The 59,509-nt window shown below is 39.1% G+C and overlaps 1 protein-coding gene across 1 annotated transcript; it reads right to left on the bottom strand.

Annotated features, from left to right (window-relative positions):
• Window positions 1-18,315: 18,315 nt before the first annotated feature.
• Window positions 18,316-57,415, bottom strand: LOC127657634 (glutamate receptor ionotropic, NMDA 2D). The gene is made up of 15 exons (XM_052146500.1): window positions 57,242-57,415; window positions 56,291-56,497; window positions 53,820-54,086; window positions 52,041-52,369; window positions 48,416-48,530; window positions 38,330-38,535; window positions 34,049-34,217; window positions 31,288-31,441; window positions 30,298-30,423; window positions 29,684-29,913; window positions 28,361-28,521; window positions 27,510-27,697; window positions 21,790-22,031; window positions 20,956-21,522; window positions 18,316-20,841 (listed from the first exon to the last, which is right to left on the bottom strand). The coding sequence occupies exons 1-15, from the start codon at window positions 57,413-57,415 to the stop codon at window positions 18,316-18,318; spliced, it is 5,661 nt and encodes a 1,886-aa protein (XP_052002460.1).
• Window positions 57,416-59,509: the final 2,094 nt, after the last annotated feature.

Here is a 59,509-nt window from a genome sequence, read left to right as displayed (position 1 = left end):
GGAGAGGAAAGAGGCCAGAGAGAGAAAAAGATAGGGAGATGTTGGCCACCAACTGACATGTCCTTGGTCGGTATTAAGTGTTTGGTTGAGAGCAAAGAAATCTAATCCGTGATCAATAATCAGCTTCAGTTTGTAACTGTGCCATTCTCACTCTATCAAAATATTGCAACAGATGGGCAACTTCGCAGCTATTACATACATACAAAAGGAGTTGGAAGCCTTCACGGCTACTCCAAGGAACTGCTGAGAAGGGACAGGAAGTTCAGCAATCCTGAAAGAGAAACATAAAGCAGTGGTTCTCAACTGGACCAGAAATGGGACACAGGACTGTTCACAGGACTTGACACAGACAAGGGGTCTTCCTTGGGAGCCTCGCTTTCCTCTGAACTTGAAAAAAAGGCTAATGTGAAATTGGCAGACATAGAGTTATACCCGGACATACGGGTATAAAGGGAAGTGGGCATGTGTCTGTCAGTCAGATTTTTGCACTGAGGAGCTGAGAATAAGGTACGGCCATTTACAGTGGAAGGTCTAGTGCCATGGTAGAAGGAAAACAATGTCTCGTTCCCTCCCTCAGGGAACAGAGGTTACAACGGTAACCGTGATGTTCCTCTTCTGTCACTCACTCGAAGTTGTCACACTAGCCCATGTTACGTGAACCGCGGACACAGGTGCAGGCAGGCTGCTACATGCTAGAAGCAGCTGTGTCGGCCGCACGTAACCCTCCCCAACGCCCCAGAAAAGTTGTCATATACAGACATTAGGTTCCCAGCACCCCTGAGGGGGGGACAGGTGCTACATGACCAACATGGGAGCAAGTCTGGCAGCTGCGGCCTTTTCTCTCTCTATGTCTCTCGCATAGGTTGTGAAGGGGCTGGGGCTATCTTAATGCTATGAAATGCGTCTGGGAAGGCGGTCTTTCCAGATCCTATTCTTTCAGGGGGAAAAGACCCTGCGGAGGCCACATCCTGCCCAGACTAGGTTGGTTGTCAAGCCACACGTAGGAGTGGCATGGTGGTAGGTCCTGTCTGATGAGAGAGTAGCTCTACAAATACGGTGACCAGGGGCAGTGGGACTGCCCAAGGGAGATGCGGGTCCACCAACAGGGGGACCATACTGCGGGTATACATCACAGGGAGATGCCTGTATAGGGAATTAAGCCTGTGTAGCCCTACCCCAGTATGGAACACTTGTAGCTCATAGTGGGTCTGGTCGCAAATTGCTCCGCTGAATTCGCAGGCCAGAAGGCTAGGGAGGAAGAACATCCACGAAGCGACGCTTAGTGGCTAACCTGGGAGAGAAAGTGCACTGGATCAACTTGGTGAAGGGTGCTGGGTGCAAGTGGAACACCCGGTCGGCTGTTCCGCATTACCGAGTTCTACCGGCTTGGACCTGACAAAACACTGGACAAGACCGTCTCAACCCTGAGATTGTAAAATCTTGCAAAGGTACTCGCAAACACTTGCAGGTCCCCAACCCTCTTGATGGAAGCTAGAGCTATCAGGAGGGCCGTCTTCAAGGAGAGGGCCTTGAGCTCAACTGAGTCAAGCAGCTCAAAGGAGGGTCTCTGAAGGCCCGAGAGGACCACTGAGAGATCCCAGGAGGGGAACAGACTTGGCAAGGGGGATACAGCCTCCCGCGCCTCTAAGGGACCTGATAATCAAGTCGTGCTTACCCAAGGACTTGCCGTCCACTGCGTCATGGTGGGCCATGATAGCGGCTACATGCACCTTCAACCATATAATCATATACGTAAGGAGAGCAACATAAATAGGCTGATAGACTCTTTAAAGAGAGTAGAAACATCAAAGGCTGTGCATTCAACACTACAATATTTTGGTGCATATTTTATCAATGGTAAAGCAAGCCAAATTAGCCATATGTTAACATGGAATGGTTTTCTTGATATCCTCAGAAACCATGAACAAAACGTGTTTTGCAATGAGGATTAACATTGTTTCTGCTAACCACAATGTGTTTTGTCTGGTGAGTTATTGTCTGCAGAGAACATAAAACCATCAAACGTCAAGAGACATTTAGAAACCAAACACTGAAACCAGAAAGACAATGTAAAAAAAATTAAAATACAAGTCAAGGTGATATTCAGTGTCTTTGTGCCTTTCTGAGTCTATTTTTTAAATTTTTTATTTTGGGGGTGGGGTTGTAAAGTTTATTATATTATAATAATATTAATTAACAAATTGGGTACTGTGTTGGGTTGCCACTTGATGTCTATAGTTAAATCTATGACCTGAAGCAAAACCAGCTGAGAACCACTGACATAAAGGATTATACAGTGTGTGATGCCTTCTCACAAAGGTAGATATCTGTTTTGCTCACAGCTGCATCTGAAACTAGGTCAGAGAATATGTGAGAGAGAGAGGAGGCAGACAAGATGGCCATCATACATTGGCATTAAAAAAGCGGAAAGTGTGGGGTCTGGTCATAGTGGTGTTATATTGGGCAATGGGTGAAGGAAAGAGTGTATAAGACATAACTTTAACATCCAGAGAGCAGGAGAGAAAGAAAGAGAGATTCCAGGAGGTGATGTAAAGGGAGGGAGAGAAAGAAGAGAGAAAAAGGCAGGGAGTAAAAGGTTAAAGGTTTAATTATGTGAAATGTAGGTTATTATTCTCCTGATGGAGGCACTGCAAGAAAATTAATTAACAATTATAACTAGCAAGATTGTTAGAGAGCAAAACGGTGTCATTGGACAGGTATGTGTATGGAGCATTAGGTGTGTGTGTGTATATGTGTGTGTAGCTGTCATTGAGAGTGAGTTTGTTAATTCGCTTTCTGATGATGATGTAATTTTGTTGAAATTCATCCTTTTTTCTCAGTGGAATAATCGCCATCCAAGTGGGGGTATTCCTCCCTATTTTGCGGTAGCTGGTGTACAAGAGTCATTCACTACTAAAGAAATTGCAATGTTCTCTGCCATTTTTAACAGTATTTTCTCGCCAATGTGGAAACTCCAGTTAGAGCGCCTTGAGTTTATGTAATGAATCAGTCTGTTGCGTCTCTCAGCTGTGAAGAGCCTTAATGCTGAATTTGTACATTTAAAGCTATTTCCTAGCTTTAGTAGTGTATTAGTAATATACAAGCTATCACTGAGTGATGTTGAATGTAAACACTGAGTGATGCTGACTTCACGTCGCTAACTAGCTCATATTACACACAAAATGGTCTTTTGCCGCCACCTGCTGGCTAATATATTTCATGTCACAAAATTAAATGTAAAGAAACAGATAGCTCTTAACACATCTGCACTGCTCTTACACTTTAGTTTAGAATGGCACAAACTCAAGTGGAGTGATACACACAGCGAGTGCTGATGTTCTGAGATACTTATCCTCTTGATTAGTTGTACACCTGTTCACATAGTGTACAATTTTGTATGAAATCTTAATATTGTTTTTGGCAATTTCAAGAATTGTATAGCCTTCATTCCTCAAAATAATATATATACAGTATATATGTATGTCTTAATTATAGTTGCTAGACAAAATGCAAATAGTGTGTATTTACTTAAATAAATGTTGCATTTACACTTAAGTATACAAATAGCATACACACATATAAATAACATAAACAGTTATAGTGAAGTGTAAATAGCATTACAAGCATTGCTTGTGGCCTTTCTTTATACTATTTGAAATTTTGGTGGTGTACAGCCGAAATGACAAGAGCAGCGGTCATGCTGTGAACACAGGGAGGAATATTTCACAGTGCTATCTATGCCAGCTTTACAATGTCCCGCTCCTGCTCGTAAAAATGAACTATGGCAATGCTGAGTAGAAATACATTACCACCATAAAGCACTGTACCACACCGCAGCACTCCGGGAACACTCCTCTCTCTCAGAGAACAAGAAAGAGAGACTGTTTTGTTGTGGATTATTTGCTAGAGAGAGAGAAAGAGAGTAATAAAATGGAAGAAAAGCAATAGTCACTGAGTTTCAGGAGGTTTGTAAATGAGAGAGGGAGGGTAGTTCAGCATTTGAGACATCCACATCTCTCATAACAACAGAGGTTTATAACACCCGTAAAAAAAATAAAACAAAAACCTCCATTACATCGTTGGGGCCATAATAGTGTATAATGACTATGTTACATACAAATAATCTGCATTGAGATGCTTTCCCAATGCACTTCACAGTACAAATGCCCCCAACATGCACACACAGACAGAGAGACTTCTTTAGGCAACCTGATCTCGTGACAATTCGTATGTATTCGTTTGTAAACGTACATTCTCTTCCGTTTGCATAGACACCGAAACGTACAATATTGACGTATTGACAGCATCTAAACGTCATCATTTTACGTATTAACACCTATACAAATATTTAAGTTTACTGTTTGAACTGATAAATATAAATATGATAATGATGAATAATTCATAGATTTTATCAGTTAATTCCATTAAATTTACAATCAATGAGATTATTTAAAAGCCATCACATTTATTTAATGCCACTGACATTATAATATGACATTTTAATGGTTTAATTCAGTTCTGTTTGATTTCTGCTACCCTATACAATGGTTTAAAGGATTACATCACTATAACCAAGAGTAAACTTTAAAATGTTAAAATGAATAAAACAAATTACAAATAAAATAATAAACGATATGTTTATTCAAATATACAGTAGTTGCATTGGATTCGTCAATATTTTCTATAGCTGTAAATACCTAAAAATTTTACATTTTAAATGCTTTCAAAAGTCCTTAATGTATGTTTTAGTGTCTATCCAAAAATGCAAACATGTAGGTTTAAATGTTACAAATATTAACATAGAAATAGCTATGTATATTAATGAGATCAAGCTGCTTTAGGGGCTTTACTGCTCAGGAATTCTATCCTCAATCACTCACCAAGATGATCAAAACCAGCATCTTTAATTCATCAGATCATGATAAAATAACCCTCAATCATTCACTCTTTTTATTTGCAAATATTTCCAGTTCTGCTGACTGAGTTATTTTCAAACTGTATAAGACTGCCGTTTTAGTTCCAGCATCTCACAGATAATTTCCTACTCTTAGTTTGCTGATAAAGTTTGAGGCAGTTTAAATTCAGAGAGCCTTGATAACAGAGGCACTTTCGCTTCAGGCACAAAAGCCGTGTTAAACTAACCTGATACATGGAAGCCTATTTCACAAAGAGCACTGCATTCATCAAATCACGAGAGAGTCACTGACACCTCCTGTGTTACTTATAACAGATATGGGGATGATGAGGCTGTCTAAATGAGTCTGAGGAATGCCAGGATAATATTAATAACTTCCTTTTTTTTTATCAGGATTTCATTTAACTTTCTCAGATTTTCTGTTATTGTTATCTGGAACTTTTGTATCAATGTGCAGATCAAAATCTAAGAAGCAAATTTGTACTATTCATTTGATGTGGGACCTGTAGAGTTTTGTGGTGTGAGATTAAAGGGGACATTTTTGACACTTTTGTGCAGGACACTTTTTTCAGGACACTTAAGCACATTTTACCCACCAATTCTCATTACAATAATGCATCCATACATTTTACTTCTACTATTTCCATTGTTGTCAATAATGATTCTCATAACCATGACAAAGTCATTTTTATGCATGGTTCCCCGTCTGTCGCTCACTTCGACGTTGTGTCGAAGAAGCGACACTAGGAGTCTCTCTTGAGCGCCAAATATGCCTCTGAACTATGAAAAAAGGCCAATGAGAAGTTGGCAGACAGTATTTGCATACCCTGCCCCCGGACATACGGGTATTTAAGCAGGCAAATACGATGAGTTCATTCAGAAATTTTCTTCGGAGCCGATGGTAGTGCATGCAGTCTGCTGCGAGTCACACACACCAGTTCCTGCCTTTTCCTCCGACGCTCTGCATGCTGTTGGATTGACGGCAAATAACAGCGGCTTTCTCCTTCTTGCACGGCTGTACATTTTACCCCTGGGCGCTTCGACAGCGCAGAGAAAACTCGAAAGAGTTATTAAAAGAGTGATTTTTTTTTAAAAGAGTAATTTCCTCTAAAAGAGAAAAACACAGTGGCATTGAACGTCCTTTTCAGGACGCGTCTTTGTAAAGATGCCTTTCCGCCCCCGTGTTGTCCCTGGATGCGGTAGAGTGCTCTCCGCTTCAGACGGCCACAGGCGTTGTCTTGTGTGTCTGGGCAGCGATCACACTGAGGCTGCGTTTGTGGGTGGTTCATGCTCTCACTGCGAGAGCATGACCATGGCAACGTTGCGGTCGCGGCTTCCTTTAAATAGAAAGCAAGCCACTCCAGCCGCCCCCCGCATTGCTCCTTCTTCCCACAGGATTGAGGACGATGCGGCTGGCACTGGAAGCGATCTGGGGATGGCAGCGGGTGCAGCTCCACAAGGTACGCCCCCTCGGACCACCCGCCCCCCGGCACGCTCGTTGACTCCCGTCCGTGCTCGAGGTAACAGCGGCTCGCCTCACAGCCAGTCTGCCTATCCTCTCGAGCTTGAAGTGGATGAGCTCGCTGCTGCATCAGAGAGCGTGGCATCTGACGCTGAGGACTCCCCTGGGCTGCCGCTTTCGGGCCAGCACACCCAGGCTGAGTCCGACGCGCAGATGACCGACATACTTTCCCGGGCCGCCGCTAGCGTGGGGCTGGATTGGAACCCTCCATCCTCCCCACAGCCATCGCGGTTCGATGACTGGTTCCTGGGGTCCGGGCGCCGCTCACAGCCTCGCCCTCCCCCGGTCCCATTTTTCCCGGAAGTGCACAATGAGCTGACGTCATCGTGGGGAGCATGCCTCTCCACATGTCACAGCGCCACTCGACAGCGGAGCGGCCCACGCGTACATGGCGATTCCCCAGGTGGATAGGGCGGTTGCGCTCCACTTATGCCCCAGAAACCCTACCACCTGGCGGGGTCGCCCTGTGCTCCCCTCCAAGCCCTGTAGGACAACATCCTCGCTCACCGCGAAGGCCTACAGCGTTAGCCTACAGGCTTGGCCCATTCCCAGGTTGGCAAGCATCACCTTGTTCCCCTTGTCAGGGTAAACATAAGGATTCTGATGACTTTATGGGGCATTGGGGAAGGGTACGTGCAGTCTGATACAACTGGTCGCGTTTGCACGTGAGAATACCAGCCCGCTTCTGTATCAGTAGTTCACATACATGGCTCAGCGCATGACACGATTTAATTGGGACCCCTAGTGTCGCTTCTTCGACACAACGCCGAAGTGAGCGACAGACGGGGAACGTCTAGGTTATGTATGTAACCTCCATTCCCCGATGGAGGGAACGAGACGTTGTGTCCTCGCTGCCACGTCGCTGAGCCGAGCCACTGTTGTGGCCGGACCATTTCCGGCTCCTCAGAAAAATCCTGAATGAACTCATCGTATTTGCCCGCTTAAATACCCGTATGTCAGGGGGCGGGGTATGCAAATACTGTCTGCCAACTTCTCATTGGCCTTTTTTCATAGTTCAGAGGCATATTCGGTGCTCTAGAGAGACCCCTAGTGTCGCTTCTTTGACACAACGTCTCGTTCCCTCCATCGGGGAACGGAGGTTACAACAGTAACCTAGACGTTACTTTATGAACACCATGTTACTGTAGTAAAACCATTGATAATTGAATTAAAACTAAGACCTCTGCCAAACAATATGGTTAAATATCATTATAGTAAAAACTATTGTTAATTTTACCCAGATCAAACCTTTCTCTCAATTTTCAGACCATAACTGTGACAAAATCACTGTGAGGAAATTAACCTTTACATTGATTTTTATTTAATATTATTAGTAGTATAAAAGGCAATATTAAGAGTTGAGACAGGAAACAGGACGGAAAAGAGTGGGACAAAAGGTGGAATCGAACCCGTGTCATCCACATGAAAAAAGCACATCCACACCATTGTTATGTTCCACCCCACTGCAGCAACACTAGTGGGGTGCAGATTGTCTTCCATTTCTCTGTTTCCACCAGACTATTGGAGTTGAAATAGCCATGCTGTGTGGCAGGTGTATTTTACACCTAAAGCAAATAGTCACTCTGTTGAATAAAACAAATTTTTTTCACATTGCGCTGATGAGAATATAATAATGAACACAGTTTTTCACATTGTGGTATTGAGAATTGGAGGAGTTGATACGTGTCACAATGTAAAAAATCATAATAGCCTTTGGTGATATATGCTATTTTCTACATGCAAAACAGTGTTTTTGATTTTTGAGTAAAATAGGACTAAGACATTTTCAAACTCTTATTTCAGAAGAGCACATTTTTATTTCAGAATCACATTTTCCATGACATGTCCCCTTTACACTTCAGATAATTTCATACAATGAGAATTTATTTTATTAATTAAAAAAAGTGACCATGTATGGACTGACACATAAATGAAACCAAAAGATACTTCAGTGGTAGCCACTCTGTTTACTTATACTGAACACACACAGACAGTCAAACAAACTTGCAGTGAGACACCCTCCAAGGAGCCAAATGCACACAAACACACACAGCTTTATTTCCGGCTCGTTGATCTTAACTGCTGGGTGAATTCTTCAAGAACTCTTGTTCAGACACTGATGAAATTCAGCCATCCCAAGCCGAGTGCACTGCCTGGCCAACTAATCACTCTAATTAGCTTAATTACTCAATTAGCTACTCAGGTATAACAAGTTCCAGCTCGTAATACTCCTCAAGAATCCAGATAAATGAAGGTCAAACAGATCTATCTGTTTCAGTAGCGTTAAACCAAGAGCCACTCTGATGTGTCGTAACATTTAGAAATTCACATCTATCAAAGAAACACTGATCTGAATACATTTCTCCTCCAGATAACAGGGATTAATTGCTCGAGAGAAAACTGTATTGAAACAGCAGCTAAGTGGGCAGAGACCGTAAAATGCATAACAATTTATGCAATTTTTTTTAAATACGTTTCTGAAAGCGGTGTTCAGCCGTGCCACATTTGTGGCTTTGAGGGTATTGAAACAACAGCTCATGATATATTAGTTTTCAGACAGATTTCAGACAAGTAGATTCAGAGAATCTGAACATCAAATTGAACCTCTTCTTTCTCTACTGTAAAGAGCGGAGAGAGTTCATAGTGGCCACACGCCATCAGCTTATTAGTCCTGACATTGCACTAATGAAGAGGAAAAAAGATCAGCCACTATACAACCCCCAGCCTTCTTTTTTCCACCTCTCCTCTCTGTGTTTTTGAAACCAGCATCTGACCAATTACTGGAATCTATTAGGATGAAATGAAAACATCCAAATTTGCTTATGTCTGGTCTTTCTTTTCCAACTTTCAAATGAAATAAGACACTAATTACATTTGAGAAACATTGCTTCTGGAAACCACAAAACACACGCAGAGTTGTTATGCTTTCCCACAGAAAGGTGTTCAGATGTTCCATCTCATAATGATCACTTATAAATTAAACATACACCTTTGTTATTATCTTTTTATATTTAGTTTAAAAGACTATTTGAGAGCTTATTTCAGCTGTACATTCAATGAGAAAATACAGTTGCTGAGAATACAAATGCCTTTGAACCTACAAAAACAACTGACAAAAACAAGCCACTTTAATCGCCTCTGCTCTATGTGCTGTGTTCATTCGCAATGGTTTTATCTATAAAGATGTGAAGTCCAGCAAGACAAATTGATATTAATGCTAATGTCAATAATGACGAGAGACAAGCGCTATGCTTTGTGAAGTTGGAGTATGCCCCAGTGAATTCGTCACTCAGCCCCAGTGCAGTAATGGGCAAGGAAAACATTTGAGACGAAGAGGAAAAAAGGGAGATCTGACAGGATTTACTTTGTGGATGAAAAGATGAAAAGACGCTGAGGTGTTATCTCTCTCTCTTTCTTTCCCTGTTCTTTTTTATTATATGGAGAGATCAAGTCGATATGCTGGTGCAGCCTGTGGTGCGCTGGGCTGATGATGAAAGAGAGAACATTGCTGCTTTTATCGTGTGCAGCATGTGTGAGAGTGTGTAAATATGTATGTGTATGAATATACTGTATGAGGGTCAACGATAAACAAGGTGGTCTAAGATGATAAAGAGGAGAAATCTTTTTTAAATGTAGTTCAAACATTAGTGAAATTCTTAGAAATGTTATAAAAATGTGTGAAACCAACAATATATATATATTGTTGGTTTCACTCATGTTTAAAACAAAATTCAATAAAAAAATGTAATGACACTAAAAATATCAAGTAAAAAGTACAATAAAGTAATTTTGAATACTCATGACACAATGTACAGTAGTAATTATTTTCAAAAATGTTTTTCAAAAAATGTGTCAATTTAAAAAATATTTAAAATAAATATCATGCATTTTTAAATCATATCATACTTTTCTCATGGTTACTTCCTTTGACTCAAACTAACCACATTTAAAAAAAAAAAAAAAGGTCAAAATACATTATATAAGTTATATATATATATATATAAAAGAGTATAATATATATAACTTTAATGACTTTGAAACACTCATTTAGGTCTACAGGGTTATTTGACAACCAAAGGGCTTCCAGCATGTTGGTTACACAAACAAAAGTTTTTCAAATATTAATATAAAAAAAAATTTTTTTATTATTTTTTAAGCAATAATAAATATGACTATTTTTAGTCTCCAGACAGTTAGACCAGCTAGACATTGAATTTTAATAGAAAAAAAAAATTATAGTACAAAAGCTGTATTGAAGTCATATTTAGTTTGAATTAAATTGATGTATAGTCTATAAAATAATATATATGAATAATAATAATAAAATAAATACATTGTCACTGAGAGAAGAGCATATAAAACGCAGCCTGCCTTTCTGTTGTGAACACTTTCTTCTTTTTTCTCTCCGTTCTATACATGTGCAGTGCTAATCTGAGCATTAATGCTATAGTGAGCGGATAAGGGAGGGCTCGCTTTCTGCTGTGCTGAGGCAGAACTCTTTATGCTCTATAGCTTTTGAGTGAAATAAACACAGCTCAGTGTTGATCGATGCACAGACATCAACACACCACAGAGATCATCTACAGCCACTGAAAACACTCCCAAGATGAGACTGAAAGCACTCCACCATCACACTGATAAACTAGATATAGTGGAATGTGTCATTTATAACTCAGAATGCACATGCACTAAACACAAGATTTCTGCCAACCTCATTTTCACCCCAGCAGACAAAAAACACAGCTTGGTAAGTGAGGATGAAAAGAAGAAAAGTTACATATCAGCATTAAAGGTTAGACTACATGCCATTATTTGTTTACAATATGCTTGCATTTCATCAACATTTAAAAAAACATGGGAATAATATACATGCATGATTCGAGATAGACTATAAGTCTATACCCAACTAGTATAATTTTTATGTAAATTTCATAATTTATCCAGAATTATTCCAGAGGTACCACCTTTAGAGGAATATTCCAGGTTCAATAAATTAAGCTCAATCAACAGCATATGTGGCATAATATTGATAACTAACATTAACCTTATCAACGTAAATGTATATCCAATACCGGGATTAGAGGGTTTTGTTGTCATGACAACAAAGTTGTAATATTGGATACAACTTTACATATATAAGTTAGTAAGCCATTTTATTTAACTAAAATCATGTTAGCATGTATAATATTTGCATCCTGTGGCTATACATTTCAAAATGTGTATATTGGCATTTATGGACTGGCCTCATTCACTTCCATTGTAAGTGCATTACTGTAACAGTGATTTATTTATTTTTTTAAATAGCGGATGTAGGCCAAATTCATTTTTGTGGAAATCAACATAATTCCACAAATGATGTTAAATAAGCTTAACTTGAGTTGAACCTGGAACATTCCTTTGAGTTTCTGAAAAGAAACAAAAATATAAATGACAATGCATGGACCACACAGATTTTTGAAAATTCTGACAATTATTACAATAACAGATTACTGCATATGGTCTATTATTGTGCAATTAGAATGTTTTTTTGTTGTTGTTTTTTTTAGCAAAATACAATTAAAACAAATGGTTTGATAAAATGGTTACCACATAACAAAAAATATAAGGACACACATTTTCAATAAAACATTATTTTATTAATATTTTTAAAAATTTGCAAGTGCCATTCTTCCGGTAGAAGATATAATCTCTGACATGTAAAAAATACCAGAACAATACTCTATGGGTGCTGCTCAGTGATATACACAGTAGCTAACAGGTGTCTGTGTTATAGCTGTAACTATATCATCTGTCTTTCTCTGTATGTCTGCCCATCTATCTATTTGTACACCTCCTGTATATGTCCATAATCCCATTCAGTTTTAGAAAAGAGGAATTCTTCTCCAGGAGGCTTGAAGACAGAACAACATTTCTAAACATGTTAACATATAATAAATGAATAACTTCTGAACAGCAGTAAAGCATTGATATTGTGCATGACTGTGTGTGGATGTAAGTTAACTGAAGAGGAGAGGAGGATTGTAGCTTCAATGAGGAATGAAAAATGGCTCATGAATGTGTGTGCTTGTACAGAGATTGTGGCTTACATAAGGTCAGGTCTGGTCTTAGAAGATCAAAGCTCAGATCACATTGTTCAAAGGAAGAGATACAGGGGGAGGTTGAGAGAGAGCAAAGCCTACCAAGAAAGTGAGGAAATTCTTACCAAGATACAAGAGAATTTACTTCATCCTCCCCACAGGAATGTCACACTCATAAACAAGCCTTCCCTTGTTCATACACAAAAAAATACAGTTCTGAGGATAAATAAGCAAAAGCAAGCAAGCAATGAGTATTTCAAAGAGAGTATTCTTTATGAAGCAATTGTTGGCACTGACCCCTTCAAACCCCTTCCCAGGACATGATGTTATAACAAACCAATTCTGGTTGGTGGATGAATTCTGTCTGGACTGTATAGTACAAAGGCCATAAACATCCTCAACTATGCATGCCTGTCACACACATACACACTCACATTTGCCCTTGGTTACAGTGCAGAGTACACAATGGCACATCAATTAAAAAAATCACGAACTGAGTGAAAAAAAGCTCAAATTATGTTCCAACAACAACAACAACAACAATAATAATAAAATTATAATAATAAAGGCAAACTTTTCCAATGACAGTAATTATTTATTTATTTCCCTCTTCCTTAAGAATGATGAGGTGGTATTACATGGTTATGACAGTGATATGACATGAAGGACCCTGTATGCTATAGCATCATGGTTTTCACAACATAACACAGAATTCACTGGGGACAAAGCAAATGTTTTTAGCAGCAACACTAAAGTGAATTTCTACCCATATGTCTCAAACATTATTGTTGGTGTTCAGCTGCAGCTTGTGGAATAAGGGTAGGCTAAGTAAAGCATGTAGTGGTCTATCACAGGGGCTGACCTGCTTTTACACAAACACACATGCACACACAGATCTCTTCTCAGCTGTGATCAAGAGGGAAGAGCTGCGCTTTTATCTGTCGAGCCGTCTGTCAAGTAATACCTCACATCATGGTGCCTACAGCTACCTGGAGCTACTGCTACTCTTGAGGAGAGAGAGAGAGAGAGAGAGAGAGAGAGAGTTCTAGAACACCTGCCAGAATTACGTTCCAGGAGCAACGCTGCCCACTTGTGTGTGTCGGTCCTGAGTGCAAAGTATGCCGTATAATAGCCCAATTAGTGAGGATAGGAAACATTTGAGGAAAATCACACAGAAATTGCAATTGGGTTAAAATCATCCAGCAGACGGCGTACCAGCATTGCCACTGGGTAACTCATGGGTATGTATGCAGATTTGCGCACACACACACACACACACACACACACACACACACACACACACACACACACACACACACACACACATGTTGTGTTTCCATGTTTTATGGGGACTTTCCATAGACATAATGGTTTTTATACTGTACAAACTTTATATTCTATCCCCTAAACCTAACCCTACCCCTAAACCTAAACCCTCACAGAAAACTTTCTGCATTTTTACATTTTCAAAAAACATAATTTAGCATGATTTATAAGCTGTTTTCCTCATGGGGACTGACAAAATGTCCCCACAAGGTCAAAAATTTCGGGTTTTACTATCCTTATGGGGACATTTGGTCCCCACAAAGTGATAAATACACGCTCACACACACACACACACACACACACGCTCACACACACACACACACTCACACACACACACACAAATGTGAAATGAATGACAGAGAATGTAGCCATACCAATAGTAGAATGAAGTGCTCACACATATGATTCCATGCCGAAGATAATACAACAGTGACCATGTGTACATGCACACCATTTTATGATTCATTCCTTTGTACATGTAATGAGCATATTCCAAACAAACTAAAACATGCTTTACTTAAAACTTTTCCTACTATTCTCTTTTGGAAATACTGGAGATGCTCGCTCTTGCCATTTATTACACAGCATAATAGTCATTTTAGAAAGTAACAACTCAAATTCTTATTCAGATCCTTAACAATAACATACAAAGTATGATACATTGCAAAAAGTAAGTCATAAGACTCTTACCAATGCAGGTCATGATGTTTATATTAATGTTTGTTTCCTCCTCACCCCCAAAATGTGTGAATTCCACAGCTCTACTTTTCACAACCAACAAATGTGTTTAAATGATCCAAATTTCTGATTAATACAGGTCAGTTGTCTTATTTAATAAAATAAAATAAAATAAAAAAAAAAAACTGATTATTGGCCTGACCTGCCCATGGCAATCAGGTTAATACATTTATAGGATGCTTACACAATAGGAATATGACTATATTCCTATTAATATTGGAATATTCTTGTGCATGTAATTGTAAACACAGTCAGTGTTTCATGGTTGTATCAGGTAGGTAACTGAATTATGCACAATAGCACAAACACAAACAAACAGCCCCACAGGATCTGAAGCACCAGCTGACCAACCCTTAACACAATCTATTTTAATTTCCCAGTCAAATATTGAACATAAACAATGTACAACTCTGTACTGTCTATTTGACAATGTGCACATCGTGCTATCAGATTGCCTTTGGTGATTGTTAGTTTGGGGATGCGGGTGACATTTATTCTGCCTCTATACCTTCAAATTAACGTACTGTAAGTCAGTAGGTCAACATTATGTTATAATTACACACATTTCCCATGCATCTGGTAACCACAGTAACTATGAGTTGAGCACAGTACAGCCCAGACTCTCACTACAATGTCATGGTCATCAGGTACAACTCTTCAGTCACATTTTTCATTTTTTGATCAACTACATAATTTAATTGATCATTATATTCAATAATCAAATGATAGGAGCAGGAACACAGTAGCTACTGGTCTCTGTTTTTTTTTCTTTCTTGTTTTTTGCTAACTGAGAGGACTTACAGAGGAATAAACAGAGATGCTAAAAATACCTACAAAAAAGTACATTGTTAAAGTTACCTTAACAATTGTGTTAAATATGGAATAATGGAATCAAGATACAAAAAAACAAATACAAGGAGATCAGCGGGTGGATGGATAGATGGACGGATGGATGGATGATGGAAGTCAGAAGAGCAGATGTGAAGATGACTACACAATACAGCATGGGCAAAGGGACAACAAACAGAAATAATCTGAAATGTATTTAGGTAGTATTAGAGTAGTGGTAAAAAATAATGGTTTTGAATGAGGATAGAGAGACAGGAGGATGAATTAATAAAAAAATAATATTATACTTATTTCATGTTTTTTCTTCACAGGCACTAATGTTTTCACAGTCATATAGGAGGAATCAAAATTCAAAAATCTTTCTATAATTTCTACAAAGCTAAAACATTTAAAACTATCTCTACCACTTCCTCCAAGTATATCAAACTTAACTAATTCAAAAATCTTTGAGGTATATATATATATATATATATATATATATATATATATATATATATATATATATATATATATATATACCTGTCTCTATATACAGTATACTGTATATATGTATATATTTATTTTGTACATATATATTTTGTAAAGATAAATTAAATGATGGCAATGAAAACTAAATACAATGGGCAATAAAATATCTAAGTCAATTCACAGTATAATGATATATTCTCAAAAAACAGTATATAGAGGTAATATTTCTTTTTGTTTTAAAAAAAGCTACATGGGAATTATAAGTCAGTTCTGTACATGCAGTCACAGTGTACTGTGTTAGCGCCTTCTGATTCAGTTAGGGTCAATGACAGATCAAGTGTACTTACGGCACACAATATTAATTCAATCATTCTACATCCATCTCCCAGCCCCCACCATGCTTCTAACGCCGGGTGCGGTAGACCTTTTGCTGACGCACCCGTATTCCTGGCATTGCAAGAAATGCTGAGCCAGGGGATTAAGCGGCTGTGTGTGATTCAGTTTACAAAACACACGATTTCAATACCTGAGCTTGTTATTTCTCATGCGATGACATGTGGGTCTTAAAAATATGGAAAAGCCCTAAATTTCATTGCAAATAATAAAATATCTTCCATAGGTGGTTAAAGGAACTATGAAAGGGAGGCAAACATCACTTATTCCTTGTGAAGCGCTGTATCAAATAAATGGTGATCAAATCTATTGATCTATGCCAAAATGTACAAGCCCTCTATTCCCCCCAGAATTAAAGTTTAATTATCACTTTTTGTGATGAGATACTGTATCCAGAATGCTACAAAATCTACAGCATGTCTACTTTTTTGCTAAATCATTCAAAGCTACATTCCACTACAACATGGGCAAATAAGCGGTGCCTGACGTCAAATAGGTTATCAAAAACTAAATTTCTTTACATGATAATTGACATCATTTATCTTGCCAAAACTAAATTATATTGAATGTCTTAGGCTGTCTGTCTGAGGCTTTTAGCTAAAAAATGCTTAGCATTATATTTGTCCTCAAATCTTCATTATCATATGATAACATTTGCACTGGCAAGAGCCAGCAACTTGTGCTTTATTACATGCAACTCTGCACTGGAAGTAGTCTTGACTTGATAATGCACAATCTGTGACAATTACAGCCTCTGCTCTTTTAAACACTCAGTAAAACTGCACAAACCATCACAGAAACAGAGAAAGTTGTCTGTTTGAGATCTACAGTAATGCATGAAGATTAAGAAACAAATAAACAAGCAAGCACAATCCACAATGGTCCACCATTTCAAATCATTAACATACATTTTTTATATATTATGCAGCCAACTAGTGCCAATCATAAATATTGCAACCCATCATCGTTTGATGAAAGACAAGTATTGCTTGTTTGCAAAGAAAGGACCATCACATTGGTCAGTGCTGGGGATCTAGTTGTGATAATTTGATAACTCTGTTATCAAAAAACAAACAACAATTTTGTAAAAACTACCATCACACCTATAATCCCACTATTTAACATCAGACACAGCTAGTTTACCCTCTTGTTAAAATAGGACCACAGAGAGAGCAGGAAAGGAATGATACAGGAAAATTGCTACATTGTTTGTATTGTTTGTGTTCTTAAGTTTGTCTCTTTAAAACATAACATCATCTATATTTGATGTCAAAGTGTCACCAAGGCATAAGAGTTCTGAAAGGACAACAAAAGTTCTGATGGGTATCCATGTGGATTCTTATTGGCTGAAGCTTGTTGTAGAAATACAGGAAAAGTGGCAGCTTACTCTTGTTTACTTTGAGGTCAAATTTCAATTAATAATTTTCCAACACAAACATGTCTTGATAAACGTTGTTGCATGTGTCATAAAATAAAAAAACAAAGAAGGGGATTTCTGTATCGATGTGCATCAAGATTGACACTTTTTTAGTCATTGAGTGGATGCTGATCATCTGAGCCTCTGCAAGACTGCATTCAGATTGACCATAGATTCATTTTGAGTCATCTGTAAATAAACTGAATAGCTAGTTTGAGCCATAGCAGTATTTGATGCCTACGAACTCATGTTGTATGTGGATAATGCAATAAGTATTTTCCTTGCTTGAGGGAGTGTATATGTGTAAACATGACATCATTACTCACATAAAAATTCCAGACATTTGTTATCCACTGTTCTCATTGGAGGAGAGGAGCACGGAGGACATCATTATACTCAGCTCAGAGCGAAGATGAAGCACGGATGGAGTATCCATCGTGACCGTGGCAGATTCTGTTGTGCCATTCCCTGAACTGATTGTTGTTTCTTTGCAGCTCTGGTCACTGTTGTGGACGTTTTTCTCATCTTGGTGCGGTGTATGTATGTGCATTACACTCCAGCTGCGCTTCACAGTAGAACTTACACACACGCGCAGCAGCGAAGCCCCGTGTCATACTTCACTCTCTAGGCTGGAGAAATGGGCAGAACCACGCCGTGAGCACAAGCTCTTGGCTTTAAGTGGCAGGTGGGGGGAATAGAATCGCTGTGGCTGGGGTACAGACCGAAGTCTCTGGTACTGAAGCTTAGCACTGGCGGTGGCTGCCTGGGAGGAGCCTGATGCACCCCCGGGGGAGAGTAGAGGTGGAGGGGACATAGATACAGAGGATGGAGGTGGAGGAATGGGCATGGGTAGGGAGTTGGGAGCAGAAGGTACAGGTTTTGTGGGCAGGAGTGGCTGAGGTGGGGAGGGTGATGGTTGGGGTATGTGTTCTGAGAGCTGTGTTTGCTGGGAGCTTAAGTTGGACTGGCTTCCAGATTTGGATTTGTCAGGTTTAGGAGGTGGTTTGAGCCGAGAGCGTCCACTGAAGCTGTGGCAGTGAGGAAGCAGATCCTCCTGACTGTGGGACTGAGTACTGCTGTGTTTAGGGTGTACATTAGGCCTACCATGCCCATATTGTGTACAAGTACATGTCATGTCTTGCAATCTGTCTCGCGATCTCTGACTTTTGCTCTTTGATCCACTGCGGCCACGCTTCTCACCCTTCATCTGCAGTTTGTCCACTGACCAGTAGCGTCGTGGGGGTGGTAGAGAAGTGGGAGGGGGTGGCCACTGTGACCCCAGCCCCCCACTGCCTCCTCCAGACCCCCATCCAGCCACTGGACCTGAACCCCAAAAATCACCTGCCAGACCCCACCCTTCAGCCCGACCCAGAATGGCGTCATCGTGGCTATTTATACTACCACCTTTCTCTCGGGCAGGGTATGTCCCAAAAAACCAGCCCCCACCCCCTATTCCACTGGTTCCACCCACTCCTTTTTCTTCCCAGTATCTCTCAAAACGGCCAAACTCTCCTGAGGAACCTTCATCAGAAAAGCTTTCTTCTGCCCTTATTCTGTCCCGCTCAGACTCTGACACTGCACCTCTACCACCTGCCCGCCGCACTCTCTCCTCTATTCTCTCCCTTTCTTGTTCCCTCTCTCTTTCTTCATCATCATCATCCTCTTCATCCTCAGAATCCCATTCATGGAAGGACAGGCCTTCTCTGGTATTTACTCGCCCCCTTTCATAGTGGAGAAGCAGTGGCCTACGCTCTCCAAATCTCCCTCTTGGCTCTTTGTTTGTGCCACTGTTCCTCCGTCTCTTGGAAGAGGAGAGGAAAGCATGTAAAGAGGAGGGAGGAGAAGATCCCAAGGCCTCCGTCCCCCCTGTTTCTCCTCCACTGACCCAAAATTTGACTGATGAGGGTAGTTTATTGAGGTTGGGATAGTGTTTACTTGATGGACGATTTTGTGAACAGGAGCTTTTTGGTCTCCTCTCTCTACCTCTAACTTCCCCACTCTCATCCTCTCGTTCATCCCCCTCCTCCTCACCTCCTTCTCTCCTCTCACATTCTCTATCTCCCTCCCAGGCTGAGAGGCTAACTTTGTCCACAAATGTGCTGTGATACTGAGTGGAAAACGAGGAGTACTCTCCTTCTCTATCCCCATCCCCCTCTCCTTCTCTCTTTGCCTCTACATCACCCTCCTCTGGCTCTGATCGTTTGCCGGATGACACTTTCTTCTTCTTTTTCATTTTCATTGCCTTCTTTTTCTTCTTTTTTACCTTGCGACGTTTTCTCTCCCTTTCTCTCTCCCTTTCACGTTCCTCTCTCTTTTTTCTCTTTTTGCTTTTCTTCTTCTTCTTCTTCTTCTTTTTCTCCTTTTCCCTCTCTTTTCTGTGCTTTTTCTCCCTTTTCCTCTCTGCATCTTCTTGGGTTCCACCACTCCTCTCCCTGCTTCGCTCTCTCTCTGCCCATCCTGCCCACCACTCATGGAGCTGTGCTAACTGGCTGCCACCCCTCTCTCTCTCTCTGTCCTTCTTTTGTTCCCTATCTCCAAAAGTTCCCCGTGGTTTGCGTGGGGGTATAGGAGGGGGAGGGCCATGAGTGAGAGATCTGGGGGAGAGAATGGATTGCTCTCTGTCCCTATTTCTGTTGTGACCTTGCAGAAGACTTGACTCCTCAGTCAACTCATCCAAATCCTCCTCATCTTCTTCTTCAGCTTCTCTGTCGCGGGTGCTGCGAGATGAAGCAGTGGAAGTGGATGATGGAGAGGTTGAGCGTGAGGATGTGGCAGAAGATGTGGTTGAGGAGCTGGTGGTAGATGAGGAGGATGATGTTGAGGTGTAGGGGAGTGAGGGGGAAGGGGATGGAGGAGTGTAGGATGGGGATTGTGTGACAGGCACAGGGATGGGGAGAGGAGGAGAGGGTCTCGGTATTCGACTTGCTTCCCTGCCTCCACCTCTCCGGCCCAGTGGCAGAATATTCTCGTACAATGGGCCTCCAGGTTCTTTGGGTTTTTTTGGATGCCGTTTTTTCCAGAAGGATGAAGGGAGAGGAGGAGAGGGGTGCTGCAGTGGGGGGTTAGGTGTCAGTGGGGCTGGGGTCTGGCTTTTAGGGGGCAGCCTGGGAGTCCCCAGAGATTTAACCCCTCTACCCTGACCCCATCCACCAGTACCCACTCCCATCTTCTTTCCCATGCCATGGTCCATGCCCTTTTCCTGGTAGAAAGCCACACTAGTTTGTGGAGGTTGTTGGTGGGCTCTGGGGACTGTTTTTGGAGTTTGAGAACCTGTCTGTTGGTCAACACATAGCCCAAGTCCCTCAGGATCAATAGGTCCATAGTAGCGCTTATATCCATCAAGGCCACTACCAGCACCTCCATCACCTGCCCAGGTAGGTGCCACCTTTTGAGGTAAAGGGCCTGTTTCTGATAGGGCTCCCCTCACACCCATGGACGGGGTCGCACTAGTGGTTTTGGGTAGTCGCCAGCGGTCCACAACCGCCAGCCTGCGATCAGGCCTGGGTAAGAAAGTATTGCATGGTAGTGGTGCTCCCAAAAGTTGAGTATTTGTGGGACCCAAGGTCGCTCCAGAATGAACAATTGCAGGAGGGGATCCAGGAAGAGGAGTTTTGTAAGACTGTGGAGGCTGAGGCTGCTGTGGTTGTGGCTGCTGCTGTTGCTGCACCAGGGCAATAGCTGGATTGGATCCAGCTGAAGTGATCACATGTGAGGAAGAAGAAGCAGGCATCATGGCAGTGTGGTGGTGGGCAGGAACTGTGACTTTGGACCCAATTTGTGATGTTTCATCCTCAAAACTGCAGCAGCTATACATTCCCTAATTGGAAAAAAATGGAAAGAAAATAATAGAGGATATATAAATGAAGATTAGCTATTTTGAGAGACTGGTATTTGTTTATGAAACAAGTCACAAAAATTGCAAATCTGTTTCATATGCATAAGCATCCTCCCACCCATTTTTAATTCGACAGGCACAATCAACATCACTGGCTTTTCACTCTAAAAAATACTCTCTGAAATATCTTTCACCCAGTGACTAGTTCTTCATCTTTCTCTCACTCACTCTCTCTTCACAGTCTCTCACCCTGCTGAAGGCAAGTAGAAAGTCCAGTTTGCCAGACTGGCCCATTTTGCTCATGCAGTGCCGCAGCCTCCAGTACACCAGGTGCTCCCAAGCAAAGACCAGCAGACTCAGGCCCATGGCCACCAGCAGCATGTAGAACACACCAGCCATGTTGTCTATGTCTAGTTTGGAGCTCATTACCTCAATTTTATCATTATGACAGATCCCTGAGAGCCAGAGACGCTCTAGCATCTCAATCTCATCTGAGAGAAGAGAGGAGAGAAAGAAGTCATTCAAAATTATTCACTTTCACATTTAATAAGAAATAAGGCAACTTTACATGACAAAGATGTGTCAATATAACATACGGTATATGAATACAAAATGGTAGTGATTTGCCTCTCCCACATGACCTAGATCAGCTGCTAGATTGATACCTCATAGTATTAAACTGAAGGTATTACAGGTCAGAGGTCAAGTGAACAGAAAGGGAGGTAATGTATTTATCAGAGGTGAATGTGGTAAAGAGAACATTGCTGTGAAGGTGAAATGCCTGTGCAGAAGTTGATCTAAGGGGTAGCCTTCTTTAATCCAGAAAGAGTGAAATATAGTGAAAGAGGAAAAGAGAGAGAGAGTCCTGTAGTGTAGAAAAGGCTAGGTCCTGCATAATTATCTACCCATATTCTCTTTTCCACAGAGGGTAAATGAGAAGATAGAATGGACGGAGAGCAGAGTTCTTTGTCTTTTCAATGCTGCATTGTGTCATGGGAAATGAGAGGATGTGGAGAAATAAGTAAAAGGTGGGTGAAAAGAAAGAGAAAGAAAAAGAGAGTGACTTTGTCAAATAGCAGAAGTACCTTTTCCATTCAGAGAGAGGGAATTTAACATAAAAAGGAGGGATAAAGATAGATGACAAGAGTGGATCAAGTATGAGAAAAAGACATTGCATGTGCAGTGTTTATGCATGTCTCATATGTGTGTGTGTGTGTGTGTGTGTGTGTTAGCGGGTGAAAGATGGAACATGAAAGAGTGAAAATGGGAGCAGCAACAGAGTGATAGGCAGCAGGAGGAAAAACAAGAGGACAGAGAGGGAGAGAGAATGGTGAAAGGGTGAGATCATAATCATTTAATTGTGCTGGAAGATGGTCAAGCCTGCTGCAAACTCAAGAGAAAAGCAGAATCTCACCTTCCATCTACAGAAAGACAAGCTTGTTAATTGCCCCAGACTGAGGCAAGTACTGCAGCATTTACTACATCGATGGGAAATTGTCAATGGCAAAAATAGTGGTCAACTGATATGTTTGTTTTTAAGAGTCAGTGGCAATAATGATATCAATAAAACAATATATTTAGCAATATATTAAATAGCTTTAATATTTAATACTGTTTGTTTATTATATATATATATATATATATATATATATATATATATATATATATATATATATATATATCAGTCACTAGGCAGAACAACATTTCAGCATGGGTCATCACAGCAAAGTGTAATTTTTACATGCCGTCTAATTCACTGAAGGCCAATTTTACATAAAACCTATATGCAATATAATAAAAGCACATTGTCACACATCACACTGTAAATGAGAGATGTGTTGTTCTCACAGAGGCTGAATTATGGTGTGTTAGGCTGGCACTGGGATGACTATGCAACTCTGTGAGAACCAAGTCATAAAAACTCACACAGAAGAACATCTCCACATGAAAAAACACCCTACTGAGCAAGGACCATAAAATTCAATTCTCACCCACATCTACCCCCCTCTCTTACATACCTCACTTCAAGTCATTTTAGAGTCACCTAAAACTAAGTAATGACTTATCCTGTTCTGTAATGTAAGGTATTTTGATCATACATGTTTGGTATCATTCAAAAGGTCTAAGTGTGGCTGGTACTATGGTCTCATCCCCACAACCGATAATATCTAGTTGTACAGTTTTAACAATGTAAACAAATTCTGGCCATTGCTTGGGGGTGTGCTAACTACTGGGTCTTTCATCTAAATTACATCCTGTATGCAGATAAAGTATAACCCCAGGACTTCCAAACCTAACCACTCCCAAAATTCCCTTTGTTTATGTTTTCTCTGGTTTGGGTATTTAAGGAAATGTGACATATTGTCCAGGGGGTCTGTAGTCAGATTATCCCACACAATTGATGTGTGTAGTTTTAATTGGTCTCGTTAGTCAGACGATTCCACACAGAAAACGTGTGTAGTTTTAAATACCAGGTAATTGCAATCTGAATTTCTTATGTTTGGTAAATGTTTGAATGGAATGAAACTTTAATTATATTATTATGCTTGGTGCATTGATAGCTTTGAGTTTGATTTATTATTTTAATTGTATTGTTTGAATGCATTACTATTACCTGGTAAAATAAATTGTTACTTTTTTATTCATTCTGAAGGACTGTTTTTTAGTATATTTCTTATTAACTACAAATCTATGGTCAGAGTTGGCTTAACTAAGCTACTTGAGAAGTAACCCATTAGTTAAGTATCTACTAAAAGGCTAAACGGCAAACCGAGAATTTATAAGGACTTAGCAAAGTAGAATTAAATGGGAATACTAAGAGTAGGACATCTGTAAAACAGAACTTAATTGACTGGGGCTAAACTGTGATTCGAAAATCTATACTGAATTTAGCCAAATAAGACTAAACGGATCAAACCGAGAACCTACAGGGACTTACGTTCTAAAACATACTAATATTTGAAACTGTTGAGTTTGTAGGGGGCATGTGTTTGGCCGGCACTGGACCCAAATAACTTTGAAATAACAAATGCAGTCTAGAAGAGAGAATTACAAAAAATAATAAGACACAAAACATACATTCAGAACATGGATACATCAACAAGGTTTTTCATAATTGGAGTTAGGTGAAATAAAGAAAATTATGAATATGTAAATGAGTAAATGATTAATAAAACATGGAACTCAAATCAAATAATCAAAGTATTATTTAATGTACACGATAATACAGAACACACAGGAGACCTTCAGCCACGCTATTGGATACCGTCCTCGGGCCAATAGGTAGACTCTCCCCTTACAGGTGCCTGTCTTTTATGCTATCAAAACAAACTATCCAGCAAGCATGACCTGCGGGCAATAATCACGATATAGATGAGATGCCGCGAACACCTCACATAAAATATTTTGATACAGTCAAGCAGGACGGTGAAGCGCAGGCAGAATCCCACGTGGGATTTGAACAGATAACAACACAAGCCCGGCTTGGATCTGAGCACTGCCTCATTCTGCTGACACTGTCCATTCACCTCTTCCTGACTCCTGCCAGTGGCCCTGGCAAACCACTTCTCTGAGCAGAGCCAAACTCTGCAGGTGTGCATGCCCATGCATACACACATATACACACAGATATATGCTCACACATAGACAAAGGTGAGACACACACATACACACTTACAAAGCCTTACAAAAACATTCAAATTCCCCAATACACACCCACTCGCACAAATTCATAAACAAATGTAAATTCTCTCACACTTTGATTGCACATTATTACACACACGAACACATACTTTCACACCTCTGCTCTTACCATAACAGCTTCAGTTTGGCAATGGGTATTGAGGGTTGGCATGGGTAAGTGGGCACATTTTAGCAGCTTATGCTTTAGCAAGGTCTTTAAGCTCAGGCAGACAGCCAGTCAGTTGCCATCTGCTTAACCTCCAACAATGTTCCCTGTGCAGCCACCTCTGATCCCACCTTATTCTTATCCACTATCACACCTAAGCAAACACTGCTCCTGGATCAGCCTTAAATGTCAAAACCTTTATAACAGATCAGAACTGCAGAGGCATCTCTGAGAGCTGCGATAAATTGTTGAATTGCAAGTAGGTGAAAGGACTTGTATTCTAGATATTCACTGCAAAAGAAAGCGGCTGGCCCTGAGATAAAATAACAGTGCTTTTGGCAGGTAAGATGTGCTTTTACATGGCACTAACCAATTAGGTTACTCGCAGTGTTTTAAAGACATGTGGTTGCCTGTGGTTAGTAAAGGCTCTAAAGAAACCTAAAAGTACAATTTGTAATCCCTATAACTCGACAGACTTACCACTAGTGGTTGTAAAACATAAACAGCATTAAACTACAATTCAGTACTTCCGTTGTGACTTCATATGTTCAAGGTTCAGAGCATGCATTTAACTGACACTATTTCATCAATTACGAATTGTATTTTTTAAGTTGTGTAGATAACTAACCAATGTGCTCTCAATGAATATGCTCATATAGATCAATCAACCTTCTTAACTTCAGAAAAGCAAAATATACAACAGCAGCAAACATAATAGAGAACTACCACTACTGACCAATTTAACAAAGCACTGACATAGTCTTTAAAAAATGTCTCATGGAAAAGTGGAGAGGGATTACATGTAAAGCTAGACAGCTGCCATAAAGAACAGCAAAAATGTTTTTAAACAACACTAAACTATTTGTATTCCCTATAATCAAAATTAAAGACTCACTAGCATCAACGGTACCCCACACCCCACTATGCTATATAACACTTTATAGATAAAACAAGGACATATTTGACAAAATAACATTAGATAAACACATCCCCGCCTGAACAAAAACAAATTACATAAATTAAAATGTCACTGTTCATTTCACATGTAAAACTGCTTGGCTGTTAAACGGTAGTGCTAGCTAATGGAACCTGGCAACTGTGTGACGATCTCACCGTGGGAACTTGGCATACAAATGCATTCTTTCAGTCTTTCTCTCTCCAAAACACCAAAAACCAAAGAGGATTTAAACAAAAATCAAACAAACCATCCAGCTGAGACAAAACACTGTGTGAGATAGCCACTGTGTTTATGTGTCAGGAAGTCAGGAAGTAAGGTGTATTAATGACAATTAAAGAATTAGTTATTGGACAAAGACATCTGAAACACATGTGTTGCACAAGCAACTAATCCATTACGAAGTGTGAGAGTAGGCTGTCACTCAATATACACATCTCACTCATACATTCACTTTTGAAAAGACCAGCATTGCTGGTCAACAGCATATGTTGTGTTTTCAATGCTGGGCTGCTAGTGTGCCCACCAAGCCTCTATTGGGCAAACAGCTTTATCAGAAAGGCCTTACTGGTTGAGCAGCATTTTTTTTTTCAAGATGGTGAAAAGCTTGGGTATGCTGGTCAAGCACCAAATCAGCACCCAACCAGCAATAATGAGCATAAACAAGTTTGGATTAGCATGGAAATACACACTATTTCTGGTCTTTTCAGCAGAGTTTTCACAAACACACATAAAATAACAGAATCTCATGCACATACACTCAAAAGCACCCACAATCTCTCTTTCATTCTCTCTCTGCCTTTCACTCACAATGCATTTCTGTCATTCCCAAGGCAAACTGAATCATTGATACATGCCCATATCTTATATGCATCAGTGAGTTGCTATCATCTCCTTTATATCAGTAAACAGCCTGCTAGCAGCCAGACCACAAAGACAAATATCACCTGCCAGACAACAGAGATACATATTGCATCATGTCAGGTGAACTGGATTACACTTAAGGGATTGGAAATATGGACTGAAAAGTAAAAGCTAATAAATAAAGTTTTAAATATGCATACATACTTTCATCTCCCAAAGGCTTTAAACCCAACAGCCAAATATATTTATAAACAATCCCCTAAATTCAGCCCTCTCTTCAAATTGATACTACAGAACTCTCACCGTCGCCAACAAGCTGCAGTAAGGCTAGATCCAATGGCCGTTTCCACCGTGAGTTCTTGATCAGGGCGATGCCGTAGCCCGTCGTGGCAAATACTTTCCCTGAGCCGATGGTCATCACCTTACAGCCTTCATCTTTACGGGCCATGTAGTTCAACACAGCCGCATCATAGATGAAGGCATCCAGCTTGCTGCAAAGAGAGTCAGAGTAGAAGTCCGAACAGACAGAATGTGAGAGGTAAGGGGGGTGACAGACAGAAAGAGAGCAGAGAGAAAAGTTGTAGTGTTGCAGCATTATATTATCACTTTTACTAAAAATGGATAAAGAAATGACAGGCTCAGGAATACCACGGTGTGGATGGATTAACAATGCATGATAAATAGAGGAAGAGTGTTTATGGTATAGACATGCTACTTGAGAAAGGAAGTGTGAGAGGAGGAGAAATGTGCAAACACATTGTAAAGGAACCCCTGTTTGCAAGAGTAACAACACGGGATTGAAGGTGTAAAGAAGGGAGTGGAAGAAAGATAAGTTAGATACAGTAACATATTGGCGAGAGAATAAAGGAAGTCACAAGTGAGTGTGTTTAAAAATATGCACAGCTACAATATGCTGATTCCTCTCAAAATTCAGCTGATTCTAAAAGAAAAAATGTATCTGAAATTATAATATTTCCCTCTGATTTTAAAGTCAAGATTTGGAAATAGAAATAGACATGCACACATTGGATAAGCCCCCAAATTGGCAAAGGTAAAGGTATTTCAGGCATTGCAAAATCAGGGTAATATCATGCACGCAAACACACTGAGTGATGGAGAGAGGGATGAATGTGAGTAAGGAACAGAGCACAGACCCAGTCTTGAGGTGCGAGATAGCGTCCTCCACACTTTTCTGGTTGTATTTGATCATGTACTGGTGCATGTCTGGATAGTTGCTGCGGATGTTTTTCTCTGTGCTTCCGTTTGGGACCGTTCCAAATTTCAGAGGGGGGTACTGCTCTGTTGGGTGCTGAAACTGAGAGAGGGAAATCGAGTTTGAAATTGATGCTGCATTTGTTTGTTGAGAAGTAATTAGTGGACAAACAACGGAAATGAATAAAAAATTTATTGTACGACTAAACATGAAAGTGAACGTGTGTCAGAAAGAGGTCTATAGCAAATGCAGCTGTCAAAACTGAATATAACACATCATAAATAATGAACAATATACAGAGCAGAAATGCTGAGATGCTCATTGTGCTTTTTATTCTGCTGTAAACAAATGAAAACAAAAGTGAAACAGATGGGGGAAAGTATTTAAATTTAAAAAGGATTGCAAAATGATCATGAAGCACATAAAAGAAGTAACAAAAGATGCCTTAAGTTAAATAGCTTAAAGTATCCAGATTTTTTGCAGTTTGTTGTTTTAAAAATGTCAAAAAACAATGGAACACAAATAAATTTAATGTCAGTGTACATAAGTACATTCAATTGGCATAACAGCTAAACACTGTGTTTGTTTTGATGTATGTGTGTGTCTCCTCAAGCATCCCTTCACAAGATTCAAAGGCAAAGGAACATTTCCATAGAAATGCCAAATTGCTGAACAGCACATAGAACCACTATCCAGTAGGTAAGTTCTGACATCACACTCCCTGCTTAGATCTATGTAACACTTTACACTTCAAGTGTAAGCACAAGAAAAGACATATCAATACTATATCCTCTGGCTGTTACCACACAATCAAGTAAAAATGTTCTTTGTTGTTCTTGCCAGCTTAGGTAAGGTCTTTTATTACTGATAAACTGCTTGTCATGTAAAAAAGGATGGCTAAAATTGTAAAAAAGGAGAGACTCTAATTGTGTAAACATCTATAACCACTAATTCTTAGTAAATGGCACTTTTTAGTATTTTCTGAAAATTAGTGCAATTTTCACTAACAGACAGCATCCTACACCTAAAAACACAAAGAGTGGGAATGTTTTTATTTTTCCATGTTGTTCATCCATTTATTTTCCAATTTAAGCTGCTGCCAATCTCAAGTTTTCCAATCCCACTTTAGTCCCTGCGGTCATGCTGCGAATTGATTCCAAAATCCACATCAACACAACATGAAGTACAAAAATTTTGAATGCACATATACCCACTAATATGTACACATTCCCACTGTGTCATGTTCTAAAACACTTAAACCTACCTTTTTATCACTGAGGCCAGACACAGTGTCAATGTATTCCTCTTGGATCATGAAGGCAGCCAGGTTGGCAGTGTAGCTAGCCAGGAAGATGACAGCAAAGAAAGCCCAAACAAGAACCATGATCTTACTAGTGGTTCCTTTGGGGTTCTCCACTGGTACAGAGTTATTAAAGACCAGAGCCCAGAGAAGCCAGATTGACTTCCCTATTGTGAACTTAGAACCTCCTGCCTCTGAAAGAAAGAAAGAAAGAAAGAAAGAAAGAAAGAAAGAAAGAAAGAAAGAAAGAAAGAAAGGACAGCAAAACTTAAGTTTCTCAAAAGTGTGGATAACTGGATTCCTACATTTCAGTTTGTTGGATTCCAGCAAAACTAAGCAGATGATGAGGTGGGTTGCCTGTGCCAGATGAGGATGAAGAAGAGAACAAACATAGAAGAGAATGGAATACAGAGCACAGGAGCCAGTCCAATAAAGAGCAGAGGTGAGTTCAGCCATTTGAACTTCTCAATAAAACAACAGTGCACATTTATCTTCGTAACAGTAACGCTTGAGTCTACTAAAGTTTTAACTTTGATAGTTTGTGTGGATGGCTAAAAGTCAGAGAACAGCAGACTCACTCTTGCCACTCTGAAGGCTGCGGTTGTACCCAACAGGACTGAAGAACTCAAAGATGAAAACGGTCACCGCCACAACGGTCAGGCACATTACAAACATCATCACCCACACAGCAGGGCTGTAGGGTTCTGAGAGAGGGGAAAGAAGGAGAGAGAAAAAAGAGAGAAATCAAAACCTTTTTTTCTACTTGCTTTGCACTCTTCTAAGGACAGAAATCAAGTGATAATATAAATATCAGAGGTGTATAGCGTCAACCAATTTCTTTAGAATATATTGTATTTTATTTTTAATGTATAAAATGTAATACCACTAAGAATGTGTGCCTTTCACAGTATGTGTACTGAGCCACTGACAGAAAGTAAACATTCTGAGAGAATATGTGATTAACAGAAGTTGTCTTTTATGTAAAAAAAATGCCTCTTTATTGATATATTTTCACAGTTTGTACCCTGAGCCACTGAAAAAAAGTAAACTTCCTTAAGACAGAATATGAATGTAACAGAAATCATCTTTGATATAAAAAAAAAGTATCTTCATAAACATAGTAGTCGCAGCAATATTTTAGACCAAATTATTCCACTTACAGTAAGAATATGACAAAAATATTAGTGTGACTGACGTTTATGGACAGTTTTGTTTTGGAAAGTGTATCCATGGCAACTAGGTATATAAAACAACGTCATATTTGTGAAGTGAGGCTGATGAGATTTAAATGTGCCCTCCACCCTATCACTTGTTTGATTGTTCTTACACTACACAAACAATTTATAAAAAAGTGCAGCATCAGGTCTTGATGAAGAATGTTGATATAGTGCTTCTCACTGAAGTGTAATCAATTTTTTGTTTTGAAAGGGAACTGTAATTCTGATTGATGAGCTGTAAAATGATACTCACCAATACTTGGAAAGTCGTACATCATAATCACATGAAGCAGAGACTGATTAAAGTCAAATATGATGAAGCATTATGGCACTTACAAGATGCAAACTCACCAAGAAAGGCAGAAGGAGAGACGGTTCCATTACTACGAGAAACCATGACGCTAATGCCCGTCTCCACAAAGGGCACAGAGAAGTCCACGACCTCCGACCTCTCCTCGTTGATAGTGAGGGAGCCAATCGCCATGTCTGCCCGCTTGTACACCACCTAGTAAACAGAAGGCAGTGAGGAGCTTTTTTTATTTTTATTATTGGCTTTCCCACTATTATGTTTGGAAAGTTGATGCATAACATGTCTGGGGACTTTTATTTTAATTAACATAAAGATTTTCGGTTTAAAATTTATATTAATTTATAATGGAGAGTGTATATCTTAGGTCCTGTAACTGGTTGTCATTCAATTTTGTAAAAAATGTAATCAACTGTTTGCCTTCACTAGTTCCTTTTAAATGGTCCTGTGGTGTGACAAATAAATGTTTAAAATTACAAATTTTTCATGTATTCTTTCAACTAATAGGTCATAAACGCTGCATGCATAATAATTATAAAATTATTATTTTATTTTTTAAATAATTAAAAATTAAAATAATTGCCATGATATGTCTGGATGTTTTACTTTTACTACTGCTATTGTTTTCAATGATGATTCTTATTATTGTAGCACAGTCATTTTATTGCCGTTACAGTAAAAATAAAAAAAAGATACTGTTGTACAATGATATTTTAAAATTAAAATCAGCAAAAAATGAAAGGTAGTACCAAGGCCATACTACTATAATGAATACAATTTTAAAATTGAATGTCATTGAATTTATGAGGGTGGATGAGGATAGGTAAATGGGGACGTGAGCCAGACTCTAACTCACTTGGACCACACGAGAACTCTCATGCGCTAGGCCAAGGCTCACACAGAAAAGTATATTTTAAAGCAGTTCCTCTACACTCTCCTGAATAAACACAACTGACTTCATTCAAATTATTTATTTAAATGTGCTACAAAACTAGACATCCACAACGGAATTATCAAGAACTGGACTCTTGATAATATCCAACAAAGTCCACAGCATGAAATCAGCATTTTGCCTGAACACAGGAGCCATATGCGTGTGTGTACAGGTGGTCTATCTGCAAATTCAGAGAACCTCTTCAAGCCACCAACTCTAATTAATATTCATTTCACATACTGGCCACATTCCAATATCCATAAATTGGTCGGGCAGATAGTGTAGTAAGAAGGCTGCACACACAGACGCTACAGGAGGCAGGTTATCCATCTCTAGACAGTATACCCCATACAGAGAGAAAGTATGTGCAGGAATACCAAAAAGGAGGGACACCATTAACATCTTAACTTTTCTGTGCAGCTCTTTTCTTTTTTTTGCATTCCGTTTTATATTCCTGAACGGTGTGAAAAGCTTATGATGCAGAGGAACAGGATTTATGGCGACTGTGCAGAATTGAATCACTGCCTAAAGTCATCTAGGTTACAATTTTTCCCAAAGCTCTTTTGACAGCTTGAATGCTGCATTGATTTCAAAATGATGCTCATCTGTGCATACGTGTGTGTGTGTCTGCGATGGAAGAGGGATTATTTAGGTAATAAAATTTGCTCTCTACATCTGCAGCATAGCAAAAGATTTTGCGTCATCATGAAAAGTGAGCCTGCATGTCTGTTGGTCTGCAGAGACTGTGGAAAGAACATTGATGAAGTTGTCTTGAGCGCACTGCAGCCATGGACCTGCTGCAGGCCAGCAAGCCACACAGGGGAAATGTGGACCTGTCGTAGACAGAAGATCAAAGCTTCTCATGCACACACACACACACTCACACACACATGCTCGCAGCCTGAGAAAACAACCCTTAGCACTGTGCCTACAGGGGCTGTGCTGACAGCTGATTGGCTAAGGATCAAAATATGCAGTGAAGAGACCAGGAACAAGCAGAAGAGATTGAGAGAGGGATTTGTTCAAAGAAGAAGAGATACGTTAGAGACTGAAGTAGAAAGAAATGAAAAAGGAGAAGAGGGCAGAGTTGGAGAAAGAGAGAAAGAAAACACAGGAAAACGTGAGTAATATTAAGTCCAGAAGAGTGGAGTTGAAGGAGGAATGAGACAGGAAAAAGAGCTGTTTCTATTCCCTAGCAACTGTCTTGAACAGGCGTCACTCAGGGGTGTGAGCACCACAGAGGGGCCTCTCTCTCAGAACAACAACCTCCTGTCTGTTTCACACACATACACACTTACATGCATTCACAGCTCGTTGTTTGCTGGTTTCAGAGCTCTGGCTTAGATACCTCAGCATACCTGTGTGTCTATGTGTGTGAACCATTAGTCTAATTCTTGGCACTGTGTTAACACGGGTCAGTAGTGCGCTAGGCTGGCAGATACGGATGAGAATTTAGTCATCAAAGAGGCCAACAAGTAACCTCCATGTAACATCACACACCATGCCAAATTATAGGTTTAAACCCTTTATAGATCAACACACATACACACAAAATGTCTGATGCACATTGTTTCTGCAGTTCAACTTCTTCAAACATACACCGCACCAAGACTTTGTCTATCCCATAATCCCAGTGTTTGATAATCATGAGTGCTAATACTAAAGGGAATAGCAGCCTTGCCTTTAATCTCTAGTCCTCTCCCTACCTAATGCATGTATTTACGTATGCAAGTGCAGTCTTCTCAGTGATATCGCTGACAGTGCATCCAGGGCAGTTTCTCATCAGCACAGTGGATAACGAGACACGCTGATGGGAATACAACAAACATGGTGGTTTAAAGTAGCCACAACTAATGAAAAGCTTCACTCACCTCTCCCACCATCCCATTCCAAACTCCATCAATCTTTTTCCCATGCTTCCCATTGGTCACCAAGTAGAGGTCATATGTGAAGCCCACAATTCTGGCCAATCGCTTAAGGATGTCGATGCAGAAGCCTTTGCAGCACTGCTTCATGGGTGCCACCCCTTCCTGAAGTGTACTGTAGTTAGAGAGAGTATTAATGTGTGTTAAAAAAAATCTATCGGATGGAAAAATTCTGTTATTTCCATAATGATGGAAATGAGGGGAGTAGCAACTATTCTTACTTCAGAAACTTGTAAGTTTGCTCCCTCACATTCTTTGGGAAATAATAATTTTACATTATGTCTTGTTTTGCTTGGCTGCAGTTCACAGAACAATAGTAGCTGGCCAACAACTCTGTTATTACGTTAATCACCATCATATTATTCCAAACCTTATTTCTTCTTCTGTGGAATACAAAAGGTAAATTTTTTAATTATATCAGGCCACTTTTTTCCTTAAAATGAAGGCGAATGTGGGCTGGGGCTCTCAAGTTCCAAAAATGTAAAGTCATAAGGGTATGGAACAACATAAGGATAATAAAGTGACAAAACTTTTATTTTTAGATAAATTAACTCTATAAGACCAAACAGAAGCGTCTAAAGGGTTGCAATAGCAAAGTGCAAGTGGTAAGTTAGCGTTAAGCTAGCACCTACTTACCCATGTCCGCCTTACAGCAAATCTACAGGACAAACGTCACATACAGTAGTTAATATCTATGACTCAAGTTGATAAGCTTTGTAATGTTTCCCGCCACTTTCATATAATTCCTATGCTCCTAACGTTAACAGTGAAAATTCAAGAGAAACATGTACTGTGAGTTATAAATTACAGAGGGTGAATGGAAAGAGACAAGGTGGTTTGTGAGTAGTATGTTGTCTTCATAAATTGGAGTGAAATACCTGAGTGATATAATGAGACGAAACACAGACACCCACATAGTGTGGGAGCAGTGAAGCAGCATCCGCAGAGACACATGTACACAGCAAGTGCTTGGGTAGATTGGCAAGCAACATGATGGCTAAGTATGAACAGAGATCGCCATAAGGCAATCACAAAATGATAGAGGGAGAGAGGAAACAAGTGATCAATTGCAAAGCTAAGAGGGATGAGTCTAGCCCCTGGAACCTCACTGTGATATAAAGAAAAAGTGAGCGATCTAGAGATAAAGGAAAAATTTGAAAGAATGTGAGAAAGATCACCCAAGATATATGACTGGAGTAAGATGGCATCAAGATGCCTGGTTATAACAATCTTCTCTATCATTTGATGAACTGCTGCTGCTGCCATGATCAACAGAATATGCAAACAAACATTTCTTTTAAATTAAACTCCTTTTATCATCTATGGAAAACAGGTATTAATATAGTGCGTCATTAACTGCACTGGTAAACAGTACTAGGGACCAAAAATGGTTCAAGGAACAAAAATGAAAACAATTATTTTAGCAGAACATAACCGAAAACTGTTAGTCCTGAAAATTATACATTGTTAATTGTTACTGTAATTAAATACAATTTTCCTTGAAAAAGTGAAGGGTGTAAAGGGATTAATGGAAAAGAGGAGGCGAGAAACGGCTTGATAATATAAAAAATTGTTTAATAGGGATGTCCGGATCAGCTTTTCTGGCACCCGATCCCGATCCAATATTTAAATATTAAACCGATCCGATACTTGTATTTGCCTAGATAATACAGCTGCAGACTATTTGTTTACAAAAATAACTAAGTAAACAAAGTAACTAAAAGATGTCTTCAGCTTAATGCATTTAGCTTAGTGCAGCTAGCATTTTAATAAAACTCACATATAAATTCAACTTCTACTTAGAATGGTGTAATTGCTTATTATAACTTTAATATTCAGGTACAAAAATAAATCACAGAGTTCTGTATGGATTAATAGAAATCTTACATACACTAAAAGTGGTGTAACCAGTTACACTTGAACAGGCCCAAGTTCAACAATAATGAAACGTTATTAATAGTTCTGTTGTCAATATCAAAATGCCATTATGACATACTGACAACCAGTAAAAACCATGAACGCATCACACACCACAGAGATACATTCAAAAATAAGAAAAATATATTCACAACAAGCTCTAAAACTGCTCCAGTGAGAAATCATTAATATCTATGGTCTGTTTACTGTCTTTGAGTTTTGCTGTATCACAAATCACTAATTATTAAGTAAATGCATGAAGAAGCGGTGTCGTTATTGAAGGTTAAACAGTTACTGTATATTTATTATTAGTGGTATTGTGACCAACATTAATCAGATTTAAATTGGTTTGAGTGACTGATGATGAGATATTGAGAGCACCTGAAGAGTGCACGTCTTTGATTGACACAGAGAGCGCTCATGTTAAAGAGAGTAAAGCTAAAAGTGCTCATGATTGCTCAAACAGTCTCTATCACTCAACACAACGTCTGATTGTCACAACTCATGTCATGTATCATGCATTTGCATGTTTATTTGTTGTTTAATTTGTTTTTAAACCTGTTAGCAGCCTCTATATTCTCTTCCTCTTCCTGTTCACTGTGCAACAAGTCCGAATAATTATCGTAACGACTCTAGAAGATTAAATATTCATACACATTTAATTACACATTTTTAAAAACAAACCAGCATATTAATTTCAATTACATCATGTCAGAAAGTTACAATTTGTGAATGCTTAGGATTGCCAACAACTCACCCTCCATTCATTAGAGGAGCAGTGTATGTGTGATTGCCTGCAATGCTGAAAAAAATCTAGGCACTATCGGCCGATCACCAATCACAGATTTAAGACAAATATCGGCCGATTTATCGGGACCTCTCTATAGTTTAATATAAAACTGAAACAAAAATACAAACACACAAAGGTGTCAGACAGCTGCCCGTAAATCTCTCTCTCTGTCCCACTGCAGTCTCCAGTTGACCTTTATCGCTCTCTGAGGCTTGATTAGCCTGATTAGGGCCCGAGTGTGTAGCATAACGGGGGCCCCGCCCTCCACCCTTTCACAAAGGGATTACTCATACATTTTTAGTTATTTAACAGTTACTTATGATGTACTTGCATTACATATCACATTTATATAGTATAGATGTTTTAGACACTGTGTCAAGTAAAAAAGAGCTTCAATATTTAAAAATGCACCTTGAGACACCTGCGTTCTCTTTCCTTTGTTGCACTGCATCAAGTTAGTTTTAAGTATAGATGTCACTTAGATTTCATGTTCAGAAGAAGTTCAGGTGTCAAATAAGACTTCATGTGATTGTTGTGGCATTACACATAAATCCAGCTTGTAAAGTTTCAGTCCAAATCAAGTTTCAGCGCATGATAAACGGTAAGCCAATATTTGTTCCCTTCTGCACTGGTTTGCTGAGTGGCTGTTGTAACTTGTTAAAACAGTTTACATTTACTATGCTTTTACGAACGTTGCCTGCGATGCTTACTTGAAATACAGCCTTTTACAACAAATGTATTTGCTTGAAGAAGAAATTATTAAGAGAGTGATTGATTCAATTGTTACATATTTTATTAACCATTTAGGAACAGTATAAGAACAGTTAGAGAATAATCTATTTGATGTTATTTTAAGACTTATTGGAAAGAATTAAAAGAATAATTTAATGTCTATCCTTTTTTTGTCCATCTGGTCAAAGTTCATATAGGTTTTAGAAAAGTAATTAATGAGTAATTGAATTACTTTAATATTTATAACAGTAATCTAATTACAATGTAGAAGATGTAATTAGAACAACAACAAAAAAAATCTGTGATTTATTAATCAGGTTATTCTCTGCAAATATTGGACAAGACAGAAAGAATGTTTGTGTTTACTTGTAACATAAAATTGGGGTGATAATCGGTTTATGACCATTTAAGGTTTAAGGTGTTCACATGACCTTAAGTGTTGTCAACTTATTAAGCACAACCTTTGTAGGATCATGCATGTGAATGCGCTCAATAACATAATTACAAATACTCATGTCTATACCAGCTATTTTAGTGCTGATTGTGCCAGGTTAAAATGGATTTTACGGTTAGTGAATAAGAATCAGAATCTTTGCACTGAAAAGCTGTGCAAAAAGTGACACAAAACTGAAAACCGAAAGCTCATATGCCATTAAAAGATAGAAACTACAGTTGCCCCTGTCCATCCATTGAAATTAATTTGACAATTTTCTCATTTTAATTGGACTTTTTCCCCATTTAAAAAAGCCATGATTAATGGCAGAAGAGGTAGTCTGATGAATACTAACGTGACATTGAGAGGCCGCCGGCAGGGCACGGAGTCCCTAATGCAGGTTCCAGAGGAAGGGTCTGCAAGCTCCACGATAACGAAGGGACGCTCCTCCAGGGTCACAACCCTCAGGTGCTGGGCATCATCGAGTGGCTGTAGAAACGGCCCGTAACGGGACCAAGCAGGGTATCTCAGACGTAACACCCCATTCTCCCACCATCCTACCTAAGACCACACAGACATCACACGGTCAAAGGTTAGGGGTCATTTGCATCATTGCGTTGCACATTCACATCAGAAATATTTCCAATAAATTTAAATATCAATTTAATAAGCTGTGCTTATACAGACCATGAAGTTTAAACTCCTTAGTATGAATGAAACCCCTCATAAATCAACAAAACATTTAAGTCAAAGGGCAAATTCTGACCATTTCAGCTACTATTAAAAGTGTCATTGAGGTTGGATTACAGACAAGACTGGCTTCTCTCACTCGGTATCTGTAGAGTGGGGAAGAATATTGTGGAGAATTTGTCCTCTACGTTCCCTGTGTGAGCTTATGGCTGAGGGCTCTCTAAGAACAGTCCTATGGCATTTTTAGTCATTGGGGAATAAGTGGATTTTTCTTTCAAGACAAAAAAAGTTTTAGCTAAGTGACAGGCCATGGAGGGAAAAGGTTACGGGTCTGAGAAAAACAGAGGTGGTGTAAAACGTATCAAGATAAGCTCCTCATAATCCATCCTAAAAGGTCCTGTAGAACTAAATAAGGAGATGTTTTTGCACACAGCCACTGATAGAAAATAAGACTTTGTCAATTTTTTGTCAACTTTTTCCATTCCTCTTCAAATTAAAAAAGTTTTGTACAAATAAATATAAATAAATTATATTTACATGCATACATTTAGAAGACTTTCATCCAAAGGGACATACACATGAGGAATACTAAAATACAAGTGGTTCTACATAGTGATAGCAGAGATTAGAAATTTAAGAAAGATAAGAAAGGCAACTTTTATTATGCAATTTCACTACATGTACCCAAGGCTTTATTGAAGCTGTCAAACCACAAACAGACAAACTCGGTACTGAAAAATTGCTTCTACACAATTTATCTGTTATCAAGGATGCAGGAGGGGCAGCTCATCAAAAGCAAATCCCTCCAATTATAATCAGTGATGCTGTGTACATTAGATAGGACTGCCGCTTTGTGTCACATCAACATTTTATAGGCACATTGTTCTTTTCCAGATGTGCTGCACATGCTACAACTCAGAGCTGATTGTCTATGCATGTCATCTTCTTAGAACGTTCACTTCTATGCGTCCAGATAGACAGCCTTAAGCTGTTGCGGCGCAACGAGACGTTTGTTACATTAGGTGCAGTGTTGTATAAAGAAGCCATTTCTCATACTTAAGCAGAAGTAATGATTCCTTCATGGAAATGGACTCAAGTAAAAGTTAAAGTGTCTAATTGAGGGCCGTAACTAGAAGGAGGGCAGGATAGGCAGCCGCCCTAGGGCCCGAGGTGAGAGGGGGCCCACAACGGTCGACCAAAATAAACCATAAAAAAGACAGCGGGCTCGAAGGGTGATGAAAAACAACCAAAGCCACCCAAGGAGGGGACCCGACAGTTTCTTTGCACTGAGGCCTGCAAGATCCAAGTTACGCCACTGGGCTCATTCTAAAAATAAGTATTAAAAGTACAATTAAATTCCATCAATTACGTTACAGCTAATTATACCCATGACAACTGAGTGGCGGTGCAATATTAGGAGGAGTTAATACAAGAACTGCTCTGACCAATTCAATCAGCGAGTAAATGTTCTACTCATCTGGTATAAAATAGTAATGTAAACATAATAAATTAATGGTGTGTTCATGACATGCCAGAATGATTGCATTTAAATGATAAGCGCAAGTGAATGCCACTATAAAGTAATTAATAGAGCGATTTTCTTGGAGCCCCAGTTTTCTGAGTTAGGGGCGTGTAAATTAAAGAATCATGCAAAGATTCAAGCAAATTGGAATTTGACATAATCCTGTTTTACTTGTTTAGATTGGATGTATGTTATTACTATTGATGAAGAATAAAGCTTGCCAGAAAATAAGACTCATTTAGCTGGTTTATGAGGTGACAGGCCTGTGGAACAAAACAAGATTTACCATAAGAATATGTGGCCACACAAGAATGATAAAAAAGATAGATAAAGCATCAATTAGGCTACACACCTATTATGCGGTGTGTACGTGAATACTGTTCATTTAAGTGCTAAAAAAGCTTACTACCTTTTTCAGAAAGTGAAACATATTTGAAATTGCAAAACTAGCCTATTATTTCCTACTAAAATCACTTTAACCTACATCACAATTCTGAATATCGACCTCGTAAGTACAAACTTCCCAGGAGGACTTACATGCAGCATTAAACACAACATAACTGAATGTTTGGGCTTTTCATGGCCAGTAAGCAACCTCTTGGCAACCACTCAGAACACCAAAGCAACTGCATAGCAATTTGTTAAAATACAGAGAACAACATAGCAACAGCATAGCAACAACCTAGCAACCACCTAGAACACACTAGCAATCGCATACTGTAGCAATGCGCTAAAAACACAGAGCATCTTTGCAACTGCATAGCACGCCCCAGAAACCACACAGAACTTCCAAGTAACAACATAGCAATGTGCTAAAAAGCACTTAGAACACATTAGCAACCACCCAGAACACCTTAGTTTTGTTTAGGCAAGTACCCTTCACATCTTCTTCAGATAATGTAAAAAATAATTATTCTCCTGTTACTATCTGTATTGATTTTTACAAATGCTATTCTGAGACATTTTCATGAGCATATCTGGTCATTATACACATCGTACCTTGGTTAAATGAAAAAAGTAACCACACTGATTGACTTTTATATAAACAGGTCTCCAGAAAAAAAATCTGGTTAAAGAATTAACAAAATGTCATCATTGATAGCGTACATAAACAAACAGTGTTCAAAACAATGTCCTTAACTTAACAAGATTCACTACAGTAAGTCTACAAGAATTATTTGTATTTTGAGCCAGATTTGGCACTAAATCGCTGGCTTATGTCGCTCATCCTTACGTCATAACGTCATGTCCATAAACACAGAAAAGAAGTACCACCTGTCACAACTACACTATTCAGTTCAGTCAGTCACGTTCACACAGTTCAGGACAGCATCACTGCAGTCTGAATGGATGTTTAATATGCACTGGTTTTGTTAAACATGCACTATTTGGGGCCTTGGTAGCTCAGCAAGTATTGACGCTGACTACTACCCCTGGAGTCGTGAGTTCGAATCCAGGGCATGCTGAGTGACTCCAGGCAGGTCTCCTAAGCAACCAAATTGGCCCGGTTGCTAGTGAAGGTAGAGTCACATTGGATAACTTCCTCGTGGTCACAATTTGGGGTTCTCACTCTCAATTGGGCAAGTGGTAAGTTGTGTGTGGATCGCGGAGAGTAGTATGAGCCTCCACGGTGTCATGCACAGCGAGCCACGTGATAAGATGCACTGATTGACTGTCTCAGAAGCGGATTGAGGTGAGTAACCATGCCACCACGAGGACCTACTAAGTAGTGGGAATTGGCCATTCCAAATTGGGAGAAAAAAAATAAATAAATGAAAAAAAAAAAAGCACTATTTAAGCATCAACTTTCTTTGTATATATATAACATACAGTTGAGAAGAGCTGTCTCTTCTCAACTGGCATACTGTTTTGCATACTATATAGAAGGGAAGTATGGATATATTTGATGCAGCGAGGGTGTTAGATTCTTTTGGAATTATTTTCATTGGTGGAGCAAAAACAGACAAAATAACTACCCATAATGTGTCAAAAGTGTTAAATAAGAAAAGATTAAATATAAACTTTTTGTTTAAAGAACTGTTCAGCACAGTCCTGCAGACTCATGCGGCTGAATCACTAGAGTACTGATTTACAGTATGAACAGCTCTTTAAAAAAACAACTACCTCTCGAAAGTTTGTAAGCAGCAAATACTTCACATACTACAGTTTTTACCAGTCCCTACCCTCATTTTTTTAGCAGCACTGAGCTATAGGACTCTCCCTGTCACATCGGCAGAGAGTGGCAACTATCAGCACCAAAGCAGCCTTCTCTACAAAGCCCAGAGAGCCATTCACAAGACATAGATACTGCTGCTCTTGAAAAAAGTAGCTACAAAGTCTCTGTGGCAGGAAGCGAATAAATATACTTCACACACACTGTGTGTATGACTCTAAGATATCAGCCAGTGGCTGGCTGCTAGAAGAGTTTGCATATTAGCAGAGGATCAGGGCAGAGGCGTCAAATTGAAAGGAATAGAGCAGGAAATGCAGTCAGCATGTGGATTCCTGCAAGTGCTGGTCTCATTGGGCTAGTTATCCTATTTCTAACTGCTCTGTAGCCAAAGCTGTGCCGCTACAAAAGGCACTGAAATCAAACGCATTTGGGGCAGATCAGTGGAAATTACAAAAAGCCAATTCAACGACATCACCTCACCTGGTCCCTGTCTCGTTCTTGGTTCATCAATCTGTCTGCTTGGGACTGTCCATTTGTCAGACTATTCATCCGCCTCCCCTTCATCTCTCCACCCTCCTCAAACATCCAACTTTACAGTCTGTTAACCCAAGATCCATTTTCTCAGAGCAGCTCTTGAAGGCTGCCGGCTCTGACAGTGCAGGGAACAGAGAGGGAACGTTTGTCAGCTTGCGTCTTCCTCTAACAGACAGCATCAGCCCAGAATCCAGCCACACATCCAAACAGGTGACACAGATTGGCAAGTTAGGTTTGAGCAAGTTTTCTTTTTTTTTTTTGCAACAGCATGAGGGATATAAATGCTTATGACACACACTGTTTAGTGTCATGTCCTTATAAAACCCTTTAATGTGTTTGAACATGCAGTTGGGTTTTTTACCTTCTTGATCTCTCTACTTCTCACTTCTCCAATCTTTTTCATATGCTCCCTGCAACTTTCTTTCTTCTCTCCCACCTCCTCTCGCTCTGAAACACATTCAGTTCTCAGGGTCGATCTGTGTCAGTGGCAGCCAGACGTCTAAACTCTCCTCAGCGTCAGAATGTGGGCCGACAAAATGACAGAAATAGGAGTGTTGCAGCATGTGTGGAAAACTGGAGATCCTGCAGTGCATAACAAAGAGCCGGAGTAGCAGAGATCTGGGCACAAGCTGAGGGGGCAGAGCCTCATGCAGGCAGAGGTAGAGCAGGGCCCTGATCAAACACTGTCTCCCTCGGGAATGGATAATACTTTCACAGGGTGAAACACAAACACACTGCCATGACACCCCCATCCCTGTGAACGGCCCTCTGAGAGGCAGCTACAGGGAGGATGAAACGAGACGCTTTTACCCCAGCACGATCCTTACAAATTCACTAGCTGATTTACACAGCAAAAACACACATGACATAACCTGATAGGTACAAAGAAGAAATGTGCTTGGCATTTCATTCTTTTTAAACATATCCACGGTGATCGAATCATAGGAACCGCATGGCCAAATGGGATCAAAATTGCTGTACTAGTTAATGTGAGCTTTATTTGTTAAAGGGCTTTAAATGCTTCATGTGTGAGCCATCACATGAAAAGCCTTGTGCAAATCAAGCATGGAAGTTGAGTCATCCACATCCATTGTCTACTCTGAGTTAGACAGAATGCATTTAAGAGAACAACAGACAAACAGAGCAAAGACAAATACAGCGTGCATCAAGTTTTAAAACAACACCCTCCTAAAACAAATGCACATGGAAAACCTCCTATAGTCAGTGTGGAACCGATTTAAATGTACATAATGGTGCCCAATTAAATATCTTGTGTGAATCACAAATACTCTCTGACTGTGAAGTGCAAAAGCATCTAGAATATTCAGAACTCTATCAGCACTTCTCTCCAGAACATGCCTGCAAATGAGCCAGAGATGCCACAGCCAAAACAGTCACCCCACAAACCTCAACGGACTGTTGCATCATCACAGCTTTAAGTTGGACTTTGTTTTCAATACTAAATACCACTGTCTCTTGCAGTGCGCACCATTATTTGGCTAAACTGTCGCAGAAGAATAGGCCTACTCATAGTACTATAGACAGCTGGATTGTTCACCAAAACATTAAAAAATTATGTGGTTCCGAACTTGTTTTCCTTTCTTTCTTTTTTTCAAAGAGCACAAAAAGAGATACAAGGAAAAATGTCCAGTCATAGTCACTAATCAATTTGATTGTACAAAAAAGATGCAATGAAAGTGAATAATGACTAAGATGACTCCATTTGTGTTCCAGAAAGAAAGAAAGTAATTTTTGGGGGTGAACTATTCCTTTAATGCCTGGGAAATGCAAGATTTTAAGGAAATTAATGATTGTTGGCCAGACTCATTGCAGACTAAATGTAGAACAGTGACAACAGGGATGAGCTCAGAGGCTGGCAGCTAAACAAAGCTTAAGATCAACACTGGACCTTTCATGATGCCTTGGGAAACACAATCCCTGTGCATCCTCTCACTCTCCTGCTGGGACCTGTTAGCATAAGCCTGTTGCTTGACAGAACACACTCAGTAAGAACGATCAGTAGTCCAAGGTCTGAGAATACTCCTGTTCCTGGGCCTAATAAGCATTGATCAAATAAACCTGTTCCTGATCCTCACCTTTGTTGTGCTAAATGTAGGCTGTGAATATATGTCTGAATGTATGTCTGAAAATGTGTGTTTCTTCAGCTTTGGGCACTTTTAGCACTAAGGACATCTAGAAACTAATGTCTCAATAAAAAAAGTGTCACACTTTCACCAAAAAATTTTGTATTTGTCTACTAACAATGTCCAATTATTTAAATAAACAAAATGGCCAACTTCTTTGTTTTACTAATTCTAATCTCAAAGCTAACATTTTATGTATCCTAAATACACATAATAAAATAGAATTTTAAAAATGTTTGCACAATTTGGCAAAATTATAGCTTGACTGGAAATTATGTCAAATAAAAATATTTTGCTCACAAGTGCATTTACCTTAATTTTTCTGTTTTCTTCACACTTCACTTGTCTCATATTTCCATCTCAAGCATGTTCTTCGCTGACACTTTTGTTGATTTACTTAACAAGTACACAAACCTTTGAAAAAACAAATTCTCACTAAAAAAAATTTCACACAATAAATATTGAACAAGTTAGCTTATTTCACTCTGTTTTTAGATAATCACAGTTTTAAATGTAATAATTTGTATTATTACACGGTTCTCTGGAATTCAAGATTCTGATTGACCAATGGCGCCATCTAGCAGTCTGGTCTCAACATAACAAATGCATATCCACTTATCAGACCAATCATCTGGGTATTGCAAGCCATTTTTTGTAATTTTTGGATCACTGTATGATCTAAGTAAGCTAATAAAATAATTTAAACTCAGATACATTTTTCATGTGCATTTATATATAAATTTGGCAAGTAGTCTTTCAATAAACTGGATAATGAGCTGTCAGAAAATTATTAATTACAAAATAAACACCAACAGAGCTCTGATGCAAATTGGAGGTGGATTTTAGCTGTTTACCGATTTATTACTTGTCACATAATAACATGAAACAAACAACTGAAAATAAATGTTTCATGTTTGTCACGTAATAGGCTGGATAATGTAGAGTCAGATGGTCATCTGCACAGAATAAACACCAACAGAGGTGGAATTCAGCTGTTCAACGACTTCTTTCTTTACACATAAATTCTATGCAAATCAAAAAAATTTTGTCCATGTATTTATTTATTTGGTTAGTAGCAGTGTAATAAGCAGAATAATGTACAGTCAGACAGTTGATATTGTAAAATAAATCCCTTTAGGCTGATACAAGACACCTCTGCTTCGCACTGTGGTCCTGAGCACCCTGTCTGGCTTTATTATGCTATTAACAACCGGCTGACTGTACATTATCCCTAACATAACCGGCTGACTGTACATTATCCTATCCTTGTTATAATGTTTTTTCACAGTTTAAGATTTAAAGTATGGGTCTGGGAAAAGGGTAAAATAATAACATCTTTACAAATAAGGCATTTGAAAACTACCAAAATGATGAAGAAATGGTAAAAAGTTAAGTCAGCTAAGTCAGTTTTATTGTGACCTTAAGATCACAAAACTGAAAACAAGAAAAACAAAAAGTTGAAATCTGTTTGTTCTAATAAAAAAAAACACTGAAACATGAAATTGCCAGAAGTTGAAGACCCACTGAAATATGGATGGTAAAAAGCTGTGGAGATCAGCAGAAACCCACTCTCTACATCTAAACTTTTTTTTGCTGCTATGGCTCAATGTCAGTGAATATTGCCCAAAGGAATTACAATTTCTCCCAAGTACTTAATCCACTGTCATTTTCACTGTTAACAGATTGTAAAGATTGTGAACGCAAGTGCTGCCAGGGATTACAATTTTCAGTCTCTACACGTGTCTTTGTGGCATCTACATATTCATATTTCTGTTTTATGGCATCGGTTTGAGTGGCACCTTCAAGTAAACAGTATGCCATTTTCTCAGACTGTTTACTCAGTTGGGTTTGGTATCAGTTATTTTGTCTCATGACAGCAGCGTTCTACAGGAGAAATGTAGAGCCACAATGTCTCATGGCACCTACTGTACTACAGTACAGCTGATATATGAGAAGCCTGGATGTTTTTTGTTTTTGGCACCATTCTGAGTAAATTATAGAGCCTGTTGTGTGTGAAAATCCCAGGAGATCAGCAGTTACAGAAATACTCAAACCAGCCCATCTGGCACCAGCAATCATCCATGCGCTTATCTAATCAGCCAATCGTGTTGCAGCAGTGCAGTGCATAAAATCATGCAGATACAGGCATGAGACCTACACAATATTAGGTGGTGGTTTTAATGTTGTGGCTGATCAGTTTAACAAGCTGTTCGAAGAAAATGGAGAGGATGAGAGAAAATCTAATCTGCTCTCTAAAACATTTCATTATTAGTTATTTTCTTTTTATTGCCATTGTCTAATAATAATAATAATAATAATAATAGAAAAGTATGAAGTAGAGCAGCACTGCTAATCCCACTGTTTTCAACTCTGTAATATACTGTGAGTATCATGGATATGCATAGATAATAGGGCCAAACATAAACATATGCTAATTGCATATTACGTCCTCTTAAAACTCGAATGACATGTTTATATTATCACTGCTTTAACTGTTCTGTGCAGTACAGCAGAAGTGCATAGTCAACAGCACACTGCTCTCTCTGCTGCATAATATGATGCATTGTTCAGAGTTAATTGTAATGGGCTGTTTCTACTGTGGACTGTCATGGGAAATGGTTTTTCGAAATTAGTGTAGTGTCAAGTTGTATATCATTTTAAAATAGCTTTCAATCTATACGTCTTACTGGTTCAAACTGGAACATTAGATTTTCAGCTCTTAAAGAGTCAGTGCATCATTATGATAGCCATCTTGAAGCAAATCGTCATTTTATTGGACTAATGCACTGTCATTACATTTAAATGCAAATATATCCCACAATCCTTAAAGGGATAGTTCACCCAATATTTAGCCACCCTCATGTTGTTCCAAACCCTTTTGACTTTATTTCTTCTGTGGAACACAATAGAAGACGTTAGGCAGAATGTTTGCCTCAGTCACCATTAACTATCATTATATTGAAAGGAGATGGAATTTAGGTGAATGGTAACTGAGACTAACATTCTGCCTAACATCTCTTTCGGTTCCACAGAAGAAAGAATGTCATACAGGGTTTGAAACAAAATAAGGGTGAGTAAATAATGACAGAATCTTCATTTTTGTACAAACTATCCCTTTAAAATTGTTCACAGGCGAAGCTATGTGCATTATTAAAAGTGTATAAAAAAAGAGGTCCAAGTCATAAACCGACATTTCAAATGATATGTGGTCTTCTTTTAAACATCTTTCAAATGTTAAGACATTTTATCCATTCCTGCGCATTAGCACTGCAGTGCTCAGCATGGCTACTGCAATGCTGCTTTTCATCCTGGACATTACCAATCCATAACAGCGGTTACACAAGAACGAACAGAAATAGAATTCTGATTAGTTCTTACGTCTTCCCAGCCACTTCCAGGCGTGTAGGAGATGACATCCAGAAAGGGATTGGCCAGGTAGCCCTCATTATTAAAAGAATAGTCCCGCCCACCAAGAGTGATATTACTGAAATACCTGCAAACAGAGAGAGCAACATAAAAACAGTCTGCTGAGGTGGAAGAGACCCAGAAAGAATTATTACAAAAGAGGACATCTTACACAGAACACTTCACAAACATCCTAATTAGGTCAGGTTGCAAAAGTGTGGTAACAATTTTATGTCCCTCAGCAACAGAATCAAAGCAGATATTCACTCACTTACTCTAAAACCTGTAAAACACCCAGAACTGTGATAAATCTGAAATGTGCTATTCTATGTGACTGCTTAAATTAATCTTTTTATCTTAAATTAAATGTATTTTTGGCACACTTAAGAATTTCACTGAGTGAACAAGTTTGAAGGAGCAAACTTTCCTCTGCATTGTTCATATAAGCCTTTCTAATTGACATTTGAGATTATTCCTTGCTACAATGTCACTACAAATGCTTGTTTGATAAAAAAAATGTGCATGTAAAATGACATATGGCCTACAGTATGTTGCAAACCACAATAACAGCAGTGGAACTAAACATGTATATCTCTGCAACTCTTTCTTCTTTTTGGACATTTGAGATATTTTCATATAAGTAACAAGGTATAAGGGGTGGGTGATATAAGCAAAAATGTATATTGTGATATTCTTTATATTTTTGGTTGATAACAACATATACCAAGAAAGTGATAAAAAAAATATATTTTTTTTTAAATACTAAAACAATAATGAAAGTTCCTTTTGCAAGAGAGTTCACAATCACATCTAAAACCATGAGGAAAAAAATGGCATCTTTTAATGCAAAAATATCACAAAATAACTAATAATATAGGCTTAATTATTATTTGTAGTGCAAACTCTGATTGGAGCTTGCTTTCCCTAACATGCGGTGGAATTCTGCATTACCACGATAGCAACGACACACAACATTTGGTTTTACTTGTATATCGATTTAACCTGTATATTACCCACCCCTATAAGGTATAATTTAAGTTCAACAAGCATAAATTAACACAGGAAGCCTAATTTAACAAAATTACATATGATAGTCCATATGACAAAAACTGTATCGCTATGGTATGACTACTTTGCAGACAACATGAAATCAGACCCTATTTTCTTGATAAATGTCCCTGGTCTTTCCTCAGAAGTTCCTACAAATCTTTGTGATAACTACATTCATAATGTATGGGCCTATGTAGCAAACCCCAATTACAGCAGTGCCACTAAACAGGTGAATCTTTGTTTCTAATTATACCTCTTCAAACTGCTGATGAGTAATGAGTGTGTCGAGTCACACGGATGGGTGTTACGTTGACAGTCGTAGCTCAGTGAGTCTTTATGACATCTGAAGCACTCTGCTTTCCCTTTTACATGTCAAACACGAAATAAAAGGTGAGTAGTCGTTTACGATTAAATTTTTTCTGGCTGCTGTTCTAGTTAGTTTCACCATTACAAGCTCACCTGTTCTCTCCACTTCCATTACACATATCGCCTCACACATGACAAGACAAAACTATTCTGCTCCTAATAAGATAAACGAATCTGTCACATGTTTGCTATGTAGACAGCTTCTATGATTGTAATAGGAGATTTCTAGTTTTGTGGTGTTGAGTTGCTTGCTTGCAGTGTCGATACGGCATCAAACACACTGCTGCTGTTTCTCCCCTTCCACCCACATACTCTTTTTAAACACCAGGACACGTTGAACGCCTCTCCCTACAGTCCCTGCAGCGGGGCAATAAAGGACGCCTGTGCCCCCAAGGTGCAGCACTTTCACTCTCATTAGTGAGTGTGTCATTAAGGATAAACTGACTTACTATAAATGCAACAAAGAAGAAAAGTTGAAGGTTAATACTAAATGAGTTGAGCTTTAAACACAGTTCTCAGGGTGAATATAAATAGAGGGATTTTTTTCATGTCCTTTTAGACATTTTTCTGATCAGGCAGTATAATTGAACACTACAAGCTATTATGCTTCTAAATCCATCAGTTATATGGCAGAACCAAATACAGTATGGTTACTCTACAGACAACATCATTTTCATATTCACTTTCTTTATAAATGCCCCTGGACTTATTGTGCACATTTGTTTTCATAATCTTTCATCAAACATTCTCCACCTTTGAAAACTTTTCTATTTTTATCTATAATCTCATGCAGTTGGAGATAAATATTTACCAATAATATAATCCAATCACAATCTAATCAAATCAAATCAAATCGTGAAGGATATAGGCAAATCAAACCCACTGAATATCATTGTACACTTGGAAATATGCTGCATTACATTAATTAAATTAATAGTGAATGTCATTTTATGTGGTCTAAAAGGGTTAGTTCAAATGTCAAAATAAATTTTTCGAGGAATATTTCAGCTCTGTTGATCCATTCAGTGCAAGTGAATAGTGAGAGGTCCAAAAAGCACATAAAGGCAGCATAAAAGTAATCCATACAACTCCAGTGGTTAAATATATATCTTCAAGTGTGGGTATTTTTTATGCAAAACTGAACCAAAAATGGGAATGAAATCCCTTTCAATTATTCCAGGGTGAAAACATTACTTTTAAATGATGATAACCAGTTAATAACCGGTTAATTTTGTTCCAATAATTTTTTAATGAAACAAAAGACTAAAGAGTTTATCACAGTACATTTTTTTAATAACACCACTTACTGTTGCCCAGAAATATTAGGCTTCTCTCTTCTTAGTGGAACACACGCATGTGTTTTATTTCTGAAGGACACTGCTAGTTTAAAAAACATAAAAATCATTAGGCCGGCAAAAAGTCATAACTTGCCCATGCAGTGTGTGCGTGAATGCAGGAGAAAGATTTAGGCTATTAACTGATTTTAGATGGCCAAATGAATAGCTGAAATATCTTAACTATTTTTGGGATATATATAATATTAAGAATATATTTATTAAATATACGTTACTTTACATCGGCTACTGCATAATTTATTTAATTGTTATGATATCTTCCTGCAAATTACCCCAAAAGGGAAAAAGTTTAATCGCTTAATTTTACTTATTCTGGGTAAGTCACGTCCCTTATTTTGGGCTTGTTTCTCTTGTCAGATCTAAAAACACAGCAACTGGTTTATCACCATTCCTTAGCACAGAGTACTGTCATTATAAAATATAATTAACCATTCTTTTATTTCGTTCTAACTGGTTAATATTTGGAAAGTAGGCTGTGGAACACCGGAACCGGAACTGGAAAAAAAAAAAACAACAAAAAAAAACAGTTTATGCTCAAAATAAACCAAAATGAAAAACATTTTGTTTTTTTGTCCCTGGGACCAAGAAAGCTGAGAGATTCTTCTAAAAGTTTTGTTTGTGTTCTGCTGAAGAACGAAAGTCAAATAGGGATGGCATGAGGGTGAGTAAATGATGAGAGAATTTGCATTTATGGGTGAACTATCGCTACCTACTATATTATAGATAAACCTTTTGTGCTGCTTGGTGTGAGACATGTTGTATTTCTCTGTGCTCAGTCCAGAGCATGCACGTCACATATTGTATCTGCCAAAAGAAAAGTCTCTTACTTCATTCTACCACGAATTCTTTGTGTTCTGTTCCCGTCCGTCTGGCAGTTGGTGACAAAGTGTGGCCCTCCAGTGGCTCCATAGTCCTTGCGCAAGGCGACAGCTCCATGGGTAAGGATGGACACCCCACGGGCGATGCGTCTGCGGGGCTCGTCCCTCCAGCCCTGCGGCCTAACCGCAAATAGGCGACTTGGCAGTCCATTCAGGCCAAGTTCGGACAAAGCTGGACCCACTGCAAACCATATGTGGGAGGCGCTGGCCTGACCAGCTGCCCAAGCGGCATGGAACACCTGTTCTGCTTCCTCCTGAGAGCAGTACAACAATCGCACCTAGAGTGTGGGTGGAGGCAAAGAGGACAGAGGAGATGAAAACCAGAGAGCGGGAGCAAGAAGGGACACAAAAGAGAGCGCAAAAAAGAACACAGAGGTCAAAAGGGAGGTAGAGACCATAAGCAGAATAATGGAGGATGTTCAAAGAGAGGAGAGGAACATGGAAATAATAAGATTTATTTCGGACAACAAATAACAGAAAGGAAAGTCTTATAAATTCTACAGTTGAGGAATAGGAACAGATTAATAGTGCTTGGACATGCCTTAATTAAAAAAGATAAATACTGGATGGAGAGAAAGAAAGAAGGAAAGAGGTGGAGATATAAAATATGGGATTATCTGAGAGAGAGAGTGGAAAGAAGTACAGGAAGGAGAAACTGTGAGAGGGACTTAAGATTTCACCTTTAGAATGCATGAGAGAGGAAAACCCAAGAGAGAAAGACTGTAAGAGAGAAAAGCAGAAGAGAGCAATATGTTTGAGATTGTGTGCAGGGGCGAGAGACAGAGAGGGGAAAGACAGAAAGTGAGAACTAGGAAAAGAACAAGAGAAAAAGAGAATAAAGAAATAGGGAATCCATCCTGTATCAAATATCACCAGCCCAGAACAAGACAGATAAAGTAATGAAAATGTGTCCTTGTGCTCATGTGTCTGTGTGTATGTATGTGTGTGTGTATGTGTGTGTGTGTGTGTGTGTGTGTGTGTGTGTGTGTGTGTGCATGTAATATATATTCTGTGTGTCTGAGGGCACAGTACATGTGCTCTTATATACTGTAATAAGCATGTTTCTCTGCGAGTGTAAATGCACACTTTAGCTATCTGAGAGTGCATACATTTACTTTTAGTCATTTAGCAGATGCTTTTATCCAAAGCAACTTATTTACAAAGTAAGCGAAATATTTATACTAGAGTGTAATTTCTGTGTGTGTGTGTGTGTGTGTGTGTGTGTGTAATTGAGCAGAAGGACTGTAGACGGAATCTAATGCATACGGCATTGGGCTGCACCGCCACAGGCTGTGTTATTTTAACAGGGACATCAGTGTGCTGGGACCCACAAGGCAAAATAACAACCCAAACACACACACATACACAGAACAATAACAGCCTAGAGCCAGGGGGACACAGAGGACAACCTGTGACACACACACACACATTACACAAATACAGGTGTAGACGGCAACGAGAATGAGAATGAGAGGAGAAATCAGAAGGGACAGCGAGAGGTCAGAGAGGGAAGGTGCAAAGCCAACAGATAAGTGCAAAAGAGCAGAAAACTAAAGCAAAATTAAAAACATATAACAGGAAAGGAAATGATGTCAGGTGTGGAAGGAAGGAAGAGTGTGTGAATTATTTAATGAGGGAGTAAGTGAATATGTGAGACAGAAAGAAATTGACCTTCTCTCTCTCTCTCTCTCTCTCTCTCTCGCTCTCTCTCTCTCTCTCTTTTTCTACCTGTGATTCGTTCTCTTTCAGCAGCCGGAGCGTGCGTGATCCTGCCGGGTCATCGGTTAAATTCAACATCACTATGCTCTTCTTCTCCCAACCGATGAATGACCCATCGGTCAAACCTTCCACCACCGACAGGAAGTCCTGGTAGCCATGGTGGCGTGTGGACACCACAGAGAAGGCCGTCCAATCATATTCCTCCAGCACCTCAAATATCACCTCCAGTTGTAGTGCAGTGGAGGAGCTGAACTGCAGGAAGATTGAGCCGGTCTCCTGCAGAGTAATTAAGAGCTTAAATGACTACATTTCCCAAGACTAAAGAATGCAATCTATTCATTCCCTGCATAAGGCATCATGGGAACTAAATTGGTTATAAAGTGTCTAATACTCTCTAATCATAAAAGTATATAGACAGAGCTTGTCTTCTTCAGTGCAATTAAGAGGAAAAGATAAGTATGTTTCCCACGATTAAGGAAGGCAAGAAAGCTATTTCTTGCCTTCCTAAAGCATCAAATGACATTAGAGGCACCACTTTGAGTTAAACCACTTTTGTGGGTGGTATTTCTGGTGCATATTTTTTTCATTTAGTTTCTTTAATAATCAAATCTGCAGCTTATTCCCAAAATACGTGGTTAGAGATTTTATGTTATTGACCTGTCATCATATTTGATAGGGGTTCTGTATATATATGGCATGATCAGTGATTTGATCGATGAGTGAATAATGACTTAAATGTTGTTCTGTTTATCATACAAAGTGATTGCATGCCTTCAGAAGACATGGAAGAGTAGTCACATGGACTACTTTTATGACTTATGGTGGTTTTTAAGTTTTAGAGCAAGTTTCATTCAACTGCTATTATATGGATATCAGTAATTGCTACATTCTTTAAAATATCTTCTTTCATGTTCCACACAAGCAAGACAGACAAATTTAGTTTGGAACACATTAGTAAATATTTACAGAATTTTCATTTTTGGGTGAACTATTTCTTTAAGTCATTTCAGTGCAAACACACCACCTTTCCATGTAAAATAGAATTATTATTGTGCCTTAGTGACAAATTTCAGCACAACGTGCCTAGCAGAATTATCATTGAGCTATAACTGCATATAGAATATAGGCGATAAAGGAAATTTTGTTAAAAAAAGGTGATTGTATAATTTTTTTGTGATCATGGCAGCAGTAATTCATAAAATGATGTTTGCACTCAGAACTAGGCTGCAACTTGCCGAATTGCGTGAGCAAATTGCGTTCAGCAATAATTGTATGTTTATGTGCCGTTATTTGATTTGCATAATTCCTTTAGTGATCGGGTGATAAAACAAGGCCCACAGTGTGCACAAATAAACAATGCTATCAGCGGTGCAATTCATTCTTAGTGAATTCCCCCCTCAACCTCTTAGAGAGTTTCTGAGATGGGCAGCCACTCATCAGATTTAAATTGAATTTGCTATGGAGTAGAATCTGTGCATGTGTGTAGGATTCGACACAACATTGTCAAAGGGATTCAATATTATCTCTTTAGAGTAAATAAATATTAAATAAAAAAACATTTGTTAACGTGAATTAATTTTTCACATTAAGCTAAAAATATGTTGCACAATTATGACACAAGCAACTAAATCTACAAAGCCTAGAGAGAAGCACTACAGTGAACAGAAGAGAAAGAAGAACAGACCATATGGCCTGCAGGTGTAATGCCTGACCCCTGATCTTGCTATTTATCCAAATGGATATGTTTGTAATGCTATCCCATCCTACAGTTATCGGTGTGCCCTGATTAGGCCTCAACAGAGAAAACAGCAGCCGTTTCTCTGTCCATTTAACGTTCCTCCTCAGGCAGTACCATTAACAAACAACGCCCTCATAGCATTGTAGCAACCTAAACACCATCAAGCAAGTACAAGAACTCATTATCACCAAGCGCTTGCAAAGAGCGATGCTTGTGAGGTATTCCCCCAGTCAAAAGAAACTTCAATATTCTTTCCTCCTACTGTAAAATTATTCAGCGCAGCTAATGACTGCAAGTTTGTGCTTATCAGGAATGTTGTAAATCCTCACTTTTATCAATCGCCTTGTATTATTGAGTAATTAAATATAATAGACAGTGCAATAAATCAAGAAAAAACTATTAATTTCAAGAATAGACAGCTTCACTAGCCTAAATCTCACAGGGATACAGGACATACTTCAAATAGGACAAGTTTCTTTCTGTAGACAGTGCATCTGTTTTTAATCATTTGGTTAGTTGGTACCAGTCTATATTGGATGATTTCCACTGTGTAGTCCAAAGCAGATCAATAAAATGAACTCAGAGGTTGAGCTAAATTCATTTAACTCAAAGGATGGAATCATTGTGAACATAATTGCCCGTTAATTCCTGATTACCTTTTGTGTGCACTTAAGTGAGTAACAACCAACTTTAACTCTGAAAAACAAAATCCTCTTTATCCAAGTATTGATAGAGGCTATACCTGTGGTACCCTGCCCAGACCTGCTCCCCCTCCCACAGCAACAATGGGGAGGCCGGTCTGGGCCGAGACGAACTCCAGCATGGGGGCGAGGGGGCCGGAGGACAGCGGAAGGGGTCTCTCATCTTCATACACGAGTCCCTGAAGGGGCCTGGCTGTCAGCAGGTCACATAGTTGAGAAAGCAATGTCCTGGGGCTGCTGTCATTCACCTGTAGTCAATTCACATTCACTACACATTCATGTTCACATTTACTTAATTGATTACACTTGTGTGTTCACACTTATGTTCACATTCAACAAAGTGTTAAAATTAATATTCAGTTTCTTTCTAATCTTTATTCAAGTCTAATTCAAGCCTACTCCAGCAACGCTACTAACTAAACTAAATTTTTCAGCAATGTGACAGTAGCTCAGCCATTTTCACAATAGTGTAGCTTTTCCAGTAACAAGCAACATTTTCTAGTGAGTTGTGCTGTAGCATCACAACAATTTTTGCAATCAAATGTGACAAATGTAGCAATGGAGCCGACGGGGTAAAAAAACAGACACACAATCCATAATTTATCTCATGTATGTAGTGGAAATCCAAATCTTTTAAGTGAAATGGTTCTTTTGGAGAGTTCATATATATAAACCAGTTACAATATTTAGCATTGGAAACACTGCATTTTAGTTTGTTGGTATGTCTGGATGCTTCATGTGAATAAACCAGTTGACATAAATGATTCACTGAATCACTTAAATACTTGCACAGCTTTAAAGGGACTTTGCCTTCATTTTTTTAAGCAAAATATGTTGCCGTTGTTTTCACTATATTTCAATATAAAATATGGTGTTTTCTATTTTTTTTTCTATCTATTATTTTATTTTATTTGACCTTTATTTAACCAGGAAATAAAACTCACTGAGATTAAGAATCTCTTTTACAGAAGTGTGCCCCCTTTCGAACTGACCTGGAGCCAGATTACGTTTGCAGATCCCCATTGGGTGACGACGCTCTCACCAAAGCTGCTGTGCACACGTCCAAAGCCCGGGTATGGCACCCTTCCCACAGCTGCTGCAGACCCTGCTTCCCCTTGCTGGGTAATTGTTGAGCCCGCATGAATCACTGCAATGTTGAAGTGCATTGATGCCACCGGGTCACGTTCACGCTCTCGAGGGCGGAGCAAGAGATGAGGGGAGGAGCTGGTCTGCCCTGCCCATTCTACCAGGGTCAACAGCAGAGAAAGGGTGGGTACTGTGACCATGGCAACAAACGAGGAGGCCAAATAAGAGTCCACCAATAGAGAAAGCCTGAGTAAAAAGAGGAAGGAAAAGCAACAAAAAAGGGAAACTGTGATTAAAATAAAATTACAAATGTTATTAAGGCCTACTGCATAAGAGAAAAAGTGAGCAATTAGGATGAGAAAAAGAAAGAAAGAATGAAAGAAAGAAAGAAAGAAAAGAAAGTAAGAAAAGAAAGAAAGACAATGAAACAAGAGAGAGTAAGAGAACTGACAAAGAATGAGAGAAAATGAAATGTGCTTTATTCAGTCCACAGGCTGAAATGGAGCAACAGAGGAGAAAAACAGACACAGAGAGGGTAAATTGGTAGGGGTGGAGAGAAACTGTTGGTATGTGTGTGCATATAAAAGTAGTCCGAGGCAATAAGTAGGTGGATATTATTACTTTAAGGTGAATGAATTGACAAATACTATGGGACAGTTACGACCTGTGTCACACATGGAAGTGGTGGCTAAAAGACCGGTGCAAACGGTAAACCAATCCTAGTTACTGTAGTTGACCCAACAGTCAATTTTGTAGTTACCTTTAAATTGTCCTGTTAAGCTAAATGAAATGTTGTGCTGTGCTGTTGGTTGTCAAAATTGCAATGGCAAAAACCGAAGGCTTCACTTTTTTTGGATTCCACAGGCCTCTCGTAGACAGCTGTGGCTTCAAGCCATTAACAGATCTCACTGGACTGTGGAGATCATTTCCAACTCACTGCTTTGCAGCAAACATTTTATTAGAGGTATGTTATTAACTCAAAACATTATAATAATGGTATAGCTAAAAATATTTCTGCATGTATGATGGCTTTGTGTCATACTTTCGTTTAATCGATGATTATAACTAGTTGTGTGCCCAAACCTAGCTAGCTTTGAACCTGAAGACTAATTTTATTCTATACTATCTAGCTAGCGCTAGCTGTCTCATCTGTTAAATCTAACAAAACCGTTTGCCTGCGTTCTGTCACCACTTACTGTGCACGCCCTGCAATGTTTGTAAGCAATACGACTGGTCTATATAACACAAATTTACATAACTATACACAACCATCACATATACATTCCTTATTCCCACACTCATACACCAGCATGAATAGACACAAACTAACAAAATGATTTACTGTGATTAAGGTTAGCGAAGCTGAAATATAAAAAAAGTGCCTTCACGCTGTCTTACTCACCTCTCTCATCTCAACCACACACACAATACAAGCACATCATTTTCAATTTACTTTTGTGGCAGCCTCCCCCTGCTGTCTCCTCTCTCTTTCATGACTTCAGGTGCTAATGCAATTGCTTGGAATCACCAGGCTCTCTGACATAATATTCCCTCTTCTGATTTTGTCACCGTTCTCTGGGTTTGTTCTTTTTTTGATGCATTCTGTTTCTCCCTCTGCTCTATTTATTCGTCTTTAAGCCTGTTGGTCTGTTGACCCTGACAAGTCCTTCAGATGAATGAGAGGAAAAATTAAAAGACAAATGGAAAAATGAAAGGAATATTGAAGAGACAGTGACAGAGATAGAGAGAGGGAGAGGGAGAGTGAAAGAGAGAGAGAGAGAGAGAGAGAGAGAGAGAGAGAGAGAGAAAGGGAGGGAGGGAGGCAGACATTGGAATTCTGTTTGGCAGTAAGAGGTAAATATTAGTCCTAATGACTAAGATGAGGAGAGAGAGCGGGAGGGGGGAAATGGAGGGAGCAGAGAGAAAGAGGGCAAATCAAGGGAAAGAGAGAAATATTGATTACCAGGATGTGTGTACGTGTTTGGCCTGAACAAACATGCTGGCAATCCTCCAGATTTGACAGACAAGGGATAGTGTATGTGTTTGTGTGTTTGTGTGTGTGGGTTTGGGTGGTTTACGAGGACTATTTTTTAGGTTACAAACTGTAATTACAAGGGTATTATTCTATAAATGTGTTTTTTGAGGATATTTTTAGGGTTTTTGTGAGTGTTAGG

Source organism: Xyrauchen texanus, chromosome 17 (genome assembly GCF_025860055.1).
Source record: "Xyrauchen texanus isolate HMW12.3.18 chromosome 17, RBS_HiC_50CHRs, whole genome shotgun sequence".
Classification (NCBI taxonomy): Eukaryota; Metazoa; Chordata; class Actinopteri; order Cypriniformes; family Catostomidae; genus Xyrauchen; species Xyrauchen texanus.
This window is presented reverse-complemented; position numbering and strand designations above follow the sequence as displayed.

Excerpts from the sequence above, each read along its gene's own strand:
- LOC127657634 (XM_052146500.1), bottom strand. The coding sequence starts at position 57,415 with ATGCACTTCAACATTGCAGTGATTCATGCGGGCTCAACAATTACCCAG. Across the intron at positions 54,087-56,290 it reads GTCTGGGCAGGGTACCACAG|GAGACCGGCTCAATCTTCCT; the intron begins GTATAGCCTCTA and ends ATTACTCTGCAG. Across the intron at positions 52,370-53,819 it reads TGAAAGAGAACGAATCACAG|GTGCGATTGTTGTACTGCTC; the intron begins GTAGAAAAAGAG and ends CCCACACTCTAG.